Genomic DNA, 68,716 nt, shown 5'->3' with positions numbered 1-68,716 from the left:
CAGGACTTTTGTTTTTGTTGTATGAAGCAAACATAGCTGGGAATTATTTTTATAACTTTGCAATTGTAATTTCTTAAACTTGAGAAAAAAATTAAAAACTGTACTGCAGTTAGCATTTAAGTAACAGGAGTTATCTATTATTCATTATATAAAAAATATTTGACAGTTTCGCTGGAGTTATTTAATTTGAAGAAAAAAGCTTTGTGAGTTATGACAAATGATTTTATGAAGCAGTATGATGTTTATGAAGGAGTATTAGGACCACATTAAGAAAAAAGATATATTATTGATCATTTTGAGAAAAAAGTCAAGATGTATAGTTAAGAGTTGTTGTTTCTAGACAAAGTGCCACGACTGAGTATTAGGACCACATTAAGAAAAAAATGATTAAAGTCAAAAATCTAATTTGAGACAAAAGTTGCATTGTGGAAATTCCAGCGGCTTTATCAAGGAGAATTCTCCTCTTAATGAATCGGGTTTTATGTGTAACAAGAACAGATTTTATTTCTCTTTGCGCACATAAACACAGTCTGGTGATCGGTTTAAGGACGTCGAAAACATGGTGCAGAAAGCTGCGTGTGGTCAGACGGAAAACCACACAAACGTAGAAGAGTGAATTTGTACAAAATGAAATGACTGGTAATGGACAGATGCAAGGAAACAGGACTGATGGTTACACCGTCACACAATAAAGATGTTGTCTCACATTAATTTGTTTCACTCATCTAAACAAGGCATTTCTCCACGATTCGACTTTTTCTCAAAATGATGAATAATATTATTTTTTCTTAACGTGTTGGATAAATGTAAAGTTAATCTTTCATACATATGCAGGCAGTTAAGCAGATATTTGACAAATATTATTTCCATCCATTCACTTGTCCAATTCAGGGTTACAGCGGCCTTTGCATACTCAGCTGTCAAATGGGAGAAAGGAGGGGGGGGGGGGCACTAAACAGGTCACCAGTCTATCAACTAAAATGTTATATTTACAACACCCAGTGTCTCATAATTACAGCTGAATTGAACAAATACTAATTTATACTTAATTTTAAAAATTCTTAATCCTAACCGCAGCAATTTTAGGTTACTCTGAGTCACAAATGTATTTTTTTTATTTAAAAAATAGTCCGTGAACCACTAAGTTACTTCATATTTGTTGAAATAATTCCACTGAACACGCTCTTGTATTCTCCTTTGTTTTAACAGTGCCAGTACCTGCTCAATGTCACACAGATAAAAATCTCATTTGGTGGTAAATTTGTTCAAATTAAAAAGCACTTTTTTGCTCTTTTGTTACAGTGTTGCCACTCATGGTAAGATGTCAAAAACCACAAGGTAATCCATATTCACTTACTTCTAAAAATGTCACTTGTACACGCTGTACTGCATTTATTGCCCTTTATTATTTGCTCAGTATGCGCAACAGTGTATTTGTAGTTTTTCTCAGAAGGGCTACACAAATACTTGATTGCATTTCTTCTTTTTCTCTCGTTTTTTAGTTTTGATGGTACCTGCATTTAAAATGGCCTTCATTGGGGATACAGTTTACTTAAAATGCAATCCAAGTGCGAGCTCAGTGACATGGCACAAACCTAATGCTGAGACAATCGACGGACAAGACACTTTGAAAGTGGAAATTAAAAACTCAAACGACGGAGGCCCTTATTGGTGCGAGATCAGTAGGACAAAGAGTGACCCTGTTTCAGTCAATATCATGGGTGAATTCACAATCAACACATATTAGAGCTCAAACTTCCACAGATCTAAAGGTAAATTCACAATTCACACATAATAATGAGATGATTTTCTTTATTTGTCCTGCAGAATCTGGTCTCAGCGCTTCACTCACCATTGAGACAGGCTATCAGAACATGTGGAAGGGAGGTGCAGTTATCCTGAAGCTTGAAAATAAGGATGGTCTGAAAGGGTGGAGGTGCTGGGTGTGCAGGGGTGGAGAAAGTCTAAAAAAGGTTTCACTGAAATTGGAGGGTGTCAATAACAGTATGGTGTTTCAAACTGCTGACCTCAATGTCGATGAGACTATTTACTGGTGTACGGATAAGGGTCGAACTCACAGAAGTAACCAAGTAATTCTCACCACCTCTGGTAAGCATATTTTTCATTACGTCTTCAGTTTTATTGAAATGAAGTTAATGGGAGTACAACGAGGAGACTCATGACTATTAGATTTATATATTTTCTGTTCCCACAGATCCATGGAAGCTTCCAAAACCACCTAAGACGGAGGGGAAGTTGGGGATGGTGTTGGGAATATTGTTGGTATTGGTGGGGATGTTGGTGGTGATAGTGGTGGTAGGTTTACGACGTAGGAGAAGAAGTGACGGAGGTGAGTAGCATTTTTTTGTTTCTTTGGATTGTTTACTGTTTTTTAGGTATGGTAACAGTCACTGTATTCATACCACACTGCATGCCGTACTTTTCTCAGGGCGGATTTATGAGGATGTGGCACTGAGATCAAAAGAGCGAGGTGATGACAAGTATGAAACTCTGGAGAAGGCATCTGGGAGGGAGCGAGAGTACGACACCCTTGCAGGAGCATCAGGCGGAGAGCCGAAAGGTGGCGAATATGAACCACTGAAGAAAGGCGAAATGAAAGAGGGGGTATACCACACTTTAGGGGCGGAAGGGGCGGCGGGTGGAGAGGGTGGATACGAAGCACTGAAGAAAGGCGAAATGAAAGAGGGGGTATACCACACGTTAGGGGCGGAAGGAGCAGCAGGTGGAGAGGGTGGATACGAAGCACTGAAGAAAGGCGAAATGAAAGAGCAGGTATACCACACTTTAGGGGTGGAGGGTGCAGCAGGCGGAGAGGGTGGATATGAAGCAGTAGGGAAGAAGGATAAGCCCAGTGAGTCTGCAACAGCGGGCGAATGAATAAAAAAGGCGCTGCGCCACTGCAGGAGAAACAGGTTTAATGCTGCAAACCTAAACCATGCAGATGTGTTGATCTCGATCTCAAAGTTAAGATTCCTTGATTTGAATGAATGTTTAAGAAATCTGACAAACTCCAGGAGTCTTTCAGGCGTGAAAGTGTCAATACAGATTGACAATCAATAATAAGTAATGAAAATAAATCTGTGAGAGACTGTAGAGAACAGCTAGAGTGAGGTTTTTACAATAACAATTTTTTCAATGGCAGGGAGAAATGTTTCTAATATATTAATTAAATCAAATGATACAGAGTAAAATTTCAGCAAAATCCAAAAGAGCAGCAAACACTTTGTGACACCAAGTCAACAAACAAGCAACACATCCACACTTTACATTCAGTTTAATGTCTACAAATAGTCTGCTTTATTAACTGATCGTGTCCTTCAGCTTTGATGCTACAAGCTAATATTTGCAGTGCTCACTAGCGTTTCTGCTTACATCATTGCACATTATTAATTCATCTAGTTTAGGCATTATCACATGATTTAGATTTCTCCATCATATTTTTAATGTACTGTATAATGAGCATTTCTGAAAGCTGTGTTTTTCTTTGTGATATATACAGAAATATAAATAAATTAGCTCATCAGCAATGGGATAAATATTTTGCACTGTGAGATTCCTTTTAGCACTTAAGCCACTTTCTTAATTGATACTATGTAATATTTTGACAGGTCAATATCAGATAAACTGTTTTACAAAAATGGTATCATCATTTTTTGAGTATGGAAGCTACAGCCTGAGAGTACAGGCAACAGTGAGTCAAGCTCCACGGTCAGTTTTTAATTTTTTTTAAACTATTCCTCGTACAAAAATGAATCATCTTCACACCATTATTTGTCTTTTTAAAGTCATGCTGATTATAACGGATCAGCTTGTTGTCATGTTGCTGAATTTCTATTTTGAAGGCAACACGATTGAAGTACTCTGTGTTTCTCGTCTTTTATCGGTTTCCACCATTTAGTATAAATCAGTTAATCACAAATTTATGCTTAGTGTAAACGAACCCTTGCTTAGCGTCCTATATTCAACCATTTAATATCAATAACATTTTTCTCTCAATAAAATCACACATACAACGCAGATGTATTGTGGCTAAATGTATTGCAACCAGTAAATTGAGATGCTATTTGACCGGTTTTATTGACATTGTTTTATTTCTTTTTCTCTTCTGAAATGCTGGAATGAGACATTAAGATTTTTTTTTTTTTCATTTTGAGTCGTGTTAAAAGGAAAAAAAGTTTTGCCTTTACGGGATTTTTTTGTTTGTTTTGGAAACGTTTTGCATTTGCTTTCAGGGTTTTTTGTTGTTGTTTTTGTACATACGGTAGATTATTTAATATTCTGTGCTGAAAGACTGTACACGATTCAAGATTCAAAGATTTAAAGCGTTTATTGTCATGTGTGTAAAGAAAAAGCATTTCTCTGTACAATGAAATTCTTTCTCTGCTGTCCACACGCAGATGCTGGTTAATATGTACAAATAGATAAAATACAAATAGCAGGAATAAAGGCTTGAGATAATATTATTACTACAAAGATGTTTTGTGTCATTTTTTATTCATTTATGTCCTGCAGTGTCTCCTCCTCGCTACAGTGTGAGGCTGCTAGTCTAAGTGTCACAGTCCTGGGTCTGTGACCCAGTGTTTTGTGTATTTTATTGTAATTTTTAGTTTCTAGTATTTAATAGAAGTTTAGTTCAGTGCCTCTGAGTTTTTTCTATGGATTTCCTGTTTTACTTTGAAGGTCTGTGTCTTATGTTGATGTTTCTAGTTTTGTGTCTGACTGGTCCCATCAGTTAATTTGTATCAGCTGTGTCCCCCATCTGGTCTCATTCCCTCGTGTTCTTCTTGTATTTATTGTCTGTATTTTCATATGTTCAGCGTCGCGTCATATCACCGTATCTGCCTCTGTGTTCTGTTCCCGTGTTATTTCAGTTTTAGTACTCTGCTAGCAATAAAGCTGAGGTTCTGTTAAGTTAACTTCTGCCTCCATGACTTCTGCACTTTGCTTCTTTTCCTGACTACCTGCACACAGACCATGACACTAAGGCTGGGAGGAATATAATTCATAGCTTTAAAACTTTGAGGTTTTAAAATAAAAGCACAATATGTAAAATAGCCTTATGTAATTATCTAACATGTTCAGCTTTAGTCATGGTGTTTATGTGATTGTGTTTAAGTGATAAGGATGAACACACCCATCTGTGATAAATTACAGCTGTTACAGTTTCTCAGCTGAACAGTTAGTGTTTTCAGTTTTAACACAGGACCGAAACTACTTTTTATCTGTGTCTTCACATGGAATATGAAAAATGCATTTGTTTAAAGATGGCAAAACAATTTCTGTAACGATGTGTTTTGGACAGACAACCAGAGAGAAGATGTTTGTCCCCTATCGAACACAGCCCTAACCCCTGTAATGTAAAGTGATGTAATGTGGGGTCTGAGCCACACAGGTTATTTGAACCAGGATCCAATTTGCAGTAATGTGAAAACTTTACCAATTGTCAAGCACGGAGGTGGAGGGGTAATGATTTAGGCTTGTTTTGAAGCCGCAGAGAACGGACAACTTGCAGCCAGTGAGTTGACACTTCAAGTTACTGCTGCTTGAGATTCTACAAACTATTGAAAAATAGGGTGTTGGTTATTTAACACACTGCTTCTGCATTTCTTACTGGTTGTGCTAAATAAAATGTGAACGATGGTAATATGCTATGTCATGTTTTGTCGTTGTTTGTGGTTTGAAAACTTAGAATGTATTGCTGTGATCATAGAGGAAATCTATAGTTCCAGTAATGGTTTTACACACACACACAAGATATTTGATTTCAATAGAAAGCTAATGCTGACCCTTTACTGTCGTAATTTTTTTTAGGTCTTCAGGCTCTCTTAAGTCCATTCTTTACTGTGTCCTTTGCCTCTGCACAACATTCATACTGGCACGCAATAGGGCAAGTAAATTACACCGGATGCAGTGCTGCATGCTTATCAGGTATCATATACTGTATAATATGTTATATGTTCAATCACAAATGGATGCATGATGATACCACTGATTTTAGAGACCCCAAGGCTTTGTGCTTCTTACCGGCTGTGCCGTCAAAATCTATTTTTCCGCTTCATTTCCAAATGCTCACAGTTAAGCTCAGTGATCAATATTCTGTCTGGGATGGAGCAGAGCATTAGGGGTAACATGAAACCAAGGGTCAGGAATGTTTAAGACCTGCACACTTAGTGTCTGAATCATGCATGAAACAGAGCTGACATGGAGAAAACAGATGTTTTGTTTTACAGTGGAGTACAAATCAGGCGTGATAATGAACTTATAGCGAGATGTACTCTGTACCGTCTGATATGAAAGGTTAAAACATTAAAATGGCAGCAATGCATAAGGGTAAACTGCCAAATATAAAGATTTGTGACTACTGTGGAAGCTATCACCTCTAAGCTTTATTCTTCAGTATTTTTCCACATTTTCCACATAGATTTAGTTTATAATTAAGAACAGAACATTTAACAATAAATGAATGAAAAATGACAGAAATAGTAAAAATCCTAACATTTAATATCAATCCTATCAGTAAACAGTACCATCCCATTACTAGTTAATGACTAACTAGATACATGACCACATCTACTAATAAAAATAAATTGTCCAGAGAAATGCCATTGGGATTTTCAGCATTTTTATTAACTGGTCTTGGTTTTAATTGATATTTTATGGATTATTAAACACACATGAATTCAATTTAAAGTCCACCTTCAAATGAGAGCGCTACAAAACTGATCCCACAGCCTCAGCTTGGTGCTGTTTGTGCTTTGCCACTTCACTGGAGACAGCAAACTGCTTCCTCTGATGCCAGCCTCAAACACAGATGGAGCAGAACAAAATAATACCAATAGAGGACGTATTAGATGTTAATCATACAAAGCAAAATTCTGTTTTTGCAAAATTTCTTTCTGTTTCTATTTAGAAATAGAAACAAAGAATAGAAACAGAAAGAAACAGAAAGAAAAACAGTTTCTAACCTAAGAGTCTAATTTTAAAAGAGGATGTTGATGTTCTGGAGATTTAAACTAATCCTATATGCTTTTTTTCACAGTATGACAGCTAGTAGGCAAGGTAGTAGTCCACTACATACAGTGGTTAAAAAGTGCATCTAAAATGTCTATGTAGACTTCCCAGAAAGCCAGATGTGGTGTTATTTGCAGATGTTCAGTTCCTTTTTCAGTGGATGAATAAACCAATACTACAGAACATTATATATTGTGTTGTATTGGCACATGATTTTTTTTTCTAAAATGTGCACATTAAGGACAATAATGAAAAAGAAAACAAAACAACCAAAAACCTGTTGGGGCCAGGGGCAGAGACAAGGGGTGGCCATGGGTGGCTATGTTCAACTATATATTAATGGAAAAATTACATCCAGAAATTACTATATCTTCAGCAAACCTGTTTTGCCATGAATGAGAGTATCTCAACAGGTGGTTGCAGATCTTTTTTGTTTTGTTTTTTAAATCAAATAAGGGTGAAAAATAAAAATCAAACAAATATGTTATTATTCTATGTAGTAAATGTACCATTTGACTAGGAAGACTAATACATAAACCTACAGCAGGTTGTTTCTCTCTTGGACACCCCTATGAAAAATCTTGTCTTTGAAACAAATCTGACAATAGATATCAATTTCTCCTAAAAAGAAAAGTCAGTGTGATCATTGTGCGCCTAAAGATGTGTAATCACGAGTGATTAAAATACAAATAAGAGGCATAGAAATGAAATCCATGTCATGTCAGTCCAGTTTCTACAGTTACAATGACTAAGCATCAAAGAACGCCACACCAGGCCTAAAGCCGTCCTCCGACATGTCTGAAGGTGGGCCGGTGACACCATTCTGCCACACAGCGTATAACGACTGCACTCATGCACAAACACATTTTACGTTTACTACTGTCGTCATCTCTACTGTGCAGTCTCTGTGAAATTCTTAATTTATGATAAAATAGTCAGACCTGCTGAAAATTGTCCATCCCCACATTCCCACCAGTTTTTTAATGCCATTGAGTGAAATTCCACATTGCTGATAAACTGTGTCTGCTGGCTTTACGTTATAACTCTCGGTCGCCCTCTCCTCCATAAAGATAATTATTGGTTCCGGCTGGTTGGACATACTCCTCAGTTTTGTCCCAGTCTGACACCCAGCCTCCTCCTCCTCCCCCAGCCATGCCCCCTCCGTTGGGATCCGATGCCTGGTTCGTGGCTCCGTAGCCCGCTCCACCGCTTGTGCGATACAGTTCTTCCGTCTCATTTGCAAGCTCGTCCTCGTCCAGGATCCCGCATTTCTCGTCACTCAGCTGCTCTGGCTCTGCCCAAGATTGTTTCTCTCCAGATGCAAAAATACCTGCAGCAGACACACAAACTCACTGACTGTTAGAGCTGACAAGTATACAGAGTTTTGCTGAATTTTCCTCATTCAGAATTTTTGTAGTTGATCCGGTTAAGCACAAGAAAGGAGACTATGCATACCATAGAACATAACACCTCCATAATGAACGAGTGAGGCAATAAGAAACACGCCCTGCCACTCTTCTCGCGTCTACCAGGAAAACATGAGAGAGAACCATGAGAAAGTTGATTACACTTACAAGCACACATTATTATCAGTTAGAGTCACAAATTCAGAAACAGTTCTCACCTTATGCTTTGTCATGGCACCGACTATAAGTGGGCAGACCATCCCAGACAAGGTGCCTACGCCGTTGGAGATACCCATGAGGATACTAGCATACCGCGGTGCAATGTCCAGGTGGTTGACATTGAAACCTTGTGAGGAACCATTAATATTATTACCATCTTGTGATAAAAACAGAACTATGTAGCTGCTTAACTTTCAGTCGCATATCATTTATGATTAAAATCTTTGAAGGAACACTTCATATTTCACCTGAAATGGCGAAACCAGAGAAACCCACAGCCAGGACCAGGAATGTAATGGCAATGCCTTTTGTGTGTGAAAAACCAACTACCAGCAGCAAGGTAGCCTCCATCCCAAACCCTGATGCAAGCAAGCAAAAAACAGACATATAAATAGTTTTAAAATATAACAGTGTGAGTGCTTATTTTGTTGCCTTGTGTTCACACTTTTCGCTAACCGAATGGGCCTGGAAGTCTTGTCGATTGGTTAGAGATAAGTGCCTTGCAAGCTTCTGCATTTCACTTTGGTGTTTGCTGTTTGGTTTCTCTGTACAATGTAAAAATAGCGGACAGTGGCAGGGCTTCTGTTATTGGTGAGTCATCATTTGCCTTATGTGGTAAATGACTTCTCACCACAGTCGTGTTACTGTGCTTGTTTCTTCAGTGTCGCTTGACTCACTTCAAAGTTAGCGCATGCAGAAAACAACATAAAATTCAAATAATTTTATATAAGATTTTGAGTATGTGCCAATTTAACCTCTCAAAATTAAAGGACCATATATACCCTGCTCCATAAACAATTAAGGGAGCACTTAGTTATTGCATTGTCAGTCTGTCCAGTTTGGAAGCATAACCTGCAGCCCTTACAGGCTGCACAGATAATGAGAGTCCATGAGCGTGGCATGAGAGCTCGATGTCCTTGAATGGGACCTGTGCTCACAGACAGGTGCTGTGTCGATTTACTGGCATTTGCCAGTTATTCTTCACAGATGTGAGCACGTCCACATTGCCCTTGACTTCCCAGGCTGTTTCTGTCCTGTCAAATGTGATTGTTTCCTTTATGCAAGTTTTCGTTTTCCCTTCCCTTTAGTTGGTTCTTTCTTACCTCCACAGTTCATTAGCTTCCTGACATTCGTGGTGGTCATGATGTGGTTGCATCGCAAATAGTCAGCAATCTGGCCACCAATGGGCACAATGATGGTCATAACCAGATGAGGAAGAGCAGACACTATCCCCACCTAGATGAGAACAAGAAAAAAGCCTTAACAGGTGCAAAACATCCATGGAAGTTGGCACAAACAGTGCGATCTCTGCCATGTTATTGTACGTACATTCTCAGAAACCTGGGTAAGGAAATATTTTACATTTGGACCCAAGACTGTTCACCACTCTATCGCAGCAACTTCTGTCACTACAGTTATAATCTGCCTGGACTGGAGCTCAAGCTAACGTGCTTATGAGGCACAGAAAAGTACATATTCATATAGTTTCTTCCAGACTTTAAGGTGCAGTTTTGAAAGACAAACTACATTCAAATACAAAAACAAATTTAGAAAACTCTTATTTTTCACCAAGATTTTAAATAAAAATTTAAGTTCATTAAAGGTCAAAGTTGAGCTTGAACATAAATGTCAGCAGTGTAGATATAGCATATGCAAAAGCATGGAGAGAGGTGTACAACACACTTTTTATTTTGTCAAGATAATGCTCTGAGACATAAGAACGATGGCTGACATCAGGATCTTGTAATAAAAAATTCAAGGTCCAGGATCCTTCCTGCGGAAGGAACATAGAGAGCATTTCCTGTCAATGGGCAGTTGCACTCTGTGCATTCTCCTGTTGCTTATTTGCAGCAGGGTGGTGCAGACCATTGTAATGGTGCCAGAATGGCTCTAGAAATCCTCCCTAAAGCCATTGTTCTTCTGGTACTCTGGTTTCCTCAGTCAAACATACAGGATATTTAATTAGTGATTCTAAATTGGGTGTATGTGTTAATATGAGACAAAGCTTTGAATGACCAATAACACTAAAATAGAAATGCTTCAGTGTAACAGCCTATAAATGAATTGATATTAAAAAAAATGTTCCATAGAATAACACAATTTAAAAAATTAAATTTTAGTAAATTAAGGTGAAAAATTGTTGTCAGTGCTTCATGATTTGTCAATATAAGGTGTGCAAACTGCAATGGTACAAATGAGGACATTTAAATTTACCACTGCAGTGGCAAGACACGCAACCAAAGCTGCAGTGATGTCCTTTATTTTCTGATATAACTGCTGAAAGGTTTTTGCTTGTCGGCTGCACGTGTTACCTTGCTAATTTCAAACCCAAAGACCTCCTCAAAGTAAGCAGGCTGGCTGATGAGGAGCAAGTAGAAAGTCCAGCTTCGGCAGAAGTTGGCTACGATGATGGCATACACTGGCATGGAGGTAAAGAAGGCCCTCCACGGTGTGTTGAATTTCTGTAAGGGAAAAATGTGATGATGATTTTAGTGATTTTGTAAAGAAGTTCTCTGATTTTGTCTCAAACGTGTATAGCTCTTTGCTTGAACACGTAACTAATTAATTTCTTAAATGTTTTCCTTTGAAACAAACGACCATCACAAACGACAACAGAGCAGGGTGTGTGGAACTGAGTTTTGCTTGACTGCAGATACAGAAATGAGTGCTAACAAAGAGTTTCTAAATCTGTCACTGTGACAGATAAACAATTGAGCTTCTGACTCAGTGTTTGCTTGTTTATCATCTCCGTTATCTCACTTTGAATCAGCATATAAACTCACCTATTTTTAAGAGGGGTTTTTTTTAACGTGGTTTCATAGCAATCCTGTAAACTAGTGAAATGCCCTTGAATGAAGTGCAGTGTTTTAATTGAGAGATCTTGAGAAATCTGTTGCATGTACTGACCGTTACTGTAAATTGGGCTGACTCGCCAATGCTTTCCTCAATGTATTTCCTCTCCTCCTCGGTGATGGTGGGGTGAGCTGCCGGACTTTCATACGAGACCAGGATCCAAAAGCAATACCACATAACACCAAAACTTCCTGGGGAAGGAACAGGCAGATTGGAGAAAAAAGATTATTTTTTTACACACTAACTCATTTGTTATTACAATACTGTGCAAACAAAGACCAGTCATTTCTTTAGATTCTTCTTCCAAGTAGCCAGACTTTGCTGTAACTTTTAAAAGTGGTCTTGAGCAATGTTTCTTTAGTCTTCATGAGTTTTTCTTTAGACGTTGATTACTTTTCAGGCCAGTTTTTGTACCCGTGCCTGACTATGTTCAGAAGAATGTGTTTATTTGTTAAGCCACGTGACACTGAGCTGATCCGACTCGAGGGATGAACCAGTGTTGTGTCTACACATTGCTAGTACAAATAATTTGCTCCATTTCTATCCAAAAAAAATATTTTTTTCCACCAACAAAGTGATTCGCAAAGACCTGTCTGCTGAATCTTTAAGCACTCAAAATACTTGAGATGTGCTGAGCATATCTCAGCATGCTGTGCAGTGCTTCCTTTAAAAGTTTTGCCGAAACTGGACAATTGCAGGTCAAAAGAGGAAGCGGCACATCTAAAAAAAACTATCTGCAAATGAAGGCGATCCGAAAGTCCTTAAGAAAGAGTAAAAACGTTGGTAGCACTTCATAAAAGTGTCACACGGTAAAATAAGTGCTTAATTAATCATTTATATATCATTACTCCTCCTTAGTATGTGCTTTATAAATACAGATATGTTTATCTGTCTGTTATTGTTACATCATGTACAACTATCACTGGTATTACATCACTACTAATAATCATAATAACATTCATAATAATACATCTGTTTTTATGAATGTCAAACTAATGAGGAGTAATGCTGCAAAAATAATGAATTAAGCACTTGCTAATACCTTAATAATGCCTAACACTGTGACTTTAAGTGCTCCCAAGAAATACATCAATCTATTGTTCACTGAAGCTTCAACAGAGTTTGTCTCAGTGGGAGGGTGGCTGTCAAGAAGACAGAAGGGAAACAGGGAAAACACACAGTTGTGGATTGGCCTCCCCAAGTTTACCTCAGCACTAATTAGGAATGTAGGATCCCCAGAGAACAAAACAAAAGGCAACCAACATCCAAAGAAGAGCTTTGAATGTCCTTCAAAGAGTTCAGATTTTGTGTGCCAAAGAATCAAGGTAGTCAAATATTGACTTTCAACTTTGTTACAATTGTACTGAACTATTGAACTAAAACTGTTTTTGTCACATATGCTGTTTCAATAAATTGCTGCGCTGTCGAAAAATAAAAAGAACTAAGGCATTGCTCAAGATTCGTTCCACGGTACTGTGTCTGAACGTATAACAGTTTTGACATGACATGTGGTGTAATTTCTTTTTTACCATGAGACTACATCCTTCTGGTATTTATGGCGCTGGTCTGTTGTGGTTTTCCTTTTCTCATAGTTTCATTATGAGTGAGGCTCTACTGTGTGCGTTCAGTGTCGTCGCAAGCATCCGCATTTTCAGTTAGCTTATTAGAAAAATGCATATTCATTCCAGACTGAAGGGTTTGAAATGAGGCCCAGGTTAAAGGCGTCTTACCATACACATAGAAGACAGATGACCATCCTGAGTACTGGACTAGGATTCCAGCTAATGGCATGGCAATCACAGCACCAGCATAAGAACCTAAAACAGGAAAATTTTGATTTTATTTTGATATTGTTTAGATATATTTGTTGTTAATTGTCTTAATCTATCACACATTGTTTGCAGGCAGAGCAGGGCCACTGATCACGGACTCACCACAAAAGGCTGTTGTTGCCAGGCGACTTCTTTCAAGAGGTGGTGCCCATTTGGCCCAAATACCATGACATGCTGGGTATGAAACTCCCTGTGGGAATAGGAGTAGAATGTAGGAATTTGCATGATTGTAAATAATCTCAACTGCATTATGTAAACAGAAGCACATTGCACTTCAGGGGAGAGAGAAGCACCTCCACAAGTCCTTGAAAGATCCTGACAATGATAACGCAGCCAAAGTGCATACGAGCTGCTGTAGGAATGAGCATGTTCAGGAAAGATGTTGCCACTATAGCAAAGCCAAACACCCTGAAAAAGAAACAAAACATGGAGAAGAAATTACCCCATTGAATATGCTGTGCGACAAAAGGTGATTATTCCTTGCACGGTGCAGGAGGTTAACAGACCTGTTTGCTGCAAACTTTTGACAAATGAACCCTCCTGGGATTTGAGTTACAATGTATCCCCAGAAGAATGAACCGTGGATCATTCCCACCGTTTCAGGATCCCAGTCAAACTGTGCTTTCTGTTGGGACACACAGTAAGACACATCATTTAAAATCATATCTGGATATGTGCAGATGAGTTATTCTTTCACTTCTCAAAAGCAAGACTGTATTTAACATCATCTAAAAGTGGACATTAGATAATTAACAGTAAATAAGAACCATAAAAAAACAGATGCTGACCACTACTGACATCTGCTGACCAGCCACAAGTATTCCACCAGATCTCTCAACTATATCAAACATTCACTAGCTGGGCCCGCGTCCTCATGTTAGGTTTGACAACGTTTAAGTAGGTAAAGGTGAATGCTTGGACACGAATTGAGCTGCGGTTTGGGGGGGGCCTCAAAGGGAACTGCCGGCGGCTCCCAGGCCTGGCAGATCCCCGTGTACTAAATAGCATTGAAGAAGTTAAAGAACTGAAAAGGGGAGGGAGGGTGAGACACGTAAACAAGAGGGAATAGCTTGTAGAACTGGGGGAAGCTATAGATGAGAACCGGAAGCAGCGTGTTTGGAGGCGTGGTCCAATACTTAATATCTAATTATATCAAACAGCTGGAATTGGAATAAACCTTTTTCATAGCCAGTATTTTGTTTTTACTCTGACTTTGTTTGATTTGGTGGGTTGGTTTTTAGGATGCCTGCATTGTTCAGTCCTGGTTAGTTGCGGAAATTTGCTCTTCTCTTTATGACTAGTTAGCTTGGGATCATAGGAGGTGCTGCCTTCAGGTGATAATACAGAGAGAAATCATTTTCATGAAAGTACTGCTGTGTTAGTTTTAATAATCTGACACTTTGTTACGCTTACTCGTGTTTTATCATTCCAGTCAGTGTAACATTTTCTCATGTTGTTAAATCCTAACTCAGCATTTTATGAGTCCATTGGACATATATAGTCATATGTAGGGTACCTAGCACAACCCCCCATGGCCAAAACAACCTTAAAACAACATAAACATAAACAGTCATATTACACAATATGTAATTTGGCTGTGTCACTTCAGGGGAGAATTTAACATTAACTCAGACTCATCTGCTGTCACTCACCACTATAACCTCCTTGTTGTCTTTGAAGATGGTGTGGCTGTTGACCATGCTGACAATAGCCACGCCCAAGTTACACCGGATACCGAAGGAGATGCAGAAACCAATGCCAGAGAGGATTGCGATGATGTAGCGCCTGGGCAGACCGAAGCACGTGCAGTCCACCACAGGCATCTCCTTCTCCTCCACCAGCTCTGGCCGGCCCTCTGCCGACAGCTCGATGGTCTCGCCATTTTCCTGTTTCTTCTCGATAGCTCTGAGAGGAAAAGTGGGTAGATTAAAAGTGTCATCTACATTTAGGTCACTTTATTGTTCCTGTATCACAAATCTGACAAGTTATCTTTGAAGAGGGGGTAGATAAACTGTATTCTTTAATAAAGACAAAAATATTTGTATTTCTTATCTCTTAAGCATAACTTGCTAAAGAAATAACCTTGAAAATACACAACAAAACACTCTTGCATGCAAATGAGTCATTTCAAAAAGCTTTCTCCTAGCAGATAGTATTGTTTACTGATTTATTTAAGCTAAACAATGATTCATAAGTGACAGGAAATAACTAGGTTCAACAGTTACTAAGTCCTGAAAGCCTAATGCATGTCATTGATTTAACTTCGGAGGAATCAGTAAGTGGGCCTGAGGTTTTCCAATCTCCTGCTGGCACAGTGAAAACAGATCCTGAAAAGCTTGTTGACTGACAACTTGGCCTGATGAAAGTGAGTGGGTTTAGATGTTCAGACAGTCCTCTTGGGTGTCTGTTTGACTGCTAAGTCAAGCATCTTAAAAAAAAAAATCACAGTCAGCACAAATGTCCATTAGCATCCCACTGCTGGGACCTGCTGTTAACACTTTAACTTATCACATTAAGTTAATACAATCAGGATTTCTGCGCTGCACCCTCACAGAAACCGCCAGCAAAAAAGAAAAGCCTAAAGCAAGCTGCTCTTCTGCCTCACTGCAAAACCCTTAGAAACCACACGGACTGTCAGCCTCTGACAAGCATCAAATATGCATCTAAATGTAGCAGTCATCTATTAAACATGACATGTGAAAAGCTGAGTTGTAAGATAAGACCACTGCAGGTCCAGCTCCGATCGCAGAGATGCACAGAGTATGGCTATACTTCGCCAAAGCACATCCACAAACTCAAACCTGCAGCTTTTAGCCAAAAATCAACTGTGCAAATGTAGAGCAGAGATCATGGGAATGTTTTGTTTGACAACTTGTACTGAACGAAAGGAGATTAAATGAACCAGATTAGCATTCATAACCGACTCTTCCTGATTTTTAATTACCCACAATTTTGACAGGTTAGGAAAAGACTAGAGCAGGTTATGATACTGTAAATCACATTCATTGTATGATTACATGGAATGCAACAAACACTTCAGTGAAACAGTGACAAAAAAAAAAGCAATCATGGAGGCAATAATCAATAAAAGTATCAATAAAATCTAATTTATATTGGATGTATAACTATATCCAGTTTTATCTTCTTAGGGTCAGTGCATCTAAAAGCCACAATAGTTTCTATGTATTGTTTCATGTTTCAGAGGTGGACAAGTAGGAAGTGACAGATCAGTTTTTAGCTCATCCAGCTAAAGGACCAATGAGTTCATGATGCCGTTGGTCTAGCCTGTTAGAGCGTTAGTCAGATCACACTTGTTATTAATCTCTGGCTCTCTTCTACAGCAAGTCCTTCATCCTGTCTTCTTCCTCTGCCCCCAACCAATCACAGCAGATGGTCGCCCCCCCCCCCCCCCCCCCCCCCCCCCCTCCTGTTAAAATGGAGTTTTTCCTTCCCATTGTCGCCAAAGTGCTTGCTCATAGGGGGTCATATGATTGTTGGGTTTTTTTCTCTGAATGTTTTATTGTAGGATCTACCTTACAATATAAAGCGCCTTGAGGCGACTGTTGTTGTGATTTGGTGCTATATAAATAAAATTGAATTGAAAATGTAAGAATAGATTTTAGTGAAACTTAAAACATTGATCACCTAATCATGGTCAAGGTCACATTTGCCATTTTACAGGCAGTATCTTATAAATTGTGAAACATTGAGCTGGATGAGTTACTACATCACTGCCCTTTAGGTTTTATATATACAAGTGAGCAGCTTCTATTGACCTGGATCAGCCATGCAATTTGAAAACCTCTTCCACTGTTGTATACGTCGCTGTGGTAAATGTGATCACAGTGAACCTCTGATGCATCACCATACTCTTCCTAACCAAACAGACATTGTGATCATTGTAATTATTAAGGAGACTGAAGGATGGCGTGAGACATTCAAGACCAAACACAAACAAAGCTGATAAAATTATCCAAATCAAAATATGCACACAAAATAACCTTTCACACGCTGAATTTTGTACAAAAAAACCCCAGTCCTGATGGCACATTTAAGTGATTCTTATGATTCTGATGCTGTAATATTTTTTTCCTAGATTTAAGTGTATTTTTATCTAAGGTCACTGAAGGTTGACAAACAAAGGAAATCGCAGAAGTGACTAGGACATATGACAAAACACCTCAGGTCAAAACACTTCCCAGATCTCTTTTTTTGTTGTGAGTAAATCTGTGTGTCATACTTGCGATATTCAACAACATTTAGAGCTTGTTCATCTAGTGGCAAAAGCTTTTATAAGTACATCTGTTGTGTAGGCCCTGGAGTTAAGGCAGTTGTTTATATCACGCTATGTAATATATTTCCTGCAGACTTTAAAATGACATGGTTATTACCAGAGAACTGCTGTGAGGCCATTTGTGTTCCTGCCAACAAATCTGTCCAGAACATTCATACAAAATACCAACACGATTGAAAACAGCTATGCCGTTATAAAACATGCTCTGTTGGTAACTGTAAGCAGGGGTTCCAACAATCTTCAACACCGATCAAATATTAATGATTTTCGTTGTTAAATTATTAATATCGCTGGCTCTCTTGGACTATTTCTGTCTGGGCTGGCCTCTCTCGTCTTTCTTCCTGTCTCCTTTTCATCTTTAACTCTGCTCCTTACCGGCATCTCCTCTGACTCACACATATTCTCACACATAATTCACAGCAGTCCTTCCTTATTTTACACCAGTTTATTTCCCTAGTGTCCATATATGTAGTTTTTTTTCCACTAGCTGTACACTTGTAGTGCTTTCGGTCTCACTTTACAGTAAAGCTCTCTCTACTTATGATGTAATTTCTCAACATTTGCCATGTAATTTTTGTCATTTTTAAGCATCTCAAAACACAACTGACATTTTAAAAGGAAAGGTATTATTAACACTGAGCATTTCTATGCAATTAACATATTTTGGGTATTTTAGAAGAAACAGCCAATGATGTTTCTTCTTCTTACATTGCAATTGCACATTATTGTTAAGGGCATAATGTGCATAATAGAATATCATAAACACCCCTTCTTTCATTCTAATTACACATTGTTTTGGTGCGCAAGATGTAATATGCTTCAGAGTTGTCCTATCTGATTAAGGGGGCACTCCAAGTCATTTATTTAGAAGGTATGTCCACCAGAAAACACAATAAATGAAGTACAATGCAACAAAATGTGGACAATCTGAAAAGGGGAGATTACACCATACAGCCAAAACTGCTAACAACACTGTGTAAAGAATGAAAACGTGTCTGTATTGCCTTAAAGTTTTGTATTATATTAGAAATAGTCACATTATAAATTGTGCCTCCTTCTAAATTAATCTAAAGGTGTTCAACACTTCAAAATGCAGGTCTCGTTTCCTTTAAAACCTCCTTGCTCTGCTGCACTGACATTTTAGACTCATTTGGAATCAGTTAGTATTTTCGATACTGAATATTACACCCTAGACTAATTGTGGTGAAAGCATTTTGACAAATTATACTATAGGTCAAGGACTTTATTATAAAGGGCCACTATATTTTTAATTTTATACTGTATCAGTTGCAGTGACTTTTCATGACTGACCCCAGGTTAAGGAAAATCCGTCGTAATCCCTAAAAGCTGCCTGACCTTCTCTCCCTTTCTCCCGTTACACCTTGTAGAAAAGCCCAGATTGAATCATTCCTGTGGAACAATTGAACTCAATCCCAAAAAAGTAAAAGTTCTGAATATTGGAGTATAGCAGAGCTGAATTCTATATTTCCTAAATCAATACAGTTCCGTCAGCGGGTTAATCTCTTAATTCAAACATCAAGGACAAATGTAGGGCAGACCGTCAACTCGGACACCTTGGAATAATTGATTAGATAAGAGAAAGTTGATGGTCTGAAAATGCTCCATGGCATTAATACAAACTTAGTGAACTAAGTCTCCTAATATAAAATGTTAAAATATCCTCTATCCGCTCATGTGGCAGTTATAACGGACGAAGGAAAAAAGTATTAGAGAGTTAATCATAAAATACTCTCGAGGAACGAGTTTTCCAGGTAAATGCTTTGAGGATAAAACCTGAGATAAATAAGAGATTCAGAGTGTCTTTGAGTCAAATTCCTGCTTAACCTGAAAATAAAGACAAGTACCAGCTGTCTACTGTGATCACTGACTGAAATCACAGACGATCGCGTGACTGCTAATTTGCGCTAATCAATTTTGAAAAGAAGAAGATGACCCTTGAGAAGTAAACATCAGGCGGAGAGTTGTATAATAAAACAGGCTAAAGGTTTAGTCATTTACAACAAGTAAATAAAGAGTCATTTTCGAATGTAAGGTGCGGATTTCGCGTGCGGAGAGTCGGAGCGGTCAAGCAGACCGGTGAGCCTTTTACGCAAAGCAGCCAGGTACAGCACGTGAGAGCAGTGCGCTCCAGTGAGATGACCTGCGCTCTCTGCCGCAGGCCGGGTGTCCTAATCCCGGCTATGAAGGGGGGGGGGGGGGGGGGGGGGGGGGTGCGCGGGCGAGGGACAAGATGACAAGCTATGTGGCTACTAGAGAGGAAGAGAGACGTGGCCAAGGTGTACGCCCTGCAGGGATTTACGTGGGCCGACAGCTTGGACGGGGAGATGCTATTTCTGGAGGGGATTTAAGTGTTTAGACGCTGCATCAAATCCCGAGAGAAAGAAAGGGGAGTCCACCTATGAGTTTCTTGCTATCAAATAACTGCCCAGGTTCTTACACGCTATTTCTCAGGAGTGCCCAATGAAGGTTTTTGCTTTGTTTTGTTTTTTGCCACCGAATGTCAACGGAATTGGTTGCACTGTCGCTATAAACCTATAAAAGTGTCCCAATAAGTCATTAAAATGATACCGAGTTCTTAAATGTCTGTTTTTCTGTTATTCTAACCGATATATAACAAGTTCTTATGACAAAATAGCTGTTTTTTTTTGAAAGAGGTTACTGTCTACCAATGAGATGTGAGATGACCGGCTTCTTAGGCCTGCTTTACGCTAAACACACAGTTCCTCTTTCAAGAATAATTCGAGCAGATTATCAACATTGTCTAATCTCTAAAAATGGTAGAAAGTGAAACACAGAGTTTTATTAGTCTTTCAGAAAATTCCAGATGGACACCCCCTCCCCTCACACACACACACACACACACACACACACACACACACACACACACACACACACACACACACACACACACACACACACACGGTGTCACAGTGTCTCTGTAATGTGACAATGTAAGAGCACGGCAAGCTTAGGAGAAATGGATCCAAATATCGATCCAGCGCGTCATCTTACACTGAGAGAACATTTTGAGCCTGAAATGTAACTTCATTCTGTTTTTTTGTTCTTCGGGAACAAAGAATGATACACACTGCTTATAAAAGAGAGTTTGAAAATTAATTTGGGTTTCTTTTTTAATCTCTTATCAGCTACTTTAAGTCGCCAGTGCCACATACAGCGAGTTATTGTGTACACATTTCTTATATGAAAGATTTATAAGCGGACACATATTTCCATATTATTGATTCGGGCCTCTGGACATTATATTTCTTTAAATCTTCTTAAAAGAAACACTGATAGACTAACAGGCCATGTTTCAGCATCAGTAAGATTGAACTTCCCCTCAGGTCCGCAGCTTAACCGCTAAACACAAAGCTCCTTTTTAACATTAAAGGTCATCCAGCAGATGTTTCTGCTCTGTTTCTGTTCCCTGAGGAGGAGATTTTACATACCCGTATATTTTCCCAAGAGTTTTGGCTGCCACGGCCTTAAACCTGTCCGGCCGGACCTCCATCCTCACGTCTCCAGGACCGGCCCAATGTGCAGTCTCTGCGCGCTCCCGACTGAGCGCACAGCCTTTCTCCTCTGCTTCCCGGCTTCTTGCTTCTTACTCACATTAAAAGAACCGATTTGGTTGGGTCACCAGCTTTCGTAACTCACGCTTTCATGTGAAACGAGACTCGTAATTAGCGACAGACTGTCCAGAGATTTGACTGAGCCTCCTTCAAGTCCCTTTATATAAAACCAGTCGAATATGCATGTTCAGCCCCACTTTTCCGGATACCCTGTCCAAACAAACTTCGTCACACTGTTTGGTGTCCGTAAAGGTTCACAGAGAGTCGTAGGCAACTTTCGATAAGATTCATATCCAAACGTTGTCTCTGGCCATGGTCCTGAAACAGATTACTGCTGCCGCTAATCTCTCCAAGTGTGTAGTGAGAGGAAGGTATACGGCACTTCCTTCCTCGTTTTAAGCACCGACTATCCAAGCCGCGGCTATTCTTGGACTGCACAAGCCTTGAATGGGGAGTTAGTGTAAACACTGTCCCACCAAGAATATTAATAGAGTTTCTGGGTATTTGTAAGAAGGTACGCAGACTCACCTCGGGACAGTGGTTGTGGATTAGATTGCAGGTTTTTTCGCGTTTATGACCAGAAATAAATTTTAGAAGGATTGAAAATCAATAGAACATCACAAATGGAGGAGGCGAGTCTTGATCTCTTCATGATCTGCACCTTACCAGCAGGGACAGAGGCAGGGCTGCTATATGTCATTATAAGTTAATGGAGTCACTTATTTGGTGCGTATTGGCGAGCTGCTTTCTTTTCGAGACATTTTTTGTTACATATAGAAATGTCTAAACTAGCGTAAAACAGGCTTAATGTAACTGTATACTGTAGATAGAAAAAGTGGAAAAAGAAAAACTGCATTGAAGTATTTTATGTATGTGGGTCGGTCTTTTAAAATCACATTTTCGTTTGTCCATCAACAAAAGTGTCAGTATTGATTTTATCTTCCAGTCTCTTTACACTGGAAGTGCTGCATATACAGCTAGGTTCATGAGGATTTGGACAATAGGAGCTCTTTTTATAAACAGTCCCTCATTTTTAGAGGCTCAGATGTAACTTGACAACTGAGTGAGAAGCAGTTTCGTGGCATTTCTTTACCTTGAGAAACTCGCCATTGCGTTCATTGTTTTATAACTGTGCCTGATTGTTGATTTGGCCACTCATAAAGTTGTTGCTGCTTCTCTGATAGATTTATTTGGGCTTTTTTTCCCAACCCAACAATGGCTTCCTTCATATTAACCAGCATCTCTTTGACAGTTCCAGTGAAAACTGCTTAAAAGTCTGTCATTAATCTTCAGCCTCTGAAAATGTTGAACTTTGTTTGGCTTGAATTTCCTAAATGTAATGTTATTTATGTTTGTTAAACCCCTGAATTAAAGCTGAAAGTCTGCAATTCAATCACATCATGGTTGTTTGATGTAGGAACCACTGTGGTGGTGTGCAGAGACACTATAGAAAATCTTCTTACTATCTAAATATTAAAGATGTACCTAACTTTATATTTTCAAAATCATCAAATATAAAGTATTATACATAAAATATCAATTCTGAAACAGTAGTCAAGATAGTTTTAAAGAGGCAAAACACCTTTCCCAGTCCAAGAGTCTGTATTCCTTTAACATGCACAGATTAAATCAGGCGTGTTAGGTTTATTTTGCTTAAGTCATTAGTTAAACTTGCACTGCAGCTCATGAAGTAATTCATGGAGCTGTAATTGTTTATCACAAAACTCGAAAGACATATTTTTTTTAATTTGGAGAGTTTATTTTCTAATTAGAGGGTGGTGCAGCTTTGATAAGATGCTGGAAATATCTAGTTTATTATGTGTAATAAACAAAAACACGGCAAAAATGACTACAGTTCATGCATATGACTGTGAATGAGAATAATGGGCAGTGAGGTTAAAGGAAGTCATGATTAACATTAACAGAACTGGATGTGAAGGCGCCGTATATCGCTAAGCTGTGCCTTAGTTTCCTCTTTATTTTACTGCTGTTGAGTAAAATCAAAAATGAGTCTATGTGTACAAAAAAACAACACAAACATTCAAGTAACTGTAACTACTCCCTTATCCATCATTCAAAAACAGTAACCTACACAAGCATGTCATATGTAACTCTTCTCCAGATCCTTTGCTGATATAGTTCTAAGAGAGCGAGAGGAGAGGAAGAGGGCAGGCAGGGGCATGGCAGATGGAGGAGGGGACAAACTGGGTGGGACAGAAATTATGGATGGAGTGTCCGAGAGGGAGCCGTAACCGGCTTTCTGCAGGTCCATTACACTGGAGCTGACGGAGGCGTGAAAGAACACAGGGGGGGGGTCCAGGGAGTCTGTGTCTGCAGACAGAAAATAAAATGCACTTTTAAAAGTTTTCTTTAAATAGAAAAGCTTTTTTAGATTTTAGCCTTAAGATAATGTAAGGACAAGACTCCAAAACAACAGAAAATCAAACATAATCAGTCTTGTTTATGGCGTATAAATTACAGATTTGCATTTCCACACACTAAAGCATCACTTTGCCTCTAAACAGCAGCAAACAGGAAATGCTTTGCTATCAACAAATCAGACAGAAAAGATGAGAGAGTAATTTTCCCGCTGATGATAATTTATAAGTGTCTTATAAGTGTTGCTGTTGACAGTCTCTCAGGAATAGTTTCACATGCTGCCACACAGGTTCTGATCATTTCTGTTTCCCACTCAAATTGAACATGGTTCTACCTCAGAAACAATCAAAGCTACCTGGGTCATTGTTGAGCTGGGTGTGCATGTACTGCTGTTTGGTGTAGAACTTGTTGTAGATGCAGTACACTGCAGCCATCAGAGCAAATGTTCCCATGGCTGCTGCGATGAACAGACCCACTTTGGCGTTATCTTTGTCTACAAGGGCATCTGCAGAGGCACAAACACAAGACGGTGTTCATCAGAGCTTTCACGTAAAAATCCTTTTAAAATTGAGATGGACAGGAATTCAGCATTTAGCACTGCCAATTCAAGCAACTGCAATATAAAAATCCTAAATAGTTCCCAGAAGTCTAATTTTTCAAACAATACATGTGCCATTTGATTATAAACACTTTACATTTAGCTGTCCAAACTGAGCCACTCAGATATTTTCAGTGGGTATAACTTAACTTTCTTCCATCTCTCCAATTACTTGAAGTTAATGTAAACTCTTCTGTGTTGTCCAAACTAGTCAGCCTGTACTTTTTAAATTGAACTATAAGCAGCATCACATTGTAATAGAAAACATATTATTTTTATATAACAAAACATCAGTGGAGTGAACTTGAAATGCACTTGACAGCACTTCAGTTAATCATAGCATGGATCAATCTGCAGTCTGTAAGCTCTTACTGAAAACATTGAACTTTCCATATACTCACACAGAACACTGCAGTGTTAATGCATTAAAGTGCAGACTGAAGCTGACAAATAAGCGTCGGCTGGTCATTGCTGTTGCTCCCCTTTCTTCCTGTCTGTCTTGAAAAGATGCAGTGATCCCTACAACGGTGTAACCCTGCACACGTTGTGCTCTGCCCAGCCTGACATGGCTCATATTGATGCTTTCCTATTAACCCTAACCAAAGGTGATATTATGATGATATTAGGGCCATACACTCCTATTGAAAAGTATATATCTAACTTTGAGTAGTACTTATTTAATCTAAAAAAAATTGTTCAAGTTTTTTTTTTTTTTTTAAAGGAAGAATTTACATGGATTTACATGGTACAATTTTTAACTAATTATCTTGTCTCACTGCTGGATGGCAGTGAACATGAAGCTCTCTTCACCAGTGTTTACACACTTACATGTCCGCATTGCGTTTAAATTATTGGTTTCCTCCTTTTGGAGTAGGTCCCTTATGTGTGGGGGTGGAGGAGGAGGAGCTGCTCCTGGGGCCTTATGGGCGCTGATTTTCTGCTCAGACTCCAGCGTGCTCTGGGAGCTGCTCAGCGGAAATATCAACAGGAGACACAGAGCCGCCAGGCACGCCATGTTGGTCATCTATGAGTACACCTACAAATAAAAACAATGCTTATAATAAAAATAATAATAAAACACAAAACCTTTGCTTCATTAGTCTGCACTCATGTTAAAAGTGAAACATATACATTACTGTGCAAAAGTGTTGAATCATCTCTTGTTTTTGTTTATGTTTTCGTTTCTTGAGCAATAGTTCTTCAGGCTTTCTGAAGGTCTTTCAAAGTTTTTCTTTGGTTTTTCACTCACTTTCAGTCCAGTTGTGTACCTGACCATTTTCAATGGAGTGTTTTTTTAGTTTTTGTTCATTTGGTAAGCCTTTTAACAGTGACCTATGACTCATTCAACTATAAAAAGGCACATGACTCAGTGAATGATCTAGTGTCTTGTCTACAAATAACACACAACTTAAACTGATTCTTTTAACACTTTATTACTAGTAGTTTTTAATTTGTTCCCATTTCTTTGGTTGAATCTTTTTTTTAATACCAAGGCTAAAACAGTTTGACAGGCATAAAATTGTATTTTTGCACCAAACGGGGGATTCTCAGTGTTATTGGTTAAAAACCTGGCAGATAATCTGCAGTATGTGCTTAAGGAGGAGACTTTTGAGGATAAATTGAAGAACAGACAAAGTGCCAAACCTAAAAGAATGCCCATAGCAGATGATTAGCAGTCAAGATAAATTCTAAGGGACGCCAAACCACACAAGAACTGGTCTGAATATCAGGAAACAGGTTTTATGGAGCATTCATTTTTTAGCATGGCAGTGTTCCCAGAAATACTGCCAAAGCATAACTGGATAGAAAAACACACATTGAAACACTATCAGTCATGGATTGGCCTCCCCAGAGCTCGGACCTCAACATTACTGAAGTAGTGTGGGATCCTTTTGACAGAAATGGAACAAAAGGTAGCCAAAATTCAAAGGAGAGCTTTGAATGTTCTTCAAGAACCCTGGAGAACTATTCTTGAAGACTACTTAAAGAAATTACAGGAAAACTTCAGCCTGTGTTGAAGAATAAAGGTGTCCGAGACAAATATTGGCTTTCACGCACATTTGAATTGTACAAACTGTGCTCTGTATACTCGTTTGCAAGTGTTTCAGTAGATTACTGCAACTATTTCCAATTTTCCTAGCAAAATATAAAGAAATTAGGGATAATTCAAGACTTTTGCGCAATACTGTGCATTGTACAACAGTTATGGTGACAAACTCAAATGATCAAAAGAGAACTGCAGATGCTTTCTTCTACAGTAATAATTTTCATGTTGTAAACCAGACCCATTCCTGCTTTAAAAACACATATCTGGAACCATTTAACTGTCTATCAAATATTCACTTACTGTGACAAAATAATAATAATTAATATAAATTATCTGTGCTTACCTGAGGTCAAACCAAGGCTGCCGTTTTTCTCAGAGTTGGGCGTTGGTCCCTTCCCCCCTGCCTCTCTCAACAACTGAGCTGAGACTGCATCCAAGACAACTGAAGTCCCCAGACACTGAATATTTCCAAGGGGACATACGTGAGCACGCCCAAGCATATACATGTGGCAAGTGCTAGGTTCAGGTAGACACAGATATCTTTTTTCCATTACTATGACTTGTGAAAGTTCAAAATATCAACCTATTTGCTAGTATTATTCTCTAATAGATATTTTTTAAAGTAACTGCATAAATCATACAGAACAGCGTTGAAACTACTGCTATGCACAAAGTCTGGAAGAGTCTGGACAAATATGAACATTAAAAAGGTGTCTGTGAAATTCATGTATTCTTTCATCATCTGTAGTGATTCAGACAGATGCTAAATAATGTAGAAAGTAGAAAGCATGTACAATCATAAAGGTGGAGTTATTATGCCTGCTTCCAGCTCCAAATTGTCTTTCTAACTCATACATGAGTTGCTTTGCATGATTTACAGTTAATTATAATGTTTATTTTTCTCATACACCTTTACACCTTAGTTTATTTGCTAATTTTTATTCCCTTCAGTCCAACTTTCTCCTGATTGGTTGCCCCTCGCGATCCAAGCAGCAGCTGTGTGAGCCTGGTTTGGTCACAGCTCAGAGCTGTGTCTCTGTTTTTGCTGCTGGTTGGATGAAATGGTTTTTGCAGCACACTCAGGTAGCACAGGTAGTGCAGCTCCTCTATCATGGCACAAGAAGGTTTGCTGTGTCTCTGAGCACACTCTCAAGAGTGTGGAGGAAATAAGGAGATGGGCCAGTACACTAGAGTAGCTGGACAGAGCAGCAGAAGGGCATCAACCGGGCAGCAGAACCGATATGTAATCGTTTGTGTGATGAAGAAAAGGAGGAGCACAAAATGACCTCCAGCAGGCTACTCAAGTTTCAGACCATATTGTGGGAAACAGACTCTATGACTGTGTCACGAGGTCTTAACGTCCGTTAGTGGGACACGCGATCACAGCCCAGCACCACCATGTAGCTTCACTGGCTTTCACCAGAGAACACCAGAGCTTTCAGTCCAGCCAAGGAATGCTGTTCTCTTCACAGATGAGAGCAAATTCATGATTAATAATACGGCAGAGCACTCCCTGAAACATCATCCAGCATGACCGGTTTGGCAATGGGTCAATCATTGTCTAGAGAGGTATGCACACTGGCACTGCTCCTCCTGCAAGACCAGATACTGCTGCTCCTGTTGCTGAGTTGAGTCCTCAGCAGAAGTCAGTCAGGAAGATCGTCTGTGTCCAGCACCTGCTAAAACATTTTAAAGACTGTTTTGTTGTAGTCGCTCAAGTGCATCAGGTGAAATGGAGTCACTATGGTTGATGCTTCCTAACTGCACAGACTGATATCTCCGAAGTTTAACTGACTGTGTGATATACTGCAATGATTAACAAAGTTATTATAAAAAACTAAAGCTAAACTAAAAACTAAACACTGTAGTCAACTAAAATAAAAATGAAAACTAGGCTTTTGGAAAAAATATAGCTAAACGAAATTATTTTGTGAACTTAAAATAATAATATTTATATTAACAAGAAAATGTACTCTGGAAACAGAATCTGAACTGAGCTACAATAGAAAAAGTTGAAATGAAATAAAACTACTGGTAGCCTCAGGTGCTACGCCTCAGCCTCCTGACAGGGGGCGCAAGTCTTCATGAAGTTGTAGAGCACATGCCTGCCAGGTCGCCTCTGAATTACCTGTGTCACCACAGGCAAACATAATTCACTAAGTCTTAAGGTATGAATGCTCTTAATCTTAATCACAGTCTGTTCTTACATGTATTGTCAGGACAGCACACATCACCACACAGTGTCTGAACTTCATTGCCTGTTTTTGTCAAAGATCTGTTTAAACTCATTAACTTGTGTTCCCAAGATTTTTCAGAAAACTTGACCTTTAACCTTTACCTTACCTTACCTTTAGTAAATGCACTTATGGCAGAGGTGTCAAACATAAGACAAACACTCAGACCCACTGGACTGATTTTAAAAAGGTCAATTTTTGTGTGTTGCCTACCGATTAAGACCTCCCCCCTTGTCATTCATACGACACCAAGACGAATAAGATGTAGATGAACAATAAAATGATAGAAAGTTCCCATTTTTTCACTATCTATAATAAAAATTTCTGACAAATTTGGCAATGAATTGACAGAAATTTTCCTGTCATTTTATATTTATTTCTTACAATGAATGTTTAAAGATGCATGCTGACAGACTTTTTTCACTTACTACAGCAGCATGTATTTATCATGTGGGAAAATTGCACTTCTTTTTCAGGATTTAAATGTATTAAATGTGTAGTTACACTCTGAATATTAGGAGTGAGCAGACGTACAGCCCTTTCAGCTTAATATTCTGACAGTTAATCATCTAAGCCAGGGGTGGGGGACTCCAGGCCTCATGGGTCGGTGTCGAGCAGGTTTTAGATGTGTCCTTGATCCAACGCAGCTGAATTACCTCTTCAACAAGTCTTGACGTTCTCCAGAGGCCTGGTAATGAACTAATCATTTGATTCAGGTGTGTTGACCCGGGGTAAGGACCCAGGCCCTATTTAAGGACTGAGAGATAAGAAAGAGAAACAAAACAAAGAAAAGCACTGACTGTTCTCTTTATCTGACAATTAAAACACGGATTTGAAAGCAAAAGCTACAATAGACCCACCCCCTCATGTTTCATTTCACCTGCACTCCTGTAAATGAGCTGCTGGGGATTTATAGAAAATGAAAAGTATTATGTTCTTTCTTTCTGTTACAGCTGGAAAGAGTCAGAAACAGCTTCTACTCTTTCCAGCTGTAACAGAAAGAAAGGCTGTAAGAAAAACAAATGTTCATATTGTCGTTGTATCATTTTTGTTGTAGCTGCACAGACATTTACCTCTCGGCGGGTCTCGATATGCTTCAACTTTCCCAGAAAAATAATTGTGCTGATGGGCAGCAACACCCAGCAGGTAGTGGAAAGAGCATGTTTTAGTGCAGAACAGGACAGCAGAAATCTACACTTTTTCCATTATCTATCAAAACTTTATGAACTTTAAAACACGAATGAGATGCTAAAGTTTATTAAGAAAAGAACAGCAACAAATAATACAACAATAGTGTCTTACATACATTTTGAACACTACTGCAATGTCAAAAGAAATGTTTTTAAAGTTACAAGAATGCTAGGATGCTTTTAACGGTTTGTTCATTCTGCCCTATTAGAGCTAAAGGCCCCCGGGATTAAACAGCATAATGATCCATCAAGTCAATTCATTCAACTATATCCTGATAAAACGGAAAAACTACACCAGAAAACACACTGCAGCTGTGAGACGATATCACAGAGCAATGAAGTCTAAAAAATATATTAATCTTTACAAAAAACATACACAAAAGGTCCTTTAGGCAATTTTCCATTTACAACTACAAAAAAACTACTCAAATGTTTAGCAATAAAAACTATTTTACATGTACCATTTACATACATACACATCATATAAATATCTTTTTATCTTTTTGTTGCATTAGCATGATGTCACTTGACAACAGCTTCAGTCAGTCTTTGTACTCTAAATACACAGATGTGCAGATTTTGTTTTGCACTGACTTTGTTACCGAAGAGTTTAAAAAACAGAGGACATAAAAACCTCACCACACACTTATCAACTGTGTCCTTGAACAAATAATGCTAGCCTGCATGTTTATTATAACCTGGGCAGCTACACCTGCTTACGTAGTGTAAAATGTCTTATCGAGTTCAAACACAGAGTCTGGTCTCGGTTGTTTTTTTGACTGTAAACATGCTGTGCTGAACAGCAGCATACGTAGCTAAAGCGACTCATTTCTGGAGTAAACGTGATAGTAAACCTGCACAGTGTTGTACTGTAGGTATTAATCCAAGTTGCTCAGGAAAAATATAAACATACAGTGAAAATACTTAGCAGTCACTACAAGTCTGACTTCAACAGAGACAGCAGTGACAGGTTAATGACGCGGTAGCTCAGCCGGCTCATGATCAATGACAATTCTCAGGTTATCATAATGAATGACCAACAGAAAGAAGAGAAACTACGAGAGTGAAAGGACGATGTAAATGAATGTTAACTATGTAACAACGTTAACAAAACAACTATAACATGATCTTTATCATCCTCTGCCGTTTCTGGATCTGCGTTTCAGGGCTGCTGCATAGCAGAGATGGTCAGACCTCTGTCCGTCTCCCCAGACACTTCCTCTGTCTCATAGATCTGACCCAGGGCCTCCTTTGTCTCACTCCCTTTGTTAGCCACGGTAGAGTTGAACACCCATTAGGAATATAGCCCCTCGTACGTTCCCCCACAGCAAAATTGTCCTCAGTGAGGGGGCCAGCAGGAGGTACTGTGGGGTCCATACATTGTGGACTGGGCAGTGGTCAGGAGCAGAGGCTCTGATGGTCCAAACCCTGGTTTCCAACACTGGCTTTGGGATCATAGAATATTTACGGCTTATATTAAAAGCATATTTTTGCTTCTTTGGACACTAACTTTGGTAAAAAATAACTTAATGGAAATTTTACCCAATAGTTTTCACAAATCAATAAATTATCTGTTCCATACTACAAACTTTTTAAAAGCTGCTGGAGCATCTTTAGCATCTAGATCTAGTTTGACTTTAAAAGTTTAAAAAGAAAGGAAAATATTAAAATGGCCGTTTGGAATATTTCTGACTAATTTGGCAGCATCTGTAATTAGTGGCAGTAACAGAAAACGTAGTTTAATACTACAGGTCAGACTCCTGGGAACTCATGTCCTTTTAGTGAAGACCTTGGATTACAATCAAGCTTCTTCCATCATTCTGTGAGCAACAGCAGAGAAGCTGTGCAGCTCACTGTGGCTCATCTTTCTTGCTTAACTTCCTCTTTTAATGTAGTTCACCGCCTTCACAGAGGCCATGACGGATATGCAGTTTAACAGCTGGCATTATGTAGATGTGTTTCTGATTTTGAACAAGTGAGGTAACTGCAAGGCTCAGTAACAAAATGACTGTCCCTTTATAATGCATCAGCTTATATATCACTGATAAGTTCCTTCTCCTTAAATACAGCCCATTTGTTGAGGGTTTAGGAAACCGGAGCAGCGTCCCCATTCCTATGTTCCAGTGCTGAAAGGTCAGTCATAGCAGTTTCCTCAGTGTTAACCATCCTGTAGTGACCATTCTCTGCATCCCTACTTTGTGTGTTTCTCTTCTGTAGAAACGCGTGGATGAAGCCCACTGGCACGGGCAGTGTGGCAAATATTATTAATAAAGCCAAAACAGCCAGAGCCCAGTCAGGATATTCCAAATGCTCCTCAGAAGCCTGAAAAATCAAATCAAATGAATCATTCAGGAAGTTAAACAGTTAAGAGCTTTAGTGTATTGTGAAAGATAGTAATAAACTGAGCTTCAGGATATTAAAAATAAACTCCAAAAATCTCTTCTCAAACTGATGTTTTCTTTCCTGCAATCACAAAGTGCATATCTTTCTAAACTAATCTGCAGTAGACTGGAGCCACCCCTCATTTCTTTATGTTTTGCTTCCAACGAGCCACACGTTCTTATACTTTTTTAAAGTGGTCTTGAGCAATAGTTCTCCAGGCTTTCTAAAAGTCCTTTTTTGGCCGTTTAACACTGACCATGAACTGTTCAAGCATAAAAAAGTCACTCCACTGTGTTGTGTCGACACATAAGAGACAATTTAGCAAAGAACAAATTTAAATTCTAGGCACTCTGTTACTAGCAACCAGTGGCAAACACACCATTTTTTGCATTTCTTTATCTAATCCTTTGAAAAATGCCAAACATAACAGTTCGACGGGCTTAAAAAAGACAACAATATGATTCCCAACGAGCTAATAACTCTCAGCTCGGTGTGCTCTTTAAAAAATGAAGAAATCGGACAAGTGGCGGACAAAAGAAGAAACGACAGGCCTAAAAAAACTATCAACAGCAGATGAGCAATATCTGAAAGTAATGTCCTGATCAAATGGGGGGGGGAAATATCTGATTCAGGAACTGAGCCTGGCCTTTCAGCTAATCCATCTAGTGTTTTCCAAAGTTTCATCAGAAATTGTCTCAGTGAAAATGTGTCTTAAGGAGGAGAAACGGGGAGAAAAGGCTGAGCCAAGTCCAGTTCTTGTCTAATGCTAAAAAAATCAATTTCAACAAGTCTTATGAAGGGTTTACATTTTCAGCACGACAGGAATTCCAAACAAAAACACACAGTGCAGCACTGTCAGTCATGGATTCCCTAAAGAACAGACCTCCACATTCTTGTAGCAGAGTGTGGGATCATCTTGACAGAGAACAGAACAAAAGGAAGGCAACATCAAAAGAAGAGCTTGGAGTAGTCTTCAAGAAGTCTGAAGAACTATTCCTGAAGACTACTTAAAGACATTGCACAAAAAGCTTTCCTAACTTAGCTGTGATGAAAGTGGACATATTAAATATCTGCTTTCAAGCCTGTTAGAATTGTAAACATTGTCTTTGCCTTATATACTGCGTTTGCATGTATGTTTGCAGATGCTTCAATAAATTCTTGCACTTCTTTCTCATAAGGAAATGAAGTGTAGTTCAAGACTTTTATAAAGTTAATAAATAACTTGATACCTTTTCCTGGTTCCATGACATATACGTGGGGCGAGACAGGAACATGCGGATAGTGGTGGCTCCGAGCAGCCCAAGCATAGCAAACAGGCAAATGTATTTCCACAGGTATTTGTAAACAACACTGGGACGCCAGCCCAGCATTCCTTCAATGTCATTAAGGAATCTTTAGTGAGATGGAAAAAAAGTACACAAGACTTTAGTGAGATTTATGGTTAAAAACACACCTCACTTAACCACAATCAGAAACCTCACCTATCAGCTCCATACAACCAAGACACACTGAAAGTCTCAAAAACCACCACGATGATGAGTGGCAGCGTCGCAGAGTAATCATCGAACATCATCATAAAGTAGTTCCCACAGCGCTGAGTGAAGAGCAGGCCAAGCAGAAAGCCAATGATGCAGCTGGCAACTGCAACAAGACACACATGTTGTTATAAAGAAAAAAACATCTTCTTTAATGTCAGCATAGAGCCTTTATAACAGAACTCAGTGGATGACGTCAAAATGTTATTAAAAGACATCAGTTTCAGATTCAAAGTCTGAAGCTATGCACACACTGGAAACACCTCACTTGTCACTTTGAAGTGAAGGCTGGTCACTTGCTGGCATTTCAGGCTCTGGTTGCCTGGGTAACCATCTAATGTATTTAATACCAAGTTATATGACAGTCGTTCTTCCTTCTCATTGGATCGTCTCTTCAGTCTCAATTGCGTACAGTGGCTACGGAGCTTTATAGTATTGACAGATGTGCAGTTTAACAGCTGTCAACGACCAATCTTTTCGATTGCCTTGAGTCGTGCATGAATTTTCAAACAATAGAAGAGGTAAAACTGGTTCTTACTTGTAAGCTTGGTTTTGTTCCTCGCCAGACATTTGAAGCGTTCACTCAGGGGGGCGAGGATGCCCTCCATAGTGCCAAACATAGTGCTGAGTCCAAGATTGAGTAGCATGAGAAAGAAGAGGGCGGACCAGAAAGGGCTGCCAGGTAGGAGGGTCATGGCCTCTGTGAAGGCGATGAAAGCTAGACCTGTTCCCTCCACACCCTGAACATAAACACAGCTTTAGTCATCATGATTTGCAAGCCAATTATAACATCATCTACGTAAGCAAACTGAAACTAGTCTAAGAAGCGTAATGTTTACCTTCTGCATTTCTTTTTCCAGGTCACAGTCTGTTAAATTGCCAGGCACCATAGATGCATACTGTTCAAACCAGTTACTGTAGTCCTTCAGAGCCACAGATTTGGGATCAGAGTAGTTAAACGGTGGCATCACGTTATTGGGCACAAGACCGTCGTGAAAGTGTTTTGACAGGTCATTCAAGTTGCTATAAAAAAGACAACAGGATACAGAAAAATATTACATTTCTGATTTTGAAAATCCAAACACAATTTCCCTCAGCTACATCAACAGTGTTCATGACACGGTACATGCAAAACACACATTTTAGTCTTATAATTAAACATACCTGGCTACACACTCCATGACCTTGTTTTTAGCTCGGAAACCAAGGACAGCAAAGACCACCAGAGTAGCCAGCACAGATGTGAGGAAGTTTATGAAGGAGACGGTGAAGGCATCACGGTGGCAGTTGTTGTTCCTGGGGTTGTAGGAAGAGTAGGCGATAATGGACCCAAAGCCAAGGCCCAGCGCAAAGAAAACCTGCGTAGCTGCCTGCCGCCACACCTGCACATCTGCCCAGATTTCCAACTGCATTGCAGAAACAAAAGCTGTGTCAAAGAACTATTTATATCTCTTTCTCTTCTCTACACTGAACCAGACGTTTTATCTGCCGATACCTTGGGGTAGAACATGAAGCCGATTCCTTCAAATGCTCCATCCAGCAGGAGCCCTCGGATGAGAAAGCAGAACAGCACCACGTATGGGAAGATGGAAGAGAAATACATCACCTAGGGAAGCAGAAAGAATAATTACCTGTGTGCAAAACACATCATAATAAACACATGATGTTAAATATAGAGGTCAGCATGGTTTTAAATATTAAAAGCTATTTACAGACGTGTAAACTTTGTTTACTGCATCATTACAACTGCATATGAAATTAAAACAGACTTATTATGCTTACAGTTCAAAATAACCCCTATTCATCATGCACTGGGGCTCAGCCCCTTAGTTCATCCTGTGACTGAAACAAGCCATTTTAGCTACTGCCCCTTTAAGTGACCTGTCTCCTGATTGGCTGCCCCTGGCAAACAGAAGGTTTTAACTGCTGGCTTTATTTGATGTCATACATGCCAGGAGAAGGAAAAAAACTGTCTGAGACTGAGCGTTTAGAGCAGTGTGGAGCTTGAGCTTTATTTATCCCATTTATATAGCAATTTCTTTTGTTATAGCCGTTGAATGATTAAAATAAATGAATACAATATTTTAAAATGAACAAAAAAGTAGAGATGGACCGATCCGATATTACGTATTGGTATCGGTCAGATACTGACCTAAATTACTGGATCGGATATCGGAGAAAAATTAAAAATGTAATCCGATCCATTAAATATCACGAAAGCACCTCACAAAACTTGAACTCGCCTCAGAACGTTAGCACGTCGGAGCAGTATGCATCACGTGATAGAGCGGCTGTGGCATGCGGGACCTGTCGGTGGTCTGGATAGCATTTGGAGCTTCGCTAGCAACCCGGCATTTCATCTCCGACAAGGTTATCCCGAGAGAAGTAAAGCAAGTGTGTAAGTCCATCCCTGAATGTTTGTAAAGCATTCCTGCGTTAAGCTTAACAAGCGACTGCCTCTTCTTGCTGCTACTTCAATCATGAAACTGCTTAATGATCAGCTGATTGGCTTTTCTGTCGTGAGTCCGTCTCTCTTGTTTGCTTTTGGCCCACTTTGCACCAGAAAGAGGAAACCAGTGGATAAACAACAGCAGCACGTTTAAGCTTGATCAGCTGTTGTTAGAATGTATTTAATATTACTTTCTACACCAGGATCTTTTTCTACGTAGCTGACGGCTGGTAACTGTGCAGGGGCGGATCTAGCAAAGTTTAGCCAGGGGGGCCGATAGGGCATTAACAGGGAAAAGGGGGCACAAAGACATACTTTTCTTTCTTATTCTCATTTAAAATGTCTAGCTTTTAATAAATAATTATCTGACACCCAAAGTTTTAATTTGATGTAAAATGAATAGAAGTCAATTACTGTATATAGTGACTATTAAGTCTAATATATATACCCTAGTAAGCTATAGTACTTTTTCCTTTGGGAAGGTACCATCTGTGCAGTCTGCAATTTTGTTGAAGAAAGATGTTGAATCTATTTAATATTTCTTGAAAAATAATTGATTTCTGTGCATTTTTTTTCACACTGCATCAAATTAAGGTTGATTACGTCGATTAAGCATCATGAGGTGGAGTGTGAGGGGTGGTTCCCTATTTTTTATTTATTTATTTTTGTTGTTGCTGGGAGTTGGAACCCTATTAGTTAGGTTGCTTAATATTTACGCTAAGTACTCTTTAAAATACCAGAATAGGGAGGATGGTGTAGGTTTAAGTTTATTAGATTGATCAGTATTGCTGAACTATGAAATATTTTTCTTTGCATACAGGTATAACAGAATAGCTTTAGTGTAGTTGTTGTTTTAAACTTGAGTATGAACTTATACAAAATGCAGCAAGATATTTAAAAAAAACTGTTTTGTTGATTAAAAAACACTATATCGGATTCATATCGGTATCGGCAGATATCCAAATTTATGATATCGGTATCGGACATAAAAAAGTGGTATTGTGCCATCTCTACAAAAAAGCAAAACAGAATTTTAAATACCAATGCAGTAAAGAAAGAGGACAATGGTGTGAGAATGTGCCAACAAATTTGTCCTATTAAGACCACAAGTTTTAACTGGGCCTCCCTCGCTGCCTGCCTGTGCTTATCACACCAAAAACATATGGCTCTTGTGATAGAAACAGCAGGAATCATCTGATATGAGCTCAGTGAGTGAGCGAGTGACGTTAGCATCAAAACACAGTATACAGCAAAATATATCATCCCCATCATGTGTTTACTGTAGGCAAGACAAAATTCTTGGACTTGAACCACATAATCCTTTTTTTTTTAATGTTTGTCCCCCATTGTGGTGTACAGCACCAAAGAGAAAAGACTGTTTAATGCATTAAGGGAAACAAACACCACGGTATGAACCATGAATTAAAATTTACAAAAAAATATTAAAATATGTGAAATAGTTTTTGCCATTTGAGGTCAGCCAACACGTAAGCCACGCATTCCACAGATTCAGGCACTCACAGTAACCCTGAAATCCAACACATGACAGGGATTTAACCCAACTGAGAGACGTAAACAGCACGCAGCGCTGCATGTCACTGTTACTCAGCAAGACAAATGAAGGACTTGTCTTTTGTTATTTTTGTTATATTTGTTATTTTCTAATCAGCTGATTCCTGAGTAAACACTAGAATAAATATTTCATTTCCAAAACAGTTATTTTCTTTAAAGCTACCAAACAAACCTGTTCCAGCATTATTTCTAATGGAGTCACCAGTTTTTCCTTTAAATGTGATTCACACAACACCAGTGTGTATATTACATTGTGGATAAACACACTCATCAGTCATTTAACACTGAGACATTTGAAGAAGAGACTTATATATATAATAAAGATATAATAAAGGTGCTTCGCTATAACAAATGGACACAATAAGAACGGACAGGTACCTTTACAGACGTCTTGATACCCTTGAACATCCCCAGACACACGATGGTCCAGGCTGCCAGCAGACAGCAGACGATGTAAGTGTTGAAAGAGCCCGTCTCATCGATTGAATCTGTGATATCCAGAGCTTTGCGGTACCAGAAATACGACGTGGGAGAACTCTTGATACATTCCTTTACTGGTGAGAAAAGGAAAAGTACACATCAAATTACAACGCTTACATTAGACACCACTCATGCTCACAACTTTGTGAGTTTTGAACCTTAATGCGCCGCGTTTACCTGTTACATTCCCCTGTTCTGGGCACTTCTCCCAAGGTAATGGGTGCTGGAATGAGTTCCCGAGATAGAAAAGACTCCATGCAAGGATCACATTGTAGTAGAGAGCCACAAAGAAACAAACCTGAGAACAGTTGAAAACAAGATAATATGTTAAAACCAGAGAAGAAGAAAGTATGCGCATTGCTGTAGGCCGTACAGAATGAAAGAGAAAGTCCTGTTCTCATAAACTACAACTGTCCTGACATTCAAGATGGAGAAGAGAATGTGGCCCTGACAGACTAATACAATTATTTGATAACAAATAACAAATTTGGTATACCACTCTATCCAAACAACTTTTAATACATAAACAGTACTTTTTCCTTCATAAAAACTTCCTGCACAAAAAGACATCTGTATATCGCACAGCCCCAAACTGATAGCGTTAGGAAGAGGAAGCGAGGAGGGTTAATTATTCAACAGTTGTTATCTTACCACACAGCTGGAGTAACCAATGCCAGAGAGCCTGGGTGAGATATATTTCCATACTCCGATGCTGCCCTGTCGGATGGCTTGACCGGCTGCCAACTCCAGGAAGAACAAGGGGATGCCCACAATCAGCATCAGCAGGATGTACAGCAGGAGAAAGGCTCCTGGGAAGAGAATGACTCTCAGTTAGCAAAAGAGCAACACCACGTGTGCAAAGAAGAAGCAGATGTTTATACTAGCACGACAGCTCTGAGTGCTTCCTCTACCAACACCAGTTTGATCTATTTGGCTTATACAGATTAGACTGCAAACACACAACTCCACTGTTTCATTTCTGGTGTTGGTCTAATCACATGCTTGTCCAGTAATGCAAAGACAGTTACTTTGTTTATTAGTTTCTGAGGGAAAGCAAGAATATCATTACAAAATAATATTTTAAAAGTTCCTACATGGAGAGGCGTATACCAGGAGCTGAAAACAATATCCTCTGCCACACAGCCACCCACTTCTGATGTGCGTGGCAGCGATCTACTGTGGTTAAGAGTTGCAGACGATTACCTCCTCCGTTCTGGTGACACAAATACGGAAACCTCCAGACATTGCCGAGTCCAACGCTGAATCCCACTTGAGCCAAAAAGTACTCTATTTTACTGTTCCATCCGGCTCGGGCGTCTGGCTCAGACGTCTCCTGCGGGCTGCTCTCTCCAGTGAGCCCATCAACTTCTGTGGCTTCTGTCCTGTCATCATCAGCTGGCAAGGGCTGCTTCTCCATCTGAAATTGAAGGGAGCAAAATGAAAGATTTTTAACTTTTCAAACAGATTAATAATGCAAATCAACACTTTTTCCCAAGGTTCTGCTCACATACAGACACCACAAAGAAGTCTGTCTGTACAGGTGCTTGGACATCCAGGTCACAGTAGCTTAAGTTGAAGGCGACTAGATATCTTTGTAGATTCATAAAGATGTTTCATCACCATCACCTCACTCAAGATGCTTCCTCAGTTCTACAAACTAATGGAGAGTCCTAGGTAGCATTTGATTGTCACCTTGGCGTTTAAGCCTAAAAAGGAATCTAGCCTATGTGGTAGTGTCTGTGTGGATTCTCGGTTTCCACATCAGTAAAAACCCTTAAAAAAAAAACCAACTTCCTTAATTTTACCATTTCCAGGTTTATTTTACATTTTTTACGCAGTTGTTCATTATAATTTTGGGATCTGTACTCAAAGAACACTGGACTGAAACATGCTACAACTTGAGGTGTTACTAATATTTAGGCCATAACAATGGCAGGACTAGGCTTAGTTGCATGGGGCACTGTACTGTCTGTTACCCGCTATGCCGCCAGACGATGAATGAATTTTCCTGGTAACCCAAGTGTAAAATCATTCTTGACACAAGCGCCAATTATATACTCCATATCACTTACAGTTACTCTCAATAACACTTAAAGCACCCCAAAAATAGTCCCTTCTAGTGACTTTGCGCGGTAAATGGGCTGATGCAATGGCATCATGGCTAAGAGCATCCTCGACCATTTGACTGGAGCTTACAGAAAGCGGACAATTAACATGAAGCCAAACTCACCTGGCAAGCAGCGGGTGCAGTCAACGAGGAGGTAGAAAAAGCGACAAGTAACGAAGAGCAGCGACGATAATCCTTTATCCCTCCTTTTGGTTAGAGGAAACGGCCACGTGTCGCTGCTGAACTATTACTAAAACAACATCGAGCTCAGTTATTGTTCTGTTTCTATATTTCTTCTTTAATGTAACATGCTAGAAATTTCTCAAACCACTATTATTAAATTCTTAAATACTAAAGTAAGACCTAAAACCGCTGACTATGTTATAAACGCGGCATTTTCGTTGTTAAGCCGTTTACTACGACGTAGCTGCGTTCTTCCGCTGTCTCGCGCCACGACGCCGTGAAGCCACTCCCATTTGTGTGTTTGTGTAACTTTCAAAGTAAAATTGAGACAAAACCATCGCTTGTAATGCAATAAATCATGAAATACACAACAGTACGGTTAATATGAATAAATAAACGAATAAATCAGAAATATTAAACTATGACAAACTTAATAAGAATTTTATAATTAAAGTTTTTTTTAAAGACGTGTAGAAATTACAAATACATTTGATGATGTTTTCTTTTTTATTATTATGGTACACGCGGTCTATGGAGTGTTAAAAAGTTAAAACTGGGCTTTTAATTTAGTCTAACTTCAATTAACTATAATGCACCACTGTTTACCCACTTCACCCACAGTGGGTAAAGCTTTCACCTAGATTTTAGCGATTTGAGCCTGGATTGCGCACATAACAGGCAGAGCCTTAACTCACCACTGACACGTGTTCATGTATGATGCCAGGTAGATGGTTAAAATCCGAACACGTGGGGAAATACCACTTCATCCAGGTTAAGTTGTTACCTTTATGTTTGCCACCACTAAATCTTTTGTCTCTGCTCAGTTTTCGCACTTTTATCAAAATAAGAAAATAAAAGAAAACAAAGGAGGCGGAGGCTGATGCAATAGTCTCAACATGGCTTTTACAGCCTACTGGGATTAGAACTTCGTGCCCGTGAGTGGTTGTAGCAGCATTGTTATTGTTCAGATTATATAGTTAATACATTTAAATTCTACTCCGAGCGAGGTGCGACATTTTTCTCACGCGTACAGACTCACACAATGCCACGTATGCCGGCTTGGAAGTTTTAAATAGAGCTGTCTAGTATCACTCATAAACTCATAAACTACTAATCTACGCATTTAGAAATAGTTAGGCGTATTAATTAATAATTGATAAATACCTTGTGATACAAACAAAGTCCGTGTAATGGAAGAGGTTCTTGAAATAGTTTTTCAATTGTCCATAAACCAAAGTCGCGCTTCAACCTCACCAACTTCACTGTCTCCGCCCCCACCTCTCTATTGGAGGATAAAGTGGGACTTGTCTTGTCAATTACTGTTATGAATTATGACACCCCACTTGTGAGTTTCCCACCTCATCCCTTTAAATCAAACATGTACACTGTGCAATCATGCATCACCCAACCACCACACACACACACACACACACACACACACACACACACACACACACACACACACACACACACACACACACACACACTTCTTTCGATTGTGTGAAATAATAATCTTTATGTTCTAATTAAATTCCAAAAATGTGAAATATTGAAATCGGCCATCGTGTTATCATTTTTCACAGGAAATAAGATGGTAAAAAAGCAGCAGGTGTTGTTAATCAAATGCAATTTTTTGACGCTCGGCAAGTGGGAGGACCTCTCCGGTTTTCTGGTGTGGAACAATAATGCTTCTCCAGTCCTTCCCAGGAGTGAACATAACAGCAAATTCACCCCAAGGTTAGACTGTCCAAGAAAAGAAAAACCCAAGAGCTACATCTCAAACCCTAGAGGTCTCGGTTAGCATGTTAAATGTTGAAGTTCATGAAAGTACAGTTGCACAGTGGAGAAAGGCTTCTTTTTAAAGTTGCATTTAAACAAACCACAAGACTTCTGGAACAACATCCTTTGGACAGATGAAAGTGGTGATGTTTGGCCAGGATGCACAGCACCACCTTCTGGAGGAAACTAAGCATATCATCACAAATACCTCATACCAGCTGTCAAGCATGGTGGTGGACGGGTGATGATTTGAGTTTGCAGCTAAAGCTCGGCAAAGAAACTTTAATTTAAGGCCGATGAAACCCAAGCACACCAACAAATCTACAACAGAATGGCTGAAAAAGAAAAGAATCATGGTGTTGTAATGACCCAGTCAAAGTACAGACCTCAACCTGATTGCAATGCTGTGGCAGCAACTTAAAAAGCTGTACGTGAATTCATTTCAATACTCCAGTGAAGTGAAGCAACATTGTAAAGAGAAGTGGGCTGAATTTCCTCCACAACGATAAAGTCACACAGAAAAGGATTACTTCAGATTACTGCTGCTATAGGTGGTTCTGTTGAATCATAGGGTCTACTTTTAATGGGCTTGAATAGAGTCTTATGACAACTTCTGTAATATGTACATGTACATGTGCAGTTGCCAGCTGCATAACCTATCAACAGAATACACAGCTCTACTTCCCCTCCCTTTGCTAAGCACACTAAATAACTCCCGAAATCTCCTTCACTTGCAGAAATTCTGACTTCATCAGAAATTTCCCATAACAGCAAAAGATAAAGATTTTTGGCCCTTTGATCCCATCAGAACTGTGTCAGTGATTTCTCAATTGCCTGATTTCTTTGGGTCCTGAAACAGCAGCTCTACACGTTTCATTTGTCCTTCTCGAACTCTTTTGGCATGTTCCTCCCAGAAGCCAAAAACCTTTCCACCCCACAATTTGCTTCAAGTACTGACAATGAAAAATTATCTGAGCTAATCAACCTCTGGTTTGTTTTATTTTCCTGCACACTGCACCTTTGCATGGACCTCCCTTCCCCCCGTTACTCTCCGTGGCAGCCCACTCCAGTGGCACAGCGACTAGGTTCAATTCAGGCCTCTGAGCATTTATTTTCACCCACTCACTCTGTGTCACCGTTCACCAACTTTATCTTCCAACATTTTAACCTTTACATTTCCCTGTGTGGAATGCACTTGTAGGTGTACAGGAGAGAGAAACAAATATATATTTTTATCTTTAAGGTGGGGTGAAATACTGGGCGGGACTCCACAGTGTGACACACCTCTGCTTGTCAAGGCTTTCATACCTCAGGGTGAGTAAGATACCTCTAGTCACACTAAGGCTCGAGACAGGTTTTGGTTTCTGCTAACCTCAAGATCCAGGCACTGGAAGTATACTAAGTTACGGTAAGCTGATTTGACATCTATTTCCAGTCTCTGACATCTCAGGTCTTTGATTATTTGACTCTCAAATACATTTAGATGAGTATGGTAAGTCATTTTATTGTATGTTGTATAGGTTTCTTGGATACTCATAGTAATTTATGAAGGTGTAACCAAACATTTACCAGTAATTCAGTATTTGTGATCAGATTTTGAAGGTTTGCTTATGAAAATGTACTAAAATCAAAAGCACCATGGACACTTGACTTAATTCTGACTTAACCTGGCATGATTGTGTTACTCTTCTTACCTAACATCAACAAGACCACAGCTCTTTCTGTCAAATCTATACAGTTAAGTTGCGCACATAGAATATATTTTGTAAAAACATATTGGATGGATGCAAAGTAAAGCTTTGTTTAGATGTAGAAATGTTTCCTTGATTTAAAACAGTACTTTAACTTATAGTTTGTGCACAAATCATCATGCTTACCGCACTGTCCCAGTGTTCATTTTGAAATGCCACACTATATGTTCGTGCAAGACCAGGCTGGCACTGAGTGCTCATAAATGTGAGGTTAAGTGATATTTTTTTTGTGGGCAGAGTTTTTAAGTGACACCATGTGAGTTATACCAAGTGTTTGCTGTCTTTGATGCCGGTGACGCTTGTTCAGTGGTCACTGAGAAACAGAGAGGTTGGCATCATACTTTGAACTGTTACCAGACAGGTCGGGTGGCTCGCTCGCTCAGTCACTCACTCACCAGAATCCTGTGTTACTGAAGCAGAGCTGGCATAGACAAACATAAGCTGGAAAAGGGGAGGGGCAGGGCACATTTGAATGAGGATATTTCTTTTGTGAGTAAGTCTGTTTAGCTTTAGGAAGTAGGAGCTGCTGATAACTTGTTAAAGCAACACCATCGTTCCTCTCTCCATCTACAAATGTCACTCGTAACTCTGTCCAGAATGTGTTTCTGAGTGGTCCTGGTATTCTGCTTCCTTTTCTAGGTCTGTGATTTTTTAGGAAAGCTGCTTTATCTTACACATCTCCAGCTGACAGAGTGGAAAAAACATGACAAACATCACTCGACATATCGTCACAGTGAGTGCCTTCCCTTGAGTGATGTTTTTTATCATGCATTTTTCCTCATGTGCTCATTCTTCCTCATTACTTTGCAGCACCTTCTGACGTTCTCGCTGCAGAATGGGGAAGTGCGGAACGTTGAGGAAGCTCAGAACCGTCTTTCCTCCCTGGCTCAAAATAAAAAGCTATGGAGTCAACAGATGTACCTGGATGTGGGAGCAGGGGGCATTTATCTCAGAGACGTACAGAGTCAGGTGAGGGCAGGCGCATCTCAGTGGATGATGAAGAGATTTAAATGTGCTCAGCTGTGAAATACCACACATATTTGCATCCACAATGACCATCAGTTCTATCTGCCCTTGCAGGACGAGCTGGAGAGCTACGCCTTCAGATCCATCTTCCGCTGTGAAGCTGTTAACACAGAAAAACACTTCCCATCCCTCCTTATGTTAGTCTGCCAAGGTGAAGATCAGAAGAAGCCAGACATTCACTTCTTTAACTGTGAAATGGTGAAGGTGAGTGCTGACGGCGCGAGGAGTTTCCCCAAGTGTTGTCCTGGATGAGTCATAGGGTCTATTTGCATCAGGTTTTACCAGTGATGCTACTTACATTTTGTCATTTTAAACAGGCAGAGCAAATCTGCGACGAAGTCACGTTGGCAGTTTCGAATTCCACCGCCAGCAAGAGTAAGCTGCTCCCTGATGACCACAGGTACAGTGACTGTCATAATCACGCACCCACGAAAGTGCATTTCTCGGCACGGTTTTAATGGGAGAGCACGCTTCTGTGTTCACAATCACATGGGCGGAGTTTAATTGGCAGCCACAAAAAAGGAAACTCAGACCCACATCCCATTTAAAGCAGTTTGATTTTCGCCGTCGTTGTCATTATGTCACATTTTTCCACTGAGTCAAAGCAGCTTTGTGTTGCCATCCACCTGTGTGGAGGCAGAGAGAGGGAGGACAAACAGTATAAACAGCTGAGCGAGAGCAAGCAAAAGACTCGTTCTACCGGTTTCTACATAACTTAAGAAGGTGTGACAGAGATAGCAAGGCCATTGTGACGGCGAGTAGAGAAGGCAAAGGGAACAGAGGCGAAGGCTCTGGGCACAATCTGGCTTTGAGAACATTTCTCTTTAAAGGACACGTGAAGGGCAGAGACATGTGGTAAGAGACACAGCAGGAGCCTTTTGTATTTACATCAGAATTTAATTAAAATTTCTAAAAAAGTGAAGTCATCACTGTTAGGTTACTTGTATTTTTTTGGGGATAAAAAAGTCAAAGCGGACTCACTGTTTTTATTGCTTGCTAATGTAAAGTGTTTGTGTTTAGCGTGGAAACGAGTATGCAAAATTAGGATGTTCACTCTTTCTTCATGGTTGGATAAGGGCTGGAGGATTAACTCTTTAGCCCTTGTAAGCCTACTGGGAGTAACCTTTAAAGCTCCTTTTTGAACTAAGCATATTTCAGACCTGCTTATTGGACAAAAATGACTGGGTTTGCATTAGAAGTTAGTGAGAGTGGTCCCTGTTTACGCAGCTACCCTTGGAAAAACCTGGAAACTGTTCTACTGGTCATAAAACCACATCTTTATTGATATATACTGAGGTGTCAAAACCCATCGTTAAGAGTGCTGGGGAGGTCATCAGATGTCTTCTTTATAAGGGAAAGGGCTAAATCTTAGAGGCGCTGCGTTGTGCACTGCGCTCATAGAGCTGTTTGGGGCTCTTACCAAGAGGATGCTGCTGTTACGGCATTGAATGTGAGCTTGTTAATATGACTTCTTGAGCCCTTGCTGAAGGGCGTCTCATTTGCTGGCGCTGAGTGTACACCTGCACCATCATCAACAAAAACACTGTTATCACCTTTTAACCCGTAGTGCCGTGTTGTGGGAGAAGCACTGAATCTCTCCTCTCGCCCCGCAGGCTTTCTCAGAGTGGAGGAGATATGTTCGACCCCTATAACATACCAAGTCCTCCCGTGCTGCATGCTCCTAATCCCCCACCTGTCAACCCTCCACCTTACCCTGGACCCAGAGGTAAGAAAAAACATAGAAGACTTCTTTTTCCACATGCATGCCTGTTCAGTAGTGCTTCAGAATTATTCCGAAGGGTTGGGAAAGTGAGCAGGAGGAAAGGAGAGAAGCGTCAGGTATTCGAGGCAAAGGTCTCTCCAGAGCACAGAGATGGCTTTGTCAGCTTGTGTTTGTGAGAGGGCGGCTTTGGGAAGTGCAGAGATGAATGAACATGGATAAACTGAGTCCCTTGCTCTATTTCACGACAGCAAATGGCGGACCTGATATCTCTTTCCTGCGAGCAGAGAGAGAAGTGGTAAGCCAGCTCATCTCTTTTGAGTCTTTTGTCGCCACTTTTGGCTGCTTTTCACGTAACGAAGGCAATTCTTCTTTCCTCAGGGGATCCTTAATCACTGTTTCGACGAAATCGAGGCCTTCATGGGCAAGCTGCAGCAGACTGCTGAAGCTGCGACGGTGCTGAACCAAAGAAAGAAGAAGAAGAAGAAAAGTAAAAAGCAAAGCGCTGAAGGTAAGAGGGAGATGCATAGATTTCTCCAGTTTCTCTAGTTCGAAGCAACATATCCATCAACTGCTGTTATATTTTGTTCCCAAACAACAGACGAGCTACTCGCCACAAAGGCTCGCCCTCCACCAGATGGGGAATTCGTTGATATCTTCCAGAAATTCAAATATTGCTTCAGCCTCTTGGTATGTATGCCATCAAGTCCAGCCTCATTATTTGCTTACTCGTGGCAGCTGCATATTCATCGCCTCTGTTTATTTCTCAGGCTCGCCTGAAATCAACCATCACCAATCCTTCTTCAGAGGACCTCATTCACCATGTGTTCAAGCCTCTGGATATGGTGAGTCAGGGTTATAAACTCTACCTCAGCAACTGTTGTTGCTATTGCTGTAAATATGAGGTGTTGTCTTTCACTGCAGGGGAGCATGACCAACCTCTTCGAATAAATCCGTGTGACACGTAATGCCATGCGGGGGCAAAGTCAACTGGGGGTAAATGCCTAGATTCAAAAGACACATTCTCTGCTTGATGGCCCAATCAGGCAGCGTTTTTGTTCCTGATGTTAGTGGACATCAGTGCAGAACTGTAAGCATGTGTCATGTCAAAATAATGGAAAGTCTTCAGAGTAGTTAAGTGATGTTGTCAGAAGCTACAGCTTCTATTCAGTGTTTACACAGGGCAGTTCCCTGCACAGCGGCCTGATTGAAAATCACCAAAAAATGCAGCATTTGTTTGATCTACGCAGTTTCCTTGGCTGTATTTGTATGCGGGCAGGGGTTGCTGGTGCATACCTCTCAAACATTTGGTTTAGATTTGAGCTTGTCTCGACACTAGAAAGGCCACTTTGTTGTCCCTCGACGCCTGTTTTAAATTAGGACGTTGGTAAGTTCCATCTGGGAAAAAAAGGTGGGCCATTCGTGGCTGCTTTTTTAGAAATCAAGTGCCTTTAGATTATCATTTATTTACTTTGATTTCATGGAAATGTCCAATGCCCTTCATTAAAGTATCAACATCACTCATGATGATACACTGTGAGTTAGCAGAAATGAAAGAAATATTTCAAAGTACGTGCTTTAATTTTTCCACTCCAGTATGAATCAAATAGGGTGAAAAGGGTGTGTTTGATTCGTGTAAACTGACACACCTGAATGGGAACACGCAGCCTTGTCTCTCAAAGACGTGTGTGTGCTTCTTCTTGTGTGCTTTGGCTTTTGTGTGCAGATGTATCCATTAGTTTTTTGCATTTGTTGTTACATCTGTGGTTTGATGTTCGGCTATCGGGCAGAAGGATGGACGGTATTGTTGTTGCGGTTTGCTAGAACCATCAGCGATTGTTAAGACTTTGAATGCCAGATCCATTACAGCAGACGTGGGAACATCAGTTCAGTTTAATTTATATAATGCCAAACAATCCCAACAACAACTGCCTTAATGCGTTTCATATTGAAGGAAAAGAAATTATAATAATATAGATATAACCCCAACAATAACTTGGCCCCTTTGAAAAAGCACTTTGGCAACAGTAAGAAGGAAAAACTGCCTTTTAAGAACCAGGCTCAGGGAGGTGCAGCCATCTGCTGCGAACACTTGTGGGTGAGGGGAGGAAGAAAGGATAAAAGACACACTGATTTTTTCTCATCTGTATGTTGCACAGATGGTAAAAACAACAGGAGGACCAGCTTTTGGAGCCGCCATATCCAGTCCTGCCCTGACCAGCTCTGCTGTGTCCCTTCTACAAGATACCCTGACTGAGGAGGAGAGGCAGCTCTGGACGTCGCTGGGACCCAACTGGACACACCCTCGGTCGGTATCAATGCTTGTCTGTCTCTTACTAGTTGTGAAACTGGTGTTTTACTTTCCAGAAATCTAAAAAGGCAGCACATTAAAAACTTCCAGTCTTGGTGTTGTATCAAGCTCGACTCTGGCCAGAGGCTGTGGAAAGGGAGCATTTTGCCTCTGTTGATAGTTATGTGTCACCTTTTTACATTTTTGGGTTCACTGAAGATTTTATCTGCTGAAGAGCAACATCTTTGTTTCAACCAAGCAATATTTTTGTACTTCGTTTCTCTTGAAATCCTTTGTTTTACCTGCGTTTTGAAATAAGCAGATTTTTTGAGACAGGAGATTAAAAAGGACGTTTTTTTGCTCATATCCAGTTCCATATTTTTATTCTTGGACTGAAAGACTACAAAGCAATCCCTATCTGTCTTCTTCGGTCTTTTGTCACAGCACCTCAGTTTCAGCTCATGGGGTGAGGGTCCCCTTACTTTAAGACAAAACTTTCTTCTGATGTTTAACAGGACCCTCCATCAGGTTCCATTGTGACAGTATTTATATAATAAAAAGCATAACAAATCCACTTAAGGCATTTTGGGATTTATTGATTTCTCATGTTAAGAAAAGGGAACCGATGGATTAGCTGTCAAATGTACATAAGACCTATTATATTTAATATTGTAAGCAAGCTTTAAGAGGAAAATCCAATGTCATAACTTCCATCAATGAAAACTGCTTGAATAACTATCATAGTTTTGGTTGTTGAGCTCATTGAAGGCCAAGGCAGTGACTTGTTCTGCTCTCTCAGGTCTCAGCTGCGTGGGCCTGTAGCTCCATACACCCCAGTGTTCTTTGATGGCTGGAAGCCAGAAGCCTTGAAGCCTGACGGGCAGGTTTGGGAGGATCCGGTCGAGTCACAGCACAAACTCGAAGCCCTTCGAGAAAAACAAGAGGTGTGGAATACTTCTATAACGTGATTTAGAAGTCATTAATCGTAGATCAGTGGAAACAAGAACTACGGATGAGTGTGTAAAAGGACAACACAGGGGTTTAAGATACTAACGCATGAATAAACCTTACGTACAGTAAACAGTGGAGATACACTTTCCGCTTTTTGACAGGTCAGCTCACATTTCTGTCCATCCCTGCTAAAAACTGTATAAGGTTCACAGTTAGTTCTTTGTTTTTTTAATAACACCTTAGTTTCTCAAACTTTAATGCAGTCAGCCTTACCCAGATATACACTGACATTATATTTCTCTACATATTTTGTGCATTTTGTGCTAACTTGTGTTGTCTTCACTTGTCTATTTTTTTTTTTTGCTCCCACAACAGCAACAACCACCTCAGCCACCAAACGATGACACGTAAGTCATCTACAAGACATAAATCAATGAACTGCTGTTTTTCTTGTTGTTGTTGTTTGTTTTGACCTTGACTAAATAAAAACAAACTTTGTCTCGTTTGGTCAGAAATTCACTCCCACCGGGGCCTGACAGACTCTACTGCTGCAGTTATGACTTCATTGCCAGGAACAGCAGTGAGCTTTCAGTGCAGCAGGGGGAGACACTGGAGGTAACACACAGTGAAGCAAGTCATTTTATGGCGCACTCAAGGAACCATCATAAAAGTCCTGTTATTCGTTGTTTGACAAAAGCTATTTGCAGTTGTTGATACACTTTACAGCCCTCTCCCTGACCGCAACCCTCTCTGTCTGACAGGTGATCGAGTCATCCAAGCGCTGGTGGAAGTGTCGCAATCGGTTTAACCAGGTCGGCTTCGTCCCCTTCAACATCCTGGAGCCCATGGCTCACATAGAGAGCCCTGTCCACAACAACCCCCCCAGTGTAAGACGGCAAAAAAGACACCCACACACATGCATGCACGTGTGAAACACACAAGCTCTCATCTGATCATTCCATCAGAGCAAACTCATTTTTTTCTTCACTCCACGTTCCTTCAGGTTCCAGCTGCGCCTCCACTTTCCAAGAATGTCACTCTTGCCCCACCCACCCCCCCTGCTCTTCCCAAAACCACCCCCACCCACTCCCCACAGCGCCCACGCAGCTTACCATCATACAACCAGCATGTGCAAGCTGTTGAGGACAATGACAAAGGTAACGGACTACAACTTTATGTGTCCTAGACTGTGGCTCTGTAGTGTAGCGGTTTGCACGTTTGCCTAACAGGTGAATATAAGATTTATTTAAAAAGTATATAACCAAAAAAAAGATACAAAAAAGCACAGTGATAGGCTTCTCATAAGTCACCTAATTATGGGTTCATTATTTTGGATTTAAACCACGTTCTCATGTTTTAAGATGCACTTTTGAGCTATGTCTTTCCTCCACTGAGTCCTGCATTTATATTATTATTTGAGCATGAAAGTGACCGTTACCTCTTTAAACTCCAAACTTTTCAGTCACGCTGGTAAATGATGAGCTGCTCCAGAGACTGACGAATGGAAAGTCCAATATGAACAAACCCCTCGTCATCCCTCGCTCTGCTGACACCTCCCTCCCCCTTGACTACCACTCTCCTCCAGAGGAGGTGGCTGAGTGGCTCAGAGGGAAGGGCTTCAGCAAACCGTAAGTGACCGCAGACCAGATAAACCACGTTTTGTGTATAAGCAGGGAATGCTGGCTCTACACGTGCGTTTTGCCATTACATGGATGAACGCAGCGGCTCCACCGGAGTATCCTCTGAAATCCATTATGTTTTGTGTCCCTCAGGACAGTGTCATGTTTGGGTGTGCTGACAGGCGCCCAGCTGTTCTCTCTCAACAAAGAAGAGCTGAAAGCTGTGATTCCAGAGGAGGGTGCCAGAGTGTACAGTCAGCTCGCTGTGCAAAAATCACTGCTAGAGGTAAGCGAAAAGAGAACAGCTATATCTTTTAAAGGGAAGCCATATCAAAGCCTTCAATATTGACATTTTTATTGGTTTTAGGAAAACTAAACATGATCATTTTTGGCAGGATGCAAAAACACAAGTATGAGTGTAATCAGTGATTTAAAATTACTTACTTTTAACATATTTTCATTCATCTTTTACCTTTCATGCTGGACTGAGGACATATGATACATTCGGATCAGCAGACAGTCTAATCCAAACAGAACAAAATTCTTATTTTCAAGTCCCACGTGCCATCCAGATTACCCTGGAAGAGTCTTATAATTCAGGAAAAGATTAAGAGACATTAAAAATGCATTTGTATGTGTGACAAATTTTACATTGGTATTTGGATTATTTTGGTAAGAAAGGCCAGCATCATTTTTTAGGCTTTTATCGACGTTTATCTCTAGTTTTTGTGACGTCCAAACTTCGTCCCATATTTTGTGTGAAAGAAACATGCTGGAAACGTGCTGACAGGCCATTTAAAAACATCTTGAAATGTATTCTACGTATATGGATTTCACAAAAACCTTCAGCGTTGAGCAGAAGGCTCACAGTAATTTGAGATGGAATGACCTGAACTCAGTAGCTTGAGGTTCAAATTACTGTAAACAGCTGATGCTTTTCATCTCATTGCTACACAGTCTAAATTGATTTCTACTTTTTACAGGATGCCAGAAGGGCCACAGAGCTGGAGGCAGTCATGGAGAAACAGAAAATGAAGGTTGATCTGAAGCTGGAGAGCAGTACATTGTGAGGAACAGCATCCACATTGTGAAGAGCGTTACATGAAGGACTGTTTTCCCGTCCCCAGAGACCGAACATGTGGCAGTGACTTGACTATCTAACATTAAATCACGGCATGAGGGTCACTACGGTATTATTACCTGATGTTAAAACCGAGCTTTCTGTCAGCAATATGAGACGTAGGAATTTAATATAACCAGGTGCCGTGCAAACTAAAGGGGACTGATTTTGCTTTTCCTTATTTTATGCCATATATGTACAGTTAGTGTTTTTTGTGGATGCTCATATTAAACATGGACACAGTTTCAAACAGCGATCGGAGCACGTACAAGTAAACCAGGAGTCAAAAGGTCAGATTTCAAAGGCCTCCACCAATTTTTATGGAATGTTTTTTCTACTCTTGGCTTTGTACAGTGGTGCAAATATGACACACCTCAGGTACACAGCTCGGGCTGTTTAAACCCTTTGGTTGCAAGGGCCAGCCAATCAGAAGAAGGCTGGCTTAAAGAGAGGGGAAATGGAACTAGAGTGGTTTGTTCCAGGATGAATTGAGGTGATGGACTTAGGCCCAGTATAAAAAAATAAGAATTAATCTGAGCTGTGAATCTTGCAGTGGTTCTCCAGTAGAATGCAATAAATCTAAAAATGGAAATCAGTGTAAGAGATCCCCTTTAAATATTTTACCACTGCAGTGCCCCGTTTGTAATGCATGTTCATTTTAGTGTAACAGCTGTCTTCTTCTCTGCCTAATTAACTTAAATGAAATGTATTTATCTTTGTAATACACATTTGTAAAAATTCAGCCATTATTATCACATCTTAACAATGACAGGACCTTGTCAACACAATTCAACACACAATTAAATTCCAAATGGTGCTTTTTTCTTTTTTTTTATTGAGACTTTAAAGAAAGGTTTCCAGCAGAACAAACAGATATGACTTCACACATTAGGTAAAGCAGTGCATCCATTAAAATCTGTTTGCATTTAATCATAATGGAAAAGAAATCTGTTCAAGTTGGGCCAAAAGAATGTTTAAATTTTTCACTTAAAGGTAAGTAGATCTGAACTTGATCATTTCTGAACCTACTGCTTCACATGCTGACACAAATTCTAAAGATATTGTTTATTTGCAGTATGTTAAAAAGAAATCAAGATAGAAAGAAATGATAAAGAGACTTGCCACCAATATAGATCAGAAGATTTCACTTATACTGAAGAAAGTCACCTGTAACCTGATCACTTATGATAATAAAAAAAAAGACAAAAAAGGGAGGCAAGTCGGATACTAATGCTAACATCTTTAAAACCTTTGAATGTAAAACTTTAAGTGGGTTTTAGAGAACTAAGTACTGAGGACCATTATGTGGACAGACATTCGAGAACTGCACTGGGACAGCGAAACGAAATCTTCAAGGAGGGAGATGAGGAGGGGAAAAAAAAACCCCAAGAAACTACTTGACAAGACTAGGCTTTTTCAGACAATTAGTCAGCCTAGAATATATTTACAGACAGATTTTTTTTTTATCAAAAGACCATCAGATAATAATAAAAAGAACATGGACCAGTTACATTTTTATGCTCCAGTCCAGCAGATCAGTTTGCCTTTTCTAGTGGACACATTTCAGGGCAGTAACAAGACGAGGGATGGACTGGATACAGACAAGTCACCGAGTTACAGATGTGGGTATTAAGAGTACACTCCACTACTGACCAATAACCTGCCAAATCCCCAAAAATCTGATGTATCTGATGCTATAAAAAAAAAAAAAAACAAGAAAAAAAAAAAAAAAGAAAGGAAAAAAACAACAACAACTAAACAAAAAAACTCAATTCTATACTTGATAGTATGTGTGCACTCTGGCTGCACTAAAGCAAAGAAAGGAGGCAGGCGGGAAAACAGAGGGGTGGGGTGTCGAGCCAAAGTGTTTAACATTAGGATATTATAAATGGACAGACGGGAGGAGGCTGTGGTGTTGTGGTCATGGATGGAGTTTGGTCTTCAGAGGTCCCCCACGTCTCTGTCGTCTGCCCTGCGCGAGTCCGACCTGCCGTTCATACCATCCCTTCTGTCTCGCTCCCGTGACCGGTCTCTGGATGAGCGGTCACGGTCCCTGGACGAGCGCTCTCGATCTCTGGACGACCTGAGCGACAAAATGATATGAGATATTCAGGTTAGTAACACAAATACAACAGAGCAGTTGAAAAAAAAAGAGAAGGATTGTATGTGTAAAATGCCAAAACACAAGCTTGAAGCTGGATAAAGGGCTCAAAAAAAGCCCATGTAATTGTTGTTTCCTTTTATTTTCACTGACTGTTCTTAGGCGACGCAATCAGTATCCCACGGATCTCCATGTGTTTGCTCAATTCTCTTTCACGGGAGTATAGATTAATAAGGGTTTTCGTCTGTGTTTACTTGTGTCTGGAGCTCTGCTCGTGGCTGTGACGGTGTCCTCGGCTGCGTGAGCGGGATCGGCTGCGATGCCGTCTCCTCCTCTCCCTGGAGCGTGAGCGGGAACGGCGCCTGTCTCGTGACGAAGAGCGTGAGCGTCTCCTTCTGCGGTCACGAGAACGGGACCTGGCAAAGACAGCAGATTTCATTAGCTGACTTGAACAGAACAAATCGGACTCATAAAAGACTGGAACGAATGAACTGACAGACAGAAGAGGGAGCTTCCTTACCTTCTGTGCTCTCTGCTCCTTGATCTTGTCCTATAAAATAAAACCCCAGAGTTAAACAGTAAAACACGCACTGCTGTAAATGTCATCTGGATTTTAACATCGGCACTCACCTCCTCCTCATCCTTTCCTCCTTCTCCCTTTCTTCTCGTCTCTTTAAGCGCTCCTGATTCCTCTTCTCTTGCTTCTCGACCACAGTTTTCTGATAAAAATAAATAAATAAAATAAAGTCAAAACAAACATATCTAAAGCCTTTACATCATCCTCCCTTTCTAGCAAGTATTCAGCACCATGTCACTCATATTTTTATGAGTTGGCTGTAAACAAGTTATACACACCTTTAGCTGGTCCAGTTTTTCTCTGATCTGAATGAAGCCGAGGTGAAGCTTCCCGCCAAAATGGTCAGCCAAACGACGGTCGTTGTCATGGAGACCAAGGTAAGCAGAGCACACCTCACACACCCGAAGCTTCTGCTGCTGAAAGCTTGAGGCTGGCATGGAGTTTCTGTATTCTTCCTGAAATGGTTCAAGAGGGAATAAAAGAGGCAGCGAGGTGTAAGAAGTTCAGAAAATTAAGAGACGGAAAGCACCACAAGCTCGAAGTTCTAAGAGCTCACTCCTTACCTCTGCATCCTTCTTCTTCGTGCGGACCTTCTCCACCTCTTGCAGGACTTTCTGAGCCTCATCCACATTGCCCTCAGCTCCGAGCTGTTCAGCCTTGGCCAGGAGCTTTCCTATTTCCTCATTTAGCTCATGCACCTTCTCTGCCTACAAAACAGCCACACCAACACAAGAGACAACAGGTTATGTTGAGCGAAAAAACACACTGACAGGGTTCACTGGATGTTGCATAAGGAAAGCCAGACTTTATCAAGCATAAAAATGTTGCATCATTCACCTTTGCTGCCACCTCTGCACTGATCTCTTCTTGGGTCTCAGCCAGGCGCTTCTTGGCCAGTTCTGTCCTCCGATCACAGTCCACAATAAAAGACTCTAGGTGATCCACTGCCTGTAGGAGCAACACCTTTTATTAACACACTCAGCAGTCACTACTTGGCAAGTACAAATGTTTTGATTTGCACTTGCATCATTTCAAAAACGCTTTTGGCATGAATGGTGCTGACTTGCAAGACAGATAGACATTTTATTCATTCACAAGGGAAATTATTGTGTTACAGCAGTACGATAAAGAATACAAATAGTACTCTTTAACTATGTTTATTGTAAAGCAAAAGTGCCACAAGTGCACACCTAGGGCCTTAAACCGTGAGAAAAAGCAATTTTTTAAAATATGCACAACATTGATAAAAAACAAAGAAAACATAAAAATGAGTTAAAGAAAAGTGAAAAGTCTAAGATTGTGCAACTTGCATTAATAAATAATATGCACACAATAAATCAGGGAAACAGCTGCAAGAAGGTATAAAAATAAAAAAAAAAGACTTCCTGAAGCATTCTTTTTGAAAGCGGGGTTAAATCATTTTAAGGGAGAAGGAGTTCTGCTGCCTCGTTAGTGTGGAGTGGAGCGTGTGAAATGGGCCATGATGGAGAGCAGTTTGTTCAGTCACGTCCTGTCCCTCACTCACTCCAGATTATTATTAATTAATAATATTATTAAGATATTATTAAGATAAGATAACCTTTATTAGTCCCACACGTGGGAAATTTGTTTTGTCACAGCAGGAAGTGGACAGTGCAAAAGTTATGACGCAAAAATTAGAATACAATAAGAATAAATACAGTACACAACTGTACAGAATAGAATAAAATACTATATACAGTAGAATAAAATAAAATAAATATACAATAAGATAAAAATAGAATACAAATACAAATACTATATACAACTGAGTAAAAATACAACGATGACAGAAAGGATTATTGCACTAAAATTAGTAAAAGGAACCTCACTTACATCAAGCTCAAAGAAAAGATCTCTCTCCTTGGAGGCAATTTCATAATCAGCCCGAAGTGCCAGGTCATGGATCTTAGTGCACTCCCCCAGGTCCATGCGCTATCACCAAAAAAAACCAGACAGACATGAGTTATGCTGCATAAACTCAAACATAAACAAATGATAATGTAAAAAAATAAAAAAAGACTGCAAAAGTTAAAGACACTTATAGCACTTTTTTTTTCCTTTCTGAAATTTCTTTCCAACCTCTTAGAAATGAACTGAGTTTTTAAAGCTTTCAGGATGGGTCAGAACTGAAGTTTGTCTCACTTACAGTTCCAGAGAGGATGTCATGTGGGCAGCAGTTGAGAAGGTGACTTTTGCAGACTCGTTCGTCAGTGAACTTGACCCTCTGCCGCGTCTCATCCCCTGAAACAGCCCAAAAGAAGAACCAGTGAGACAGCCCTCACATACTCGATAACAGTGGCGAGGTATCCAGTGCTTCAATACATATTAATGTAATTGTACTACATACCACAGTTCCATTTAAATACTTTGTACCTATCCAAATGAGTAAAAGCTATTTGTATATTGCTGCTTGTCAGGGTTTTCATTGTACTTTATTAATGTAACATTACAGGTATCCATTAGTAGAGTAAATGTGCCTCTACTGGACTATACTAATGTATTAATGCAGTAATAAAGGTTGCTTTGTATGTGTGTGTTACTTTGTTCTTATTCTTAGTGCTTACCTTACCCAAGCCTCAAATGGGTTATTATCAGAGCCTCAACTCAGTTAACTTTTTATAAGGCTCAACGCCCACTCTATAATGAGGGTCAAAGGATTGGGCTGGGAGCGGTGTAACATAACATTATAATAATACAATTTAGGTTTCAGTTAAGTCGTGTCAAGTACAGCTGCTACCTTAATGCTGTATCATTTTCATTAGAAAATGGAAGATGGCCACTACGACTATAAATAGATTTAAATTTTTAAAATCAAATGTTCCAGCCAAGCCTTTATTTATAACTGTGAACATTCAAAGGAAATTCAAAACAAGGATGCAAAAGAAATCCAAGGAAAAAAATTTAGGTTATACACACTGCGACTTGCACCACATACTGTACCCTTCTGCATCTTCAAGACCTCAGCTGCAGAATTTTAAACCCGCTGTAGAAAAGTATAAATGGGAACAGTTTTCTCGCGCACACCTGTAGTAAGAAGTTGGGAGTCATACACAAGTCAGATTGTAAATGCTGTGTGCAAAGTTTTTTTTGTGTGTGTGTGTGGACTGACTGCTAAAATTGCCTTCTGAAAACAGACGTGTAATGGAAAACTGCTCGTTTGGACTCAGCGCGACCAGACGTCTTAGCTCAAGCTGTGTGATACTACTTCAAATAGTAATACTAGTGCCACTGAAGATTTACCTATTTGTGTGATTTTTTTTTTTTTAAGAAAAAAAAAAAGAAAAAGGCTACAATAACTTCCGGAAGGCAAACAAATTGTTTGGATATTCACCATAACAGCTTTAAAAATTATGTGTGACTCACGGCTCGATGAACATGAGGCTTTTCTGCAACTCCTTTGCAGATTGATGTAGGCTGGCAAAGATACACTGAACCTTAATGAATAAAATAAAGGGGCCACAATTGTTCAGTCTGTATGCAACAAAAGTATGGGAAGAATTTGATATCATATCTCATCACACATACACCCACAAGCTCACCACACAAATTCACTCTTACTCTAAAGCTCAACTTGTTAAAAAAATGAAAAAAAAAAAGGCTCAGAGCTTCAAATTTTACACAACCAGCTGTCAGGATAAAATATTTATAAAACGGCAGGGCTGCAAGAAACTGCAGTCAGACCTGACAGCTGATATATTTACACACACATACATACATTTAAATTATGCTTCTTCAAGCGTGTATTATACATGTTTTTCTAACATTGCACAGCACCGATGTTACAGGTTATGCTGCATCTATTTATTCTATTCTAATCTGCTGCTGTAATAATGTATTACACTTCCAATTAAACCCAACTATGGGACTAAATCGGGTTATATTATTTGCCAATTAATGTTTGTATCCAAACGGCTGGAAGCTACTAAAAAAGAAAACACTTCATTTAGGACGTCTGTCCACTCATAACTGCGATAATCACAATTAACGAGCGCAGTATTGCACTCCGTTTCTTTTTAAATAAAATCTAATCTCGAGTTAATCTCGAAAGTGTTTTATTATCGAGTATATGTGCTAAATTATTTTGTTCCTTTAGAAAAGTGTTTCATTTTGTTTTTAGAACTCCTGCAAGACCGACTGCAAAGTACGGTCCGTTTATCGTTTAACCCTTGTTTGGTGTGAGATTACGCTTTATTTAATCAATACAGCCATGACGACTAATGCAAAGATACTTGATCTCAAATCCAAGCAGTACTGACATACATGGAAAACACCTGTAAGAGCACAGTAATGAAGAAACGTGATACTGGTTTTAGTGACAGAATGTAATGAAGAAAAATCTATCAGAAAATATGGGTGGAAAAACATTTTTATCCGAAAATATGTTATCCAAGATATACATGGGGCAAGCTTCCATTGTTACGTTATTGTAAGCAAAGAAGGAAGGAAGAATATTTTTTCTCTTTCTAAACACTGAAAACCTTGAACACCGCACAAGGGTTAAAATTATGCCAATTAAACTATATAAATGGATACAGAAGATATCTGGTTTACCATTAACTAAACATTAATTAACGCCAGGAATATATTCTTGTACACTGTCCAATGCATCCTAGCTTGGCGCCTCACAGTCCACAACAAGTAGCTACGTTTAGCCAACGCACATTACAAGCTAGGAATTTAGTAAATCCTAGAAGTAATAAAAGGGAAACTACAACCTATTAAACTGCAATGAGCCACGTTGGATGCAAACATTAAATCCTCTCATTAATCCTTAACAGGCTGCCTGAATATAACGTTACTTTGTCCCACAGCCCTCTGCAGTACATCCATTCATGCAGCTCTGTCCATCACACGCCAACACAAGCCAGCCTCAGCAGTGGCTCCATCTTGGCTAGCTAGCTCGGCTAGCATGCTACAGCAACTCACCGTCCCTCGCTGTTCCCATCAGCTGGTCGAGCAAAGCTCTCATTTGAGCTTGGGCAGACATTACTGCGGTTCTTCCGTCGACGGGGTTAGATAAAAGTCAATCAACTTGAAAACGGTTCCTCTGTTTTATCGGCTTATTTGAGAATTTATTTATCCAAGCATCTCCTTTTGCTGCTTCTCCCTCTATTTCTTCAACTCGCCCGTTTCCGTCCAATATCCGGGAAATGACGAAACTATTCTGTAGCCTCGCTAAACCAGGAAGTCCCCAGATTCCGTCTAAATGTGCCAATCGAAACGGCCAAGTACGCGTACAACAACCAATCACAACACGTTTACTGTTAGACCCTGAGCTATGACTTTCAGGCAACGGCTATTCGCCATAGGCATTCATCATGTTGAAGCACCTCTTGCTACAAGCAATACCCAAATTTAGGTAAATGAATCTTAATGTTAAGGTTCATGTTGTTTCGGAGGTTTCAATATTATTTGAATGTGTACATTTTCAATGTGTAGCGCTACCTGTCAGACAAATTCGGGGTACGCGAACCTTTTAGGACGGTGGGCTTGCCTGTGATTTGTTTACGCAATTGAGGTTTACAGGCAGTTTTGTTAGCCTGTGTCAGGCCTGCTATCTAAAGTTAGCCGCACCAAAGAACGCAGGAGTCGGCGGTGCAGAGTTAAAGTAAGAAAAACCTTATCTGTATCTGCTTAAACTATTGAATTAACCTCAAATCGAGGGCCGCTTTCTGTGGTAATATTACACACAGTCCCTTTTTTCGGGGCTGGCCTTCGTTCAACAAGTTAGCAAACTAATCCACCCAGGTGTTGAGGGTAAACTTTTTTTAATACCTAATCTCGTTAATATAGATAGCTATCCGGAACTGACTAAGGCGAAGAAAAGACTTTCACGGCACGGTCTCGGGGCGTAAAATAATTTTGTGCGAGTCTGTTTGTAATATACATAAGGAAGTTTGTAGCACACGCCCTTATCTTTCTTTTTTCTTTTTCTTTTTTTACGTGTGAGTAATAAGCCTGTTGCTGCAGAACAAATATGGTGTGCAATCCTGAGCGATGTTTATTATGGGTCTGCTCTTTTTGTGCTGAGAAGCGTCTGGATCTGTGCTGGCACATCTGAATAAGCAGAGATTCACAAAGGTTGATGCAGCAGAAATAGCTGGACTGCTAGACACTGCTGCCTCCAGTATTATTTCCCACAGAGTGTATCTGTGAATGCCAGCGAGTTTTGTATGGTTACTTTGACACATGCAGGTTTATAATCCGCTCCACACTGGAACTGTATATGACTATTTGTATTTGCAGTGGTATGTATTTACGTAAGTGTTTACCATAATCTCTTTTCTCCTTTTAGGCAGGTCAGTGGGCCAGTAATGCGTTAAGGCAGTGATGGAGACCACAGACCAAGCCACTGAGGGCGACCCTCTGAAGACAGGAGAAGATGGTGCAGAGGCAGGAACAGTACCATCAGCAACAGAGCTGAAGAGAAAGAGCTGCAAGGAGTTGGGTTTTTCCAAACTGTCTCATTGGCGAACTGCAGTCTTTTTCTTGTCCTTGTTCCTTTGCCTCACCATCGTGTTTGCCTTCTCCTTCATCATCCCCTGTCCCGTGAGGCCACAATATCTCGTTACCTGGAACAGTTCATTCCCTGGAGCAGGTGAGTGCAATTTCACTGCTTGACAGTGTTATAGTTGCGAGATAATTAGGCACTACTTTCTCTTTTCTTCACCACAGCAACCTACAACTTCTTAGCTTTTGAACATGCAAATGAAGACAAGGTGATGGATGTCCTGTTTATTCTCAAAACCACAGAAGTGACACAGAACAGATCATGTGCTGATAAAGGTAGAGACTGATCCTCTGTTTATGAAAATACAATACACCCATTGTGTGTTATGTTTGTTTAGAAAAACTGTGGGTTTTCCAGGTCTATCCTCACCATGCGTGTTTCTGTTGGCACTGGATGGCACACATGGAGAGAACCTGTGGGACTGTCCGCTGGAACCCGACTTCCACTGGGCCCAGTGTGGCCTCGAAAGAGAAACGGGCAGAACCTGGGACTGTCTGCTGTCCCATTCTGACAAACTCACAGCCATCGACAAACATACAGGTTAGTGAAAAAACAAACTCAATGCAAGTAGTGGCAAATCAAATCCTTTATTTAATTAAGAGGAAGAGAAATGGGGATTTTACTGGCTAAGAAAAAAATTGTACCCATTTCCAATTTGTTAGCGGCAACAAATTACTGACATACCATTTAATGTAGTGTTCCTGAAGTCTAGTTAAAGGAAGGAAGTAAAGCAATTTTAACTTCTAAAGATCCGTTTTAGGTCAAGAAAGATGTCTTTTGTAACCTACGTTGTTACTGTGTGGTGTGGTTGTCTCAGGTACGAAAATCTGGCAACAGTCTCAGCCTACTGGGCTGCGCAGCTCTGCGCCCGTTCTCAGTGTCCCAGATCTGGATGGGGACAAAGTTGGTGATGTGGCTCTGGTGGCATCTGATAACACACAGGTAAAGGTGAAGTTAAGAGTTATATTATTCTGTTTCTTGGTTTTTGGTATATTTTATTATGTTTTTCTCTTGCTGTAACAAGACTCAAATATGGAAATGTTCCCCATTGAAAGTGTTGATATTAATGATAATATTAAAGCAAAAATGGAATCGTCCCAGTCTCAGTGTCTCCTGTCATATCTGCAGACTCAGCTGGTATTGCTCTCAGGGAAGACGGGTGACCAAATCGGCACTACGGTGGTTCTCGATTCCACAGAGACAGCCAGTCATCTTCTGCACCGCACTGAGAAAGGTTCTTACTACGTACTACTGCAAAAAGGTTTGTGTATGAAATCATCCGTGACAGTTACTCTGCAGGCAAACCGGTTGAGCAGGTTCTCAATGATAAGTGTTGCATTTTATCCAAGTACAGTTGCAAAACTCAAACTGTTACAGATTTTTTTTTAATGCTTAGTCATAACAAAAGCTGAATAATAACAGCTGCACTGTTATACCTTTTATAGGATCACCTTTAGTCTAGGCTTAAAAGATTATGTGAATCTTTGTCCTGTAACAACTTATTTAAAAGTTGAATAAAGTCATATGTTCTGATTAATAATAACTTATGGACCCAAAGAAAATTACCCGCAGGTATTAGATGTCTACAAAGGAGGTGGGTCAAAGAGATTTGGTTAGGGTTCAGGTGTGCATCAAACGCTTCAGTAAAAGAAACGTTATCATAGAGATGTTTGTTAAATATTGATATTACCTGATATTAACCTTGCTGCATTTTTTAACAACAGTTCTTACAGTGAGGCTCATTTACTGTAACATTTCATCTTTACTCACTTTTCAAAAGATTCGTCAGCTTTTAGTTTTCTTCCTGTTGTTGATTCTAGGACAGGAAAGGGAATTATTGAGTGAGTGAGTGTATTTACTCGTAGACACTGGGCTGTATGGCTGGGCACTGTGGAAGATCGCTGCCAAGGCTAAAGCAGGGATGGATATGGGTCTGAAGAAGGACCAACACCTGGAGAGAAATGCCAGTGGCACAGACGGCCTTGTACCCATCTACGAGTAAGAAGGAACTTTGATTATCACTTCTACAAAACCGCCTGTTGTCATGGGGATTTTTACCCTGAGACTTGCTATTTGTTTCTGCTTTATAGGTCTGAAGTGAGTCGAATGCTGAAAACCGATGAAACGGATGATTCATCCAACCTGCTGGTTGTGGCTGGGAAGGAGGTGGCATTGCTTGATGGCAAACATTTGGAGCTACTGTGGAGATTCAACACCAGCTCAGTCCTCAGGTAAACCCACTGTGTATGCTTTAGATTTCATGTGCATAGAATAAGAGGAAAGTGCTTAGTTACACAGCACAGCAGCTTAATTAATACCTCAGTACAGAGTGCTTACAAGGTCGATACCGTTGAGATTGCTGGACAAATTCCATAATGCCATGGATACAGAAAGGGAAGAAAAACAACAAGAGCACTTACCTACATCTTTCCTACCATAATGAATACATGGCATGCATTAGTGCAATAACATAATCAGTGTTTACAGATACACTAACATTTGTGATTCTAAATTTAATACTTCACCTAAAAAAAGTTAGGCTATTAAGTAATTACAGAAACAAAAAACATCTTTATTTTATTTATTTATTTTTCCCCTGGTGAGCTGCAGTCATAGCTGTGCAGCACTTGCCTCACAGCAAGAAGGTCCTGGGTTCAAATCCAACATCTGGCCGAGGCCTATCTGTGTGAAGTTTGCATGTTCTCCCCATGTTTGTGTGGGTACTCTGCCTTCCTCCTACAGTACAAAGACATGCAGTTTGTGGACTTAGGCTCATTGGTGATTATAAATGTGTGAGTGTGGATGCATGGATGGTAAAGCTATATCATTTATAGACCTGGAAAAATAGTCCCTAAATGTACTGTAGACATGTCCATATCCACTAAATAATTTATACATCTCATTAAAATAATATATTTGCTCAGAAGTCAGATTGTGTTAAAACACAACAAAAACCAACAATCTCAAACATTCAGTTAGGGCTGCTCGATTATGGCAAAAATGATAATCACGATTATTTTCACTGAAATTGAGATCACGATTATTTGACGATATTTATTTAACCCTTTAAGACCTACTATAGAACCAAGTCCACCAGAGCTTATATTATTTTTATTTATTTTTTTTACATGCTGTAGTGCCATTTGTGGGAGCATTTCAAGTTGCTATACATCAATACAACTGTTATAGCCCACATTTTAATAATATGTATGCATTAAGTCCATAGTAATTACATAAATTGCAAAAAAGTGCAATAAACTACAAAAAAAAATTGAAAATCGCTTTTGTTTTGTTTACATATATTTCTACTTGGAGAAGTTTAAGAGGTTTATCCCTCAAAACTTTAAATACAATAAAGTTGCAAAAAATAGTTTCCCACCACAGGAAATTTATTTTGAGTGTCTTCATAGTTTTATTTTGGAGATACAGCAATTTTTATATACTGCAGGAAAAACAAAAAACAATCCTATGATGCAAATTTGCAAAGAAAACAGCATGTGCATAATTTCACTGTGGGAAGTGTTACGAACAGCTGATAGGAACGGCAAAGCGTGTTTCTGGAATATTATGTTTTTGTTCCTGCAAGCGCTTTTTATGCAATTTTTGCAAAGCTATATGTGGAACGAAACCGTGACCGAGGACAAGCTGATGGCATAAGATGTAAGTACAACTCCTCCGGTTTCATATGCAAAACAAATTATTGCGCTAGCTTACACTGTTCAGGTTCTACAGGGATTTAAAAATAGTTACGCAAAACGGAGCGTGCTGCTCTGACCGGCTTTAAAGGGTTAACAATGACTTTAAAAAATAATATAAAATAGTGTGCAACACCACTGAAGTTTTTTTTTTTAAACTCTTTTCAACCAACAGCAGTCACTCTCCAAATAACTTCTGCTTAGCTTTCCGAGCTTCCCTCGGGTCCTCTTAATCAGCGTCTCCAACCTTTTTTGCGCCCGACAATATTTTCACGGACCGGCCTTTAAGGTGTCGCGGATAAATGAGGGAGGGGCTAATAATCGGCTCAGTCATTTTTAATGATCGTTGAAAGCCCAGATCGTAATCGTGATTAAAATTCGATTAATTGAGCAGCCTTACATTCAGTATTAAATTCTGGTCATTTTTGTGGGAGAGCAAAATAAATATCAAAGTAAACCATTTGTTGTTATTAACTAGGACTCGCTGGGTGGAAAAACAGCCTTTTCTCTTTATTTTTTTCAGTGAACCCTCTTTTGGTCATTTTAACAAAGATGGTTTAATAGATGTTGTCATTGAGGAGGATATTGGCAACAACACAAAGAGGGTAAGTTAAATTGAAAACGTGACAAACAGCTTTATTTCGATGCCTGACTGCTGGCATGAGGTGATCAGTGTGAATCATAGAAAAACTAGACCACTTTGGTTTTAAATGTAGATAATAATCCTGGATGGGAAGACTGGCGGTGTGCTGTGGGAAGTCCAGCTCTTGGCCAGTCCTAATTCCCCGAGACCCGCTTCCATCGACACCACCAACTACTTCTCAGTCTTCATGTTTTGGGGCTTGATGCCCTCAGAGTCAAACTCATCTGTAAGTACACTACCTTTATGAATATGATCATTTTACACGTTTCTCACAAACAAAACTGCTCCCTGACAGCTGCAATGTTTTCCTTTCAGGAACCAGTAACAAGTGAACGACGCTCTTACATGCTGCATCCTCTCTATTCGAATGCTGTCCTCGAGTCCACTAATGTCGTAGACCACATTATAGCATTTAAAGGTACCTCTTGTTCTAGCAAAGGTATTACTGGTACGATGTATTTCCAGGGTGTATCTTTATAACAACACCCCGTGTTGGTGTTATACCTGGATTATCTTAATTAATGTTGGTCCAGGTTTAACATTGCAAGTGACCAATCACATGTTGATGACATAGTTTTGCGCCTTGGAATAAAAAATCCAAGCAACGTGATTGGTCACTTGCGATGTTGAACCTGGACCAACAATAATTATTTTTAAGAAACAACACAAGGAAATCAGATTGAGCAGTGTTTTTTTAAATTTATTTTTGGGTAACTTATATATTTTCATTGTAGCCACGCTGATGGAGCGTGGGCGCCATGCTGCCTACATCCTGCTGATAGGTCCTAAGGAGGAGGGAGCCGAAGGCACTGTGGTTCTCAGCAAGCGCAAGCTGAAGCAGGACGTTCCCGACAGCAAAGTACTCCGTTTTGGCGACGGGACTACAAAATCCAACGAGGACATTAAAGAGGCCTTCAACCGACTCCGCTTTAGCGATTGGTGAAAAGGCCGGCTGTAACCTGTGCAGTATATCATCGGTTTTATGCTGACTTAACTTGATTTTCAAAACCAAAGTTGTTGTACACTAATTGTGACTTTCCAACTGCTGACCAGCAAAGAAACTCCTTTATCTTTAGAAGACTTTAGGTTGATTTGCTTTGACAGGGATGTTCTCCGGTGGACAAACTGGACACTGTCTATATTCACTCTTCTTCACTGCATATCCTTCATATTGTCAAAACTCTAAACCTGTATAGAATCAGAAAAAAGCTGCTGTTCACTGACAATCACTCTACTCAGACTGCTGTTCTCCTGCTGATAAACCCATCAGATCTGCCTTTATGTATTGTTTCTAGCAATTTCATGCATTGGTGCAATGATCGTTAAAAACAGTAGAAGCTGGACTGTTCAGATCTATGCAACTGTATGTCACGCTGTGCTTTAAAGGTAGCAGATGCATGCAACTACAGAGGCTTTTCCTTAGTGTGTCAAATTAAAAATAGCCTAAATAAAATAGATACTCAGTTGTAAGGCTGGTTTATGGTATAAACTAAATGTTATGTGTTAAATTTGTAAGGGATCCTGTCTGTGAAAGTATCAATAAGGCACTCTGGCAGTCAACAGTACTGATGTTGACATCGATGACCCTTTACTGTTACTTACTTAATCCAACATGCTGTAAGATGTAATGCTATATAACGCACACTGACAATTTAGTCAATGCTGTATCAAATAAGAGTTATTGCTGTGGTTGAACAGCTCCTTGTGAAGCTGTTTTCCCTTGGTAACTTATATTAAGGTTGAAGACGAGGTTCTTATTTTTGCTGAACATGGACATATTGAACCTGTGAAAGAGGCCTTTATTGGAGATGACTTTACTTTCTGACTTGTAATGAAATGTTTGGATTTGAGCTATATTAAAATATTTTAAAAGAAATTGGTTTTGTTTAATATAAATGAATAAAAACAGGCCGTTTGTCGCCATCTTGTGCACGCACACACAGAGTGCAGTAAAGCGCGGACAGACCGTCGGCATGGATGTATGCAAGGCAGTCACGTATCTCCGGGGCAGTACCGTGCAGTTTACTCCCTAAATACGTACACCGCGTCATTTATTTACCGTGACGCAAGACTGCCGTGGGGCTCCTCCTGAATACATGTGAGGGGATTGAGAGCCTCTCCTTGTAGGGAAATGCTTGGAATTTTTATGGAAAGCCGCACTTGAGGCAAAATAGGAGAAGGCGCCGAGACTTGGCTGGAAGGGAGTGGACCCGCGTGGACAGCGACCGGAGACGGATAGGCGCGCGGATAGTGCAAGTGCACTACCTGTAAAGGAGTTACGCGCGGAAATGCAGCTCATGCACTGAAAGTGTAGTTAGTGCTCCTGAGGCACTACACGGTTAACATGTCACTCTGCTTATTATTATCAGGCTAATAGACCTGCCACATAAAAAACGGACTGCTCATCTGTTCCGTGTCTTAGCTCACAGCTGGTAGGTCCTATAAAGTGCGCCTGCAGCACCTCCATACGATTGCAGGCATTTCTTGACAGAGTTCCTGGTTTGGCCAGCTTTACTTCACTTGAAAT

At 39.9% G+C, this 68,716-nt stretch overlaps 7 protein-coding genes across 15 annotated transcripts in view; 3 read left to right on the top strand and 4 right to left on the bottom strand.

Moving 5' to 3' along the window:
- LOC308391138 (uncharacterized protein) overlaps window positions 1–4,571 on the top strand; it is a gene marked incomplete at both ends in the record, with an annotated part of 4,631 nt that extends 60 nt beyond the window's left edge. The window contains 7 exons of the mRNA XM_080873607.1: window positions 1,303–1,338; window positions 1,503–1,721; window positions 1,828–2,109; window positions 2,216–2,350; window positions 2,450–2,668; window positions 2,744–2,872; window positions 4,534–4,571. Coding sequence (XP_080729733.1) covers window positions 1,303–1,338; window positions 1,503–1,721; window positions 1,828–2,109; window positions 2,216–2,350; window positions 2,450–2,668; window positions 2,744–2,872; window positions 4,534–4,571 — 1,058 coding nt within the window. The remainder of the gene's footprint in view (window positions 1–1,302; window positions 1,339–1,502; window positions 1,722–1,827; window positions 2,110–2,215; window positions 2,351–2,449; window positions 2,669–2,743; window positions 2,873–4,533) is intronic.
- Window positions 4,572–6,527: 1,956 nt separating this feature from the next.
- On the bottom strand, window positions 6,528–21,692 carry LOC308391247 (vesicular glutamate transporter 1-like). Its single transcript, XM_080873807.1, has 13 exons — window positions 21,107–21,692; window positions 14,995–15,247; window positions 13,849–13,967; window positions 13,636–13,750; window positions 13,445–13,532; window positions 13,241–13,327; window positions 11,565–11,701; window positions 10,970–11,119; window positions 9,761–9,893; window positions 8,906–9,016; window positions 8,657–8,784; window positions 8,488–8,557; window positions 6,528–8,362 (listed from the first exon to the last, which is right to left on the bottom strand). Exons 1-13 carry the CDS (start codon window positions 21,166–21,168, stop codon window positions 8,070–8,072), a joined length of 1,746 nt encoding a protein of 581 aa, XP_080729933.1. The 5' UTR covers window positions 21,169–21,692; the 3' UTR covers window positions 6,528–8,069.
- Window positions 21,693–22,985: 1,293 nt separating this feature from the next.
- Window positions 22,986–26,681, bottom strand: LOC308390934 (uncharacterized protein). Its single transcript, XM_080873304.1, has 4 exons — window positions 26,597–26,681; window positions 25,035–25,242; window positions 23,964–24,113; window positions 22,986–23,560 (listed from the first exon to the last, which is right to left on the bottom strand). Exons 2-4 carry the CDS (start codon window positions 25,228–25,230, stop codon window positions 23,331–23,333), a joined length of 576 nt encoding a protein of 191 aa, XP_080729430.1. The 5' UTR covers window positions 25,231–25,242; window positions 26,597–26,681; the 3' UTR covers window positions 22,986–23,330.
- Window positions 26,682–30,459: 3,778 nt separating this feature from the next.
- LOC308390933 (sodium-dependent neutral amino acid transporter B(0)AT2-like) lies at window positions 30,460–41,688 on the bottom strand. Of its 3 annotated transcripts, XM_080873302.1 has the most exons (13): window positions 41,550–41,688; window positions 40,326–40,452; window positions 39,299–39,512; window positions 38,747–38,904; window positions 38,273–38,393; window positions 37,994–38,169; window positions 35,090–35,200; window positions 34,759–35,000; window positions 34,434–34,617; window positions 34,133–34,334; window positions 33,541–33,700; window positions 33,289–33,451; window positions 30,460–31,999 (listed from the first exon to the last, which is right to left on the bottom strand). In XM_080873302.1, the coding sequence occupies exons 3-13, from the start codon at window positions 39,510–39,512 to the stop codon at window positions 31,763–31,765; spliced, it is 1,968 nt and encodes a 655-aa protein (XP_080729428.1). In that variant the 5' UTR covers window positions 40,326–40,452; window positions 41,550–41,688; the 3' UTR covers window positions 30,460–31,762. The 3 variants fall into 3 exon arrangements, with proteins under 3 accessions (XP_080729428.1, XP_080729429.1, XP_080729427.1); XM_080873303.1 differs by lacking the exon at window positions 40,326–40,452 and having other exon boundaries at window positions 41,550–41,671; XM_080873301.1 differs by lacking the exon at window positions 41,550–41,688 and having other exon boundaries at window positions 40,326–41,515.
- A 1,777-nt stretch (window positions 41,689–43,465) lies between these two features.
- On the top strand, window positions 43,466–54,118 carry LOC308390833 (epidermal growth factor receptor kinase substrate 8-like protein 1). 2 transcript variants are annotated; one of them, XM_080873141.1, is made up of 19 exons: window positions 43,466–43,572; window positions 44,555–44,648; window positions 44,726–44,884; window positions 44,996–45,145; window positions 45,259–45,341; window positions 46,555–46,667; window positions 46,913–46,959; window positions 47,043–47,172; window positions 47,263–47,351; window positions 47,432–47,506; window positions 48,821–48,969; window positions 49,751–49,895; window positions 50,278–50,309; window positions 50,415–50,517; window positions 50,664–50,789; window positions 50,906–51,059; window positions 51,365–51,530; window positions 51,675–51,807; window positions 52,505–54,118. In XM_080873141.1, the coding sequence occupies exons 2-19, from the start codon at window positions 44,619–44,621 to the stop codon at window positions 52,589–52,591; spliced, it is 1,971 nt and encodes a 656-aa protein (XP_080729267.1). In that variant the 5' UTR covers window positions 43,466–43,572; window positions 44,555–44,618; the 3' UTR covers window positions 52,592–54,118. The 2 variants fall into 2 exon arrangements, with proteins under 2 accessions (XP_080729267.1, XP_080729268.1); XM_080873142.1 differs by lacking the exons at window positions 43,466–43,572; window positions 44,555–44,648; window positions 44,726–44,884; window positions 44,996–45,145; window positions 45,259–45,341 and adding an exon at window positions 45,451–45,796.
- A 218-nt stretch (window positions 54,119–54,336) lies between these two features.
- Window positions 54,337–60,473, bottom strand: luc7l (LUC7-like). 4 transcript variants are annotated; one of them, XM_080873148.1, is made up of 11 exons: window positions 60,267–60,451; window positions 58,704–58,774; window positions 57,487–58,364; window positions 57,174–57,272; window positions 56,157–56,267; window positions 55,883–56,026; window positions 55,598–55,774; window positions 55,373–55,461; window positions 55,263–55,292; window positions 54,997–55,158; window positions 54,337–54,724 (listed from the first exon to the last, which is right to left on the bottom strand). In XM_080873148.1, exons 4-11 carry the CDS (start codon window positions 57,267–57,269, stop codon window positions 54,583–54,585), a joined length of 951 nt encoding a protein of 316 aa, XP_080729274.1. In that variant the 5' UTR covers window positions 57,270–57,272; window positions 57,487–58,364; window positions 58,704–58,774; window positions 60,267–60,451; the 3' UTR covers window positions 54,337–54,582. The 4 variants fall into 4 exon arrangements, with proteins under 4 accessions (XP_080729274.1, XP_080729275.1, XP_080729272.1 ...); XM_080873149.1 differs by having other exon boundaries at window positions 57,487–57,581; XM_080873146.1 differs by lacking the exon at window positions 58,704–58,774 and having other exon boundaries at window positions 57,487–57,581; window positions 60,267–60,473.
- Window positions 60,474–60,571: 98 nt separating this feature from the next.
- On the top strand, window positions 60,572–68,065 carry fam234a (family with sequence similarity 234 member A). Of its 3 annotated transcripts, none has more exons than XM_080873144.1 (12): window positions 60,572–60,699; window positions 61,636–61,938; window positions 62,016–62,126; window positions 62,209–62,391; window positions 62,669–62,799; window positions 62,980–63,112; window positions 63,717–63,849; window positions 63,942–64,082; window positions 66,070–66,151; window positions 66,263–66,415; window positions 66,505–66,607; window positions 66,924–68,065. In XM_080873144.1, exons 2-12 carry the CDS (start codon window positions 61,671–61,673, stop codon window positions 67,130–67,132), a joined length of 1,647 nt encoding a protein of 548 aa, XP_080729270.1. In that variant the 5' UTR covers window positions 60,572–60,699; window positions 61,636–61,670; the 3' UTR covers window positions 67,133–68,065. The 3 variants fall into 3 exon arrangements, with proteins under 3 accessions (XP_080729270.1, XP_080729271.1, XP_080729269.1); XM_080873145.1 differs by lacking the exon at window positions 60,572–60,699 and adding an exon at window positions 60,791–60,948 and having other exon boundaries at window positions 62,669–62,793; XM_080873143.1 differs by lacking the exon at window positions 60,572–60,699 and adding an exon at window positions 60,791–60,948.
- Window positions 68,066–68,716: the final 651 nt, after the last annotated feature.

The sequence above is a fragment of the Rhamphochromis sp. 'chilingali' genome, assembly GCF_963969265.1.
Source record: "Rhamphochromis sp. 'chilingali' genome assembly, chromosome: 22".
NCBI classification, from domain to species: domain Eukaryota; kingdom Metazoa; phylum Chordata; class Actinopteri; order Cichliformes; family Cichlidae; genus Rhamphochromis; species Rhamphochromis sp. 'chilingali'.
Note: the sequence above shows the minus strand (reverse complement) of the source record. Positions and strands in the feature narration are given on the sequence as shown.

Bases quoted from the DNA above. Each gene is read 5' to 3' on its own strand.
- LOC308390933 (XM_080873302.1), bottom strand. From the start codon at position 39,512: ATGGAGAAGCAGCCCTTGCCAGCTGATGATGACAGGACAGAAGCCACA. The intron at 35,201-37,993 runs GTACCTGTCCGT...CTGCTTCCCTAG, and splicing joins GTATCAAGACGTCTGTAAAG to GTGATGTATTTCTCTTCCAT. The intron at 34,335-34,433 runs GTAAACATTACG...GTTTATGTTCAG, and splicing joins TGGAAAAAGAAATGCAGAAG to GGTGTGGAGGGAACAGGTCT.
- LOC308391247 (XM_080873807.1), bottom strand. From the start codon at position 21,168: ATGGAGGTCCGGCCGGACAGGTTTAAGGCCGTGGCAGCCAAAACTCTT. The intron at 11,120-11,564 runs GTCAGTACATGC...TTTCCCTTACAG, and splicing joins CAGCCCAATTTACAGTAACG to AAATTCAACACACCGTGGAG. The intron at 8,558-8,656 runs GTGAGAACTGTT...TTTTCCTGGTAG, and splicing joins GTGCCATGACAAAGCATAAG to ACGCGAGAAGAGTGGCAGGG.
- luc7l (XM_080873146.1), bottom strand. From the start codon at position 60,327: ATGTCTGCCCAAGCTCAAATGAGAGCTTTGCTCGACCAGCTGATGGGA. The intron at 56,027-56,156 runs GTGAATGATGCA...GCTGTTTTGTAG, and splicing joins GTGCAGAGGTGGCAGCAAAG to GCAGAGAAGGTGCATGAGCT. The intron at 55,293-55,372 runs GTGAGTGCCGAT...TTTATTTTATAG, and splicing joins GAGGAAAGGATGAGGAGGAG to GACAAGATCAAGGAGCAGAG.
- LOC308390934 (XM_080873304.1), bottom strand. From the start codon at position 25,230: ATGACCAACATGGCGTGCCTGGCGGCTCTGTGTCTCCTGTTGATATTT. The intron at 24,114-25,034 runs GTAAGTGTGTAA...GTGCCTCTGCAG, and splicing joins TTTAAACGCAATGCGGACAT to ATGCCCTTGTAGACAAAGAT. The intron at 23,561-23,963 runs GTAGCTTTGATT...TTCTGTCTGCAG, and splicing joins CCAGCTCAACAATGACCCAG to ACACAGACTCCCTGGACCCC.
- fam234a (XM_080873144.1), top strand. From the start codon at position 61,671: ATGGAGACCACAGACCAAGCCACTGAGGGCGACCCTCTGAAGACAGGA. The intron at 62,800-62,979 runs GTGAAGTTAAGA...TCATATCTGCAG, and splicing joins CTGATAACACACAGGTAAAG to ACTCAGCTGGTATTGCTCTC. The intron at 66,416-66,504 runs GTAAGTACACTA...TTTTCCTTTCAG, and splicing joins CCTCAGAGTCAAACTCATCT to GAACCAGTAACAAGTGAACG.
- LOC308390833 (XM_080873141.1), top strand. From the start codon at position 44,619: ATGACAAACATCACTCGACATATCGTCACA. The intron at 47,173-47,262 runs GTAAGAGGGAGA...CCCAAACAACAG, and splicing joins TAAAAAGCAAAGCGCTGAAG to ACGAGCTACTCGCCACAAAG. The intron at 47,507-48,820 runs GTGAGTCAGGGT...TATGTTGCACAG, and splicing joins TGTTCAAGCCTCTGGATATG to ATGGTAAAAACAACAGGAGG.